The following is a 72,089-nucleotide window of genomic DNA, read 5'->3' as shown; positions in this document are numbered from 1 at the left end:
CGTAATTAGTGCTGCAGATTGGAAATGTTGTCTTGTTTATTTACTTTTGGAATATGCAGGTCTTGTAAAATACATTGAAAAGACAGAATTAAGTACAGAAATACACCTTTTTTCAATGATGCAGAAATCGACGTCAACATAACTCACTGCACGTAATTACACTATTTAAAAACTTCTGGTCGCATCTGCACACCAACCGCAGGGCAGACGCGCCAGTCGAGACACTGCATCTTCGCGAGCCCACATCACATCCTATTCGCCATGACCACACCACGCATCACTTCCAATAGCCGAGGCAGAACTGGAGATCCACACATGCGTCAATGTCTCTCAAGTGTCTACTTCCTATCGAACAAAGCATCAGGTGCTAATGTCCCTTTGATAACAGACTCACTTCTTGTTTTGCTCCCAAACACACACCTTCCATACCAAGTCAGTGGAAGCACCTGCTCTGTGTATTCGTCCTACTGTGCAGATACTGACTGAGGTAGTTCACAATACCGGCGACAGAGGAGGCTGGGAGAAGCAACCTCCTTATCTCTTCTCCCTCCAATCCCCCCCCTCCCCTCCCACTCCCCCTCTGGTTACTTCTTGTAGAGCAAAGCGTCGGGTGACAGCAGCTCTTTGATATTGATACCTGAGAAATTCTGGTTGAAACACGTTCTCTCTCTCCCTCCGTCCCTCTCTCTCTCTCTCTCTCGGATGGCTACTTTCTGCCCAGGGAGAATCTTTCATGTACCGCACTAACCCCTCTTCCCTTTTTTGTCCTGAACAAAGCAGTGAATACCTGGTAAGAAGCCAGCTGTGGATGTCGTGGCCCCCCAGTCTATCAGATTGATTGGCTAATTAATTAAGTCGATACACTGGGGGTGAGACACTTTTTCCTTACATACTATTGGTGGATACTAGGAATGGAATATTTGATGGGAAATTCTGGGATTCAGTCCTGCAACTGCCCAGTTTCCAGACCCTACTTTCCCCCTTTCTGGATGTTTTCCTTGTATCCTGTTGGTGGATACTGGCACACGCACGTCATTTGGCAGGAGGTCCATTACGTTGGATGTAGCTGAAAATTTCAAATTTCACCTCAGCTGCATGCAGTGTCCTTAAACAATTTGAGGGAGGCAGGGTTGGGGTTGAACTGGTGTGTGTACTCGCAGAGTAATGGAGAGGGTGGTTTAGCAATGGTACAGAAACTGGGAATCATGCTGCAATGTACTGGCTGATAGGATCAGGAGAAATTATGTAAATTGATTGAAAATACGTAAACGTGATGAAAATACGACAAAAAATGTGGAGGAATGAGAGTACTTACATGTTCGCTTGGGTAGATGAAAATCGTTCCAATCCTACACTGGCGGGATTGACAACTGCATACTATCTATGCTCTGTAGGTTTTAAGTCGTGCAAAATACCCATTTCTTGCACATGCTGCTGTGAATTGTGAGTCATGAAAATGAAAGACGCAGTGTCTAGAAATTTGGAGGTCAAAATGACTACCACCTAGGATATAGGAGCAGCAATCAGATACCTGGGGGCAATATGGACGCCGGCCGGTGTGGCCGTCCGGTTCTAGGCGCTTCAGTCTGGAACTGGGTGACCGCTACGGTCGCAGGTTCGAATCCTGTCTCGGGTATGGATGTGTGTGATGTCCTTAGGTTAGTTAGGTTTAAATAGTTCTAAGTTCTAGGGGACTGATGACCACAGATGTTAAGTCCCATAGTGCTCAGAGCCATTTGAACCATTTGCAATATGGACCACCAATATGAGGAATCAATGCTCTGGGTCTCTTCAAAGCAGAGCACAGAGACATCTGCTAGCCCATCACTCAGGAAGATGAGGTTAAATGTAGGCAGAAGTCATCACCTTCAGATAGCTGTTTGGAAATGCTCGAAAATGCTGCAAACTCACTTTCCATATGTTTGAGTTCTCCCACATTTTTATCAATATGAAACACCGCCTCTGTCTTTTATTTCAACCTTTCGGTGTGTTGTGGGATCAGGCTAGTTTACACCATGTGATGTTCAGCTTTCTGTGAGAGTCAAGGGATCAAATCTTGTTAAATTCGGTTTAGTGCGTGACACAGATCTCAAAGTCGTGGTAGCAAAACAAAACGTATGGATGTGCACACAGATGTAGTCGCACACAGATTCGCATAACACAAGGTATTAAAGTGCTCATGAAACACCACAAGACAATCAATTGTAACTAATAGTCTGTGGAATGTGGTCTCCGTTCAGTACTGGTGACAACACATTACAAAGGTCAGTGAAAGTGACTTTGATCACTGTCCGCCTGCTCCAATGGACCAATACATGTATATTTAATGGGATAATCAGATACGGTCGATGTCCACACGCAGATGGTATTCCTTTCCGATATATCGCAAGAGAGACGTGGTAAAATCTTATTGAGTTCTCTAACACGTGACGTTAGCGAAGTTTTTATAGTTCGTACTTTTACTCCATTGGATGTTACAAAAATATCTAGGAGAGATACGGAGATAAAGGTGGTGGGGGGCGGGGGATAGAGATAGAGATAGAGATAGAGAGAGAGAGAGAGAGAGAGAGAGAGAGAGATAGCCTGTGCTGTCAACGAAGACTCCGACACCATTACGCTGTCGTATTTCTAGCGTGGTAATCATAGGAATACGATGAGGGGAATATTTATAGACTGTCATTTGGCACCACTGAATTTCAGATCTTATGCTTCTCAATTTCTTTGTACAATCTGCGTATACTGCTTATACTCTGCATGGTTGTGAATTTACTTCTGTATGTTAGTGTGCTGTTGTTCTCTAGCTAGTCAGTGACAGATGGAGGAATAGACAGCCTTTTAACTAGAGAACAGTGCTGTCAGAACATGGTGAGATTTCGAGAGAATTAGCAGTGGTCCGTGATTTGGCCGATGACATGAGTTCTTCCTGCTCTGCAAAACGCTGGCTATCGTGCAAGACCGTACGTAACGTAAATAAAATACACGAGGGCTTTTTAATTGTAATTACGCCCATATTCCTCGACAAAAATGCGATAATGACGATGTTGCGGGAGGGTTTTGCTGTTGGAAAAGCTGTGGTAGGCTGCGTGAAATGACACCCAGCTGGTGTGAGTGTGGACATGCCATAATTTTTAGGACACTTTACAACTATAAAAAATAATCACGTCACTTCTCAGGAACGTTATGTTGTTGGAATGTAACATTACTGTGGACAGTGTTCTGACGTGCGCTAAGAAAATGACTATGTCCTCACTCATAAGGGAGGAATAGATTTGACGTGGAAAATTGTGATTTCAACACATCGAGATCCATAAGGGGTATGAAAGATTTATCGTGGAAGATTATGTCCAGTCATAAGGAGGACATAAATTTACGTGGGAAATTGGTGTTTCCAGAGCCACATAGGTCAGGAAGAGGTATATCCAATTCTTCACTCATTGTCAAATATCACCACATTGACGATACAATCGTAATATTTAATTGTAATTACATTGACAAATATGTGTCTGGTTTCCTAGGACCACTCTCCCTGGCGTCCAGGTGTGCGGTGGAGGTCGCCAGAATGAATGGATATTTCTGGCTTATGATGCGAGCCACCTCTGAGCCTCCCAAACTGGTCACGAAGTGTATAGGGATGCAGTTGACCTCACTGTGTTGCCCTTTGGGTGGGTGAATAATGAACTAATATTTAGTATGTGTTGGACAGCCTTCGTGATCGTGTGTGTTGTGAGTGTTCTCCGATTTTTACGGTGGATATTTGAAAAGATTCAATATCGATCACTGGAAAGTGTTGGCTCTGGGCGTATTGATAACATCTGAATTTGTACCATGTCAGTCATCGTGAACATCTTCGACAATCACCTCTCTGGTGGGCCGAATCCAGATCCACACCTGGCACGATTGCTGAGAGACGTGTCCATGGCAGCAACCAGTGGTGCACTTCTTTTGGCCTGGAGCGCTGCGTGTGGACATCGAAGCATGGGCGTGCAGGATATATTAGTGTTGCGATCTTTGATGTATAGCCTTGACAACTACTACTACTACAGAAAGGACCGTAGTGTAAATGTGTGGCGTATACTGCTTCTCAATACAATCCAGTCTACTCTGTCTTGCTTTGGTATTCGTTGTTATTACTATCCTATCACATGGTAGACCCTTCTTCCTCCTACTCCTACTCCGCCACCTCCTCCTCCTCCTCCTCCTCCTTCTCCTCCTCCGCCTCCGCCTCCACATTCTTTGTCCCGGTGAAGCTCAGAAAACCAGCTTAGTGATTATATAGTGCTTTAAAAACCTAATCACATTATCAAATTCCTAACTGGTCAATTTATTGTTCCTGCTAGTGGTATTGTGACTACACTGGTCCAGCATCAAGACGTACCTCCTGCAAATTGTTTAAGGGCACGGCATGCAACTGAGCTGAAATTTGAAATTTTCAGCTAATCCAACGTAATGGACCTCCTGCCAAATGACCTAACTGTGCCAGTATACACCAACAGGAAGTAAGGAAAAAATATGGAAAGGGAGAGAGTAGGGTTTGGAAACTGGGAAGCTGCAGGAGAGAATCCCAGAATTTCCCACCAAATATTCCAGTCCTAGTTTACACCAATAGGATGAAAGGAAAACTGTCACACACACACAGGGCATCGACTTAATTAATAAGCCACTCAATTTGATAGAGTGGGGGCCCTCTTTCCAAGACGTCCAAAGCTGGGGATTCACAAGTTATTCACCACTTCGTTCAGGACAAAAAAGGGAAGAGGGGTTCGTGCGGTACATGACAGATGCTCACTGGGCAGGAGGTAGCCACTTAGAGAGGGGAGAGAGAGAGAGAGAGAGAGAGACAAAGAGAGAGAGAGAGAAAGAGAGAGAGAGAGAGAGAGAGACAGGGAGGGAGAGAGCATGTGTTTCGACAGGAATTTCTCATGTACTCGTATTAAAGAATTGCCACCACCTGATGATTTGTAACCAGAGCGTGCGTGGGAGGAGAGATGTCGAGGAGGGAGGGACAGAGGCAAAGAACTGGCTTTACCCTACTTCTAGCGTCTAATTCACATGCGACCATCATTTTATGAAAGTTTGAAGCGAAGATCGTCTGGAAACATGTTAGTATTAACCACGTCTGCGACAATGTTCACACGCATTTTACATTCTGAAGTAGTAAGTGTGTCCCGTAAAAAACGTAATTTTTTAATGCAGCCTATGCTTTCTGTGATTATCTATGAAATGTGATTTTACTCATATGCCCTCCATGAACGACCCTGTGGGGACACTGGTTATTTCGGTTAAATTTATCATAATTTTTCGGCATACACGCATCTCAACTTCTGAAATCACACGCTGAATCTCGATATTGTGCGCTGGAAGAAGTGACTGTGGTTAGTTGGCGCAAACAGGGTATGTTAAATACGCCCCCCCCCCCCCCGCCGCAAGAAAGAAATCACGTAGTGTCAAATCACAAGATCTGGGTGGCCAGTTCACGTCACTGTGCGGGAAATCACTCAGCCAAAGAATCTCTCTCGTAACAAGTACATTGTCACAATCGATGCGTGACAGGATGCGCCTTCTTGCTGAGACTATACCTTTTCAGCGGTCACATGATTCAGTTCAGACCACAAAAACTCTTTAACATTTTGCGCTAGTGTCCGCCGTCCACTGTTAATATGTTTTGAGCGACAGCTTAGAAGAAGTACTGCCCAATTATGCCCTGAAACCAAATGCCACGCCGGCCGCGGTGGTCTCGCGGTTCTAGGCGCGCAGTCCGGAACCGTGCGACTGCTACGGTCGCAGGTTCGAATCCTGCCTCGGGCATGGATGTGTGTGATGTCCTTAGGTTAGTTAGGTTTAAGTAGTTCTAAGTTCTAGGGGACTGATGACCACAGCAGTTGAGTCCCATAGTGCTCAGAGCCATTTGAACTATTTGAACCAAATGCCACGCCACACCACATGGTCATTCGTTGTGGATATAATGGCTTCACCATACTCTAAGGTTTTCTGTGCCAAAAATCCTGCGATTTTGCTTGTTCACGAAGCCATTCAATAGAAAACGTGAGTCATCAGTAATCATTATTTTCTTGATGAAATTTTTGTCCGCTCTTTGTTTCGCAGGCACCCTACGAGCAAATGCTCCGCGCTTTTCGCGATCGTTTGGCCTTTAGTTCTTGTGCCAAATGGATTTTATAGGCCCAAAGGTGCAGACCCTCTTTCAGAATTCGTTGTATGAGTGTTCTGGGAAGATCCAGTTGTTGTGAACGTCGGCAAATAGATTTCACCGGACTTAACAGCAACGTATCACTCATGTCGGGGATGTTTTCCGCAGCACGAGTAACCCGAGGACGCCCTGAGGATTTAATATCCAAACCGTGCATGTTTTCTCAAATTCAGCAATCAGCCTCGTCGCAGTAGACTTATTCGGCGCATTACGTTGACCAAACATTAAAAATAATTTCGGAACAGATTCTGCACAACAAGCTGTTTCATAGTGAAGCGCTCCCTTACTAATCACAAACAAAATAGATGAAAATTGTGCAACGTGCAGTACTGTCAACTTACTGCAACAGAAATGGCAGTGCTCTAGTTTCCAACCTTGACATTCGACGGAGCTGAACAGTCAATATTTAGGCCAGGCGGACGACATGATGATCACCCGGCGCTGTGGTCATTTAGTATGGTACACTACCAGTTCGCATCTGTGTGTGATCGTCTTTCGTCAGTTCTACATAAAATCGACTACGGCAGCTTTGTGTCATGTACGAGTCAAAATGCTTCGATAAAATAAGCTCATTTCAGATATATCGATTATTGAGAAGACTCATATTCGTAGTTAGTTGCACCTTTTGACATTTATGAGGCATTTGCTTTCATGTGTTCACTTCGTTTAATGGCTCTTCAACAACTGAGCTCGGTGTAACACTAACTTTTCCATTCGCGCGAAATAGTGCACAGCTATATCTAAGTGTATAGTAATTCTCAGTTTTAATGACTTTTCCCTCATATAACATGTGACATACGATTCTCAACAACACCGTGGGGGTGATGCTCTTGACTAATTAGAATGCGTGAGCTAGTATACTGTTTCTGGAGGAAAGACTTTTTCAGTCTGGAGACGATGGGATAGTTTTTCTATAATCAATCTAAGTGGAATCTGCTCGGAGCCTACTATGCTGGAATAGATGCGAGTCACTTGCCCATGACAGCATGTGCTTTCCAGCACAAACTGGAAATAAACGTTGTTGAAGTACTGGCAGGCAGCGGCAGTTTGCAGAGGAGTGCTATCAGAGGGAGGAGGAAATGGTCAATGAGAGCGCCTGAAGCTGATTGGCTAATTGATAAACAATTTAGTGGAGCTGCTTAGAGTTCGTAAAATCATTGAGTACATTGAAGGCCGTCTTGGGTGTACGAGGCAAGTCGCGCGCCTTCTTAGTCAGAGGTGACATTTCAGAAGTCGAGAGTTAGTGACCCTTCATGATCAGACAAGTTACTTTTCCAGTATGAAAAACGTACAATATACCGGAAATGCATTTCCGTGCTCAGACGCTGAATTCCAGATTTCTGGGCGAGTGTTGCAGTTTAGTGAGTGCGCACATGTTCAGTACGAAGATATAACAGGGAGCGGAAGCAGTCAGTAGCTGGATACGGTGTTTTATGAACGAAGCAGACTGTACCAAGTCTAACTGATGCCAATACGGTACATTTGTTTATATGGAAATTTGAGTTCTGATGTTTTGCGGTGAACTTTTGAGCTACTGACTTTGTATTTTTGTCCTGTTGTTGCTTTGTGAAGATTATCGTCGGGACGTTGCTAGCAACCATCTGAAGGCTTATTATTGACTGAATATTAACGGCTTTCATTTTCCAGTCTAGTGATCATATTTCAGCGTCTTGATGAATGTGCTACATACACTACTGGCCATTAAAATTGCTACAGCACGAAGGTGACGTGCTACAGATGCGAAATTTAACCGACAGGAAGAAGATGCTGTGATATGCAAATGATTAGCTTTTCAGAGCATTCACACAAGGTTGGCGTCGGTGGCGACACCTAGAACGTGCTGACATTAGGAAAGTTTCCAACCGATTTCTAATACACAAACAGCAGTTGACCGGCGTTGCCTGGTGAAACGTTGTTGGGATGCCTCGTGTAAGGAGGAGAAATGCGTACCATCACGTTTCCGACTTTCATAAAGGTCGGATTGTAGCTCATAGTGATTGCGGTTTATCGTATCGCGACATTGCTGCTCGCGTTGCTAGAGATCCAATGACTGTTAGCAGAATATGGAATCGGTGGGTTCAGGAGGGTAATACGGCCTCGTATCACTAGCAGTCGAGATGACAGGCATCTTATCCGCATGGCTGTAACGGGTCATGCGGCCACGTCTCGATCCCTGAGTCAACAGTTGGGGACTTTTGCAAGACAACAACCATCTGCACGAACAGTTCGACGACGTTAGCAGCAGCATGGACTATCAGCTCGGAGACCATGGCTGCGGTTACCCTTGACGCTGCATCACAGACAGGAGCGCCTGTGATGGTGTACTCAACGACGAACCTGGGTGCACGAATGGCAAAACGTCATTTTTTCGGATGAATCCAGGTTCTGTTTACAGCATCATGATGGTCGCATCCGTGTTTGGCGACATCGCGGTGAACGCACATTGGAAGCGTGTATTCGTCATCGCCATAGTGGCGTATCACCCGGCGTGATGGTATGGGGTGCCATTGGTTACACCTCTGTGTCGCCTCTTGTTGGCACTGACGGCACTTTGAACAGTGGACGTTACATTTCAGATGTGTTACGACCCGTGGCTCTACCCTTCATTCGATCCCTCCGAAACCCTATATTTCAGCAGGACAATGCACAACCGCATGTTGCAGGTCCTGTACGGGCCTTTCTGGATACAGAAAATATTGGACTGCTGCCCTGGCCAGCAAATTCTCCAGATCTCTCACCAACTGAAAACGTCTGGTCAGTGGTGGCCGAACAACTGGCTTGTCACAATACGCTAGTCACTACTCTTGATGAACTGTGGTATCGTGTTGAAGCTGTATGGGCTGCTGTACCTGTACACGCCATCCAAGCTCTGTCTGACTCAATGCCCAGGCGTATCAAGGCCGTTATTAGGGCCAGAGGTGGTTGTTCTGGGTACTGATTTCTCAGAATCTATGCACCCAAATTGCGTGAAAATGTAATCACATGTCAGTTCTAGTATATTTGTCACATGAATACTCGTTTATCATCTGCATTTCTTCTTGGTATAGCAATTTTAATGGCCAGTGGTGTAGTTACAGGCCACTGATGAATGATTTTGGAGCAGTGACGAATTTAACCATGTCTCAAGTTGTATAGACTAGTTTCAATAATGGAGCAGTGCAGAAAATTAACCCGAATCCTCTAGTAAACGGTTCTCAGTTAATCCTCGGATTAATAAGACGCGCAATTTGTCTCGAGCGTCGCACATCGTCGAGAGTGTGCGGATTCTGGCCGTGGTCGCGAATGAGACACAGCGAACGCTACAGAGCTCCGAGAATGACTCGTAAGGAACGATTCACTTGGCGACCACGCCAGGATTCGAACGTGAAAGCGGAAAGTTTCATTTTGCCATTCCTTCCTGAGTGTGCAGCTTCCACACAAATGTTAGTGAGTTCTGCCCAAGCCATGTGTGAAATGCGCACGAACCTCCTACAGAATCCATAGTCTGTTATTAAATTCCGTCTTGGGCCGGGGGGATGATGGAGCTCGGGAGTGGTGAGACTGAGAAGAAGCGCTGGGGTAGCTCGGCGCGGCCCGGCACGGAGGCGGCAGACGGGGCTGGCGCCAGCGACCAGCATCGCCCGTCGCTGCCGCCTGCCGCCCACGCGCACTTAGCGCAGCACAATGGGCGCACCACAATACGGCCGCCTGCACACAAAGGCGCTATCGCTAATGGGCATCGCGGCCATCCGTACCGCGCATGCGGGCGGCCGCCGCTCGCGTGTGGTCCCGCACGCACGTGGCCGCAGAGGCGCTCGCCGGCCACTTCACGTTGCGAGCACAGCCGCCGTGGCGTCTTCTGTCTGGCGCAGCCTTCCTCTTACAACAGCTGCTGACAGATATAAGCTACTTGCGCTTAAGGTTGGATGACATCGTGTATACCGGAAAGAGTTAAATCAATTACTTCTTCTTGCCTGCGGTTTGCATCTTCTTTTGGACTGGTAAAAAGGCTTGCCATAGGAGTCTGTTAAGGTTCGTACATGTAAGAACCAGTTTGGAATTCGGAGTTCTGTACTCCGTCGACCACGTTGTGAAGTTTCATTTTATCTCACGAGTCATAGCGCCTAATTTATATCACAGAGTTACTTCCGTAGTACTGTCCACAGACCGGTTTGAAGCAACTCTCTACAGTTGCCAATCCTATATAAGGTTCTCCATCTCGGTCGGGTCTTGCTACCTATATCTGCATCTACATGGTCACCCTGCAATTCACAGCGAAGAGCCTGGCAGAGGGTTCATCGAACCGCCTTCAAACTGTGTCTCTACCGTTCCAATTTCCAAAAGCTCGCGGTGAAAATGAACAATTAAATCTTCCCGTGTGAGCTCTGATTTCTCTTAACTTATTACAAAGATCATTTCGCCCTATGTTTGTGGGCACCAAAGAAAAAAAAATCGCACTCGGAGGAGAAAGTTGGTGATTGTAATTTCATGACAAGATACTACCGCAACGAAAAACCCCTTTGTTTTAATGATTGCCACCTCGATTCGCATATGACATCTGTGACACCCTCTCCCCTATTTCGCGATAGTACAGAAGAGCTGCCCTTCTTTGAACCTGTTCGATGCCCTCTATCAATCCTATCTGACGCAGTTCCCACACCACACAGCAATATTCCAGACGAGGGTGGACAAGCGCGGTGTAATCAGTCGCTTCAGTAGACTGTTACATTTTCTGAGTGCTCACCAACAAATCGCAGTCTTTGGTTTGCTTTCCCCATGATATTATCTATGTGATCGTGGTAGTTTAAGTTATTCATAACTGTACTCCCTGAGTATTTAGTTGAATTTAAAGCCTTTACATTGGTGTGATTTATCACGTGACCGAAACTTAGCGGATTCCTTTTATTACTCATGTGGATGACTTTCACACTTTTCGTTATTTATAGTCGATTGCCTCTTTTCCTACCATACAGATATCTTGTCTAAACCATTTTGCAATTGGCTTTGATCATTTGATGACTTTACAAGACGGTAAATGACAGCATCATCCGCAAACAATCTAAGAGGGGTGCTCAGGTTGTGACCTAAATCGTTTACATAGAGTAGGAACAGTAAAGGGCCTGTAACACTTCCTTGGGGAGCGCCAGATGATACTTCTATTTTACTCGATGATTCCGACAATTACTACGAATGTGAACTTCCTTTCTGACAGGAAATCTCGAATCCAGTCGCACAACTGAGACGACACTCTACAGGCGCGCAATTTGATTAGAAGTCGCTTGTGAGGAACGGTATCAAAAGCCTTCTGGAAGTCTAAAAGTATGGAATAAATTTGACACCCTCCGTCGATAGCATTCATTACTTCGTCAGAATAAAGAGCTAGTTGTGTTTCACAAGAACATTATCTGAATCCGTTTTGGCTGTTTGTTAATACATCGTTTTATTCAAGATAATTCATAATGTTCGAACACCGTAAATGTTCCAAAGTCCTGCTGTAAATCGATGTTAGTCATATGGATCTGTAATTTAGCAGATGACTCCTATTCTCTTTCTTGGGTGCTGGTGTGAGTTGTGCGTCTCTCCAGTCTTCAGGTACGAATCTTTAGATGAGCAAATGCTTGAAAATGATTGCCCTCTATGGAGCTACTGTATCAACAAACTCCGAAACGAACCTGACAGGTATACTATCTGGACCAGAGGCCTTGCCTTTATTAAGTGATTTACGCTGCTTCGCTACACCGAGGATATTTATTTCTAAGCCACTCATGTTGGCAGTTGTTCCTGATTCGAGCTCTGGAATATTTACTCCGTTTTCTACGGTGAAGGAATTTTCAAAAACCGTGTTTAGTAACTCTGCTTTAGGTATTGACTACGTCTTGTCGCTGTATACTTTAATATGAGCAGTACCTGTTCGGGTTTTTTGTCGATTTCGAGACAGATTTTCGTTGTGGAAACTATTAAAAGCATTTCGCATTGAAGTTCGCACTCAATTTGGAGCTTCTGTAAGACTTCGCCAGTCTTGGGGGGTTTTGCGTTCTTTTAAATTCGGCATGCTTTTTTCGTTGCTTCTGCAACACTGCTCTGATCTGTTTAGTGTACCATGGGAGATCAGTAGCATCTCTTATTACTTTACTTGGCATATGTCTATCAATTGGCGTCGATGCTATTGCTCTGTCTGCAAATGTTACCGCCCCCCCCCCCCTTTCCCCCAAACACAAACACACACAAACTTCGCGCTACTACGAAATTAACTGTTCCTCGTCGTCGTGCCTTATCAACCTATCCTTTTTTTTAGTCAAGTTGTGCAATATATCTCTTTTCTCCACCTGTTCATTCCTTATTCATTAGTTGCTCGATCTACCAATCGCATCTTCGACATTCTTCTGTAGCATTACCATCAAATTGGCGTTGAAAATTTACTGTTCATCAGACGTTTACATTCTGGGTATGTCTCTCGCCACCCTATGCAATCCTTTTACTGAAGAAATCAAACAATACATCTGATAAGCGCCACCATTTCCTTAATCTTTTTTTCCACTGTTATTCGTAAGTATTATGTTTGTTTGATCGGATAAGTATACGTTTCATTGGGTTACATTGACTGTTATTTTATAACCTTTGGTTATCTAACAATGCCTATGCTTTCTAGTGGACGCTAGTAATCTCTCCGAAAAGCACATCAAGTTGCTTTCTCGCAACTGAAGAATAACACGTGAACCCGCTAATTATATTCTCTGCGTTCTTCTAAATACTCCTTCACAACAAAAATCTGAATATGTTCTTGAACTTTCTTATAGAAATCTGCACTAGAGACACAGAAGTATATGGTCTGCTGAAAACGGCAATGTACTTTTTTCTTACTGTTATATAAAATATATATAGAGTGTCCAAAATCATACCGACAACACACAGTATGTTGTTTTGGAAGGCAAACTAGTCGCTTTTTAATGTATCCGGCTTGGGCACTGGAGAGCTTGGAAGTCTGAGATGGGGGTGCGTCTTATATTACGTCAATAATCCCAACATGAGTAGCCCATCGCACTGTCTACATTACAAACTGGCCTCGAAATGGTTCAAATGGCTCTGAGCACTATGGGACTCAACTGCTGAGGTCATTAATCCCCTAGAACTTAGAACTAGTTAAACCTAACTAACCTAAGGACATCACAAACATCCATGCCCGAGGCAGGATTCGAACCTGCGACCGTAGCGGTCTTGCGGTTCCAGACTGTAGCGCCTTTAACCGCACGGCCACTTCGGCCGGCAATGGCCTCGATCTGCATACCTCCTATGACATTGCAGAGCCTACATCGACGGCACTGAGCCTCACATATTTGAGCCATTATGTGCGGTTGTCTCCGATGTATTTCAGTCGCTGCATGGACTCAAGCAGTAAAGTCCTCCGCTGACGTTACAGGTGTGTCATACACGATACTCTTCATACTACCCCACAGAAATTAGTCGAGAGGTGTCAAATCTGGGGACCGTCCTGGATATGTGACATTGAAGTGATTCCGCATATCGTCGATACCAAATTGTGCTGAAGATTCGTCGTGTTGCTGTCATATGTCCATCCGAACATTTGGTAACACTGCATTCAGTAAAGCAGGCAGAATGTCTCTAATAAATGTCACAGATCAGTCCTGATAGTCTGGCGGTAGACATGGTCCAATGATATCGTCACGAACTATCCCGGTCCAGATGTTAATACTGACCCTGTGTTGGTGATTTTGAACCACCGGTACACGCGGATTTTCGTCCGCCCAACATGCCTGTTGAGCAAGTTTGATATGCCTTCTCTAGTAAACGTGAATCCGTGAATAGAACCAACCTCAGTAATTGTGGCTGGAATATGCATTGTTGTAAATACCACTGCGCAAACGTACCGTGGCTAGTTCAAAAATGGCCCTGAGCACTATGGGACTTAACATCTATGGTCATCAGTCCCCTATAACTTAGAACTACTTAAACCTAACTAACCTAAGGACATCACACAACACCCAGTCATCACGAGGCAGAGAAAATCCCTGACCCCGCCAGGAATCGAACCCGGGAACCCGGGCGTGGGAAGCGAGAACGCTATCGCACGACCACGAGCTGCGGACCGTACCGTGGCTAGTCCTCCTCCCATAATGCCTAGAATTTCTGCAGATGGTGCAGATGAAGCCCCTGGTCATGGAAAACACGCCACGAGGCACTTTCACCCTTGGGCAACGCCTGTGCCACCTACCGAGTGCTGGTGGCTGGGTCCTCTTCGAACATTGTCAGCACGTCCTCCTCCAGCTACAGTGTTCGAGCAGTCCGTGGACGACCCGCATCACGCTTAGGCTCCTACCAGAGGACAGCCAGTAGACTGGGGATAGTGTTTGCAAGTACCACGCACAAAGTGCTACAGTGGACACACCTCAGGCAGAAAACATCAACATGCAACTCTCCAGCTTCGCTGAGGCATCTCTCTAAGGCCGCAAACGTGGAATCATGACCGGTATATCTGTTTCGAAAACGTACCGCATACAATTTTGCAGCAACTCTCCCATTGCAATCTGCTTTGCCGTAAGCAAGCACCATGCCGATCAAATCCCCAGCTGTGTACTGGTACATGTCGCACTGCTGTCAACAAGGTTGCTGCACCGGTAGACCACACATGGACAGGCTTAGGAGGCGAACAAGGGCTGTGTGGAGGAATGCAGCGCATGCACAGTAATGTTATTACGCTCAGGCCGTCCGCAGTAGGCAGATGGATGAAGGTTTGCATACCTTTCGTAAAAACCAAAATGAATCGGAACAAAACGACACAACCGTTCGTTCTCAGACTTCGACACTCTCCAGCGCCCAACCTGTGCATTTCCGGATATGAGTTCCTTCTTGAAACCCGATCAGTTTACCTTCCCGGTAAAGGATTGCTGGTGTAATTTAGGGATGTTTCAACAACGTTCAACACGAGTAACAATTGAGCATGGTTAATACCGAGCTCGGAATTAATATTCCTGATTGATAGTAAAATAAATGACGAATTCTGTGGCTCACCGGCGATACATCTGCGCCTTAAGTCTGGGCGGCAGCCCCGCATAGTAGTATTATTTCTGTATTTCCACTTTAGGTAAATTTTGGAGATATTGCATTTTACTGCCATGCAGGAGCAAAACTATTTTTAAATTGATCTTGTATAACGTGGTCAAAGGCCTGGGGAAATTGGAAACTGTTTGGTCCCGTTGTTTAGGTGTATTTAAACATTTTATTGTTCAGTAGTATATCTGCTTTCCTTTTTTTAAATGTTAGAGAATTTTTATGAACTTTAATTATTTATACAAGGAGAGTATTCATTATTTGAGCCCCTGTGATTAAGTGGAGTCTCAGCCTGACTATGGTTTGCTGTAAATTTTCCTTGATATATGAATTTAATATTGCATCTAAGAGATGCAATGTTACAGAAATGTTGGCATAAACGGGCCGACTGAGTACCCGTGTTTACTTTCACTGAGGAGTGATATCAGGTATTGAAATTCTCACTGATTGCTTTATGAAATTTGTTATTTATTGTAATCATTACAACTAGTTAACAATTGTGCTGCTGCTCCTGTATACTTCTGGGTTCCCCGTTCCATTCCACAGCCACTTGCGCTGCACTTGCGCCGTTTTAGCTCAGAGAGACTGATCAATCCGAATTTGTTAAAATTTAAATACGAGGGCTATTCGGAAAGTAAGGAACGATAGGTCGCGAAATGGAAACCACAGTGAAAATCAAAACTGTTTTATTTGCAACAGTTAGCTACAACTTCCAGCTACTTATCTCCATAGTCGCCGATCCGTCTTAGCCGTTTGTCGTAGCGTTGTACCACCTTTCCAATACCCTCGTTATAGAAGGCAGCCGCCAGTGCTTTCCGCCAATTCTCTACACTGGCCTACGGCTCGTTGTCTGTGCCAAATGTTGTCATCATAGCCAGCGGTTCATGTGAGCAGAGATGAAACTCAGAGGGAGACAATTACGGGCTGTATTGTGGGTAAGCAAACATTTTCAACTGAAAACGATGCAGGAGCATCTTCACTGCCCTTGCAGAATGTCTTGGAGAAGAAACCAAACGAAAGTTACGTAATGTTGGCTGCATAGCTTCAGGCGAAATTTCTCACCAGGCCCCCGTACTTGGCGGTAGATACTATTGCTCTGGGTATCTTTATGTGCTCCCTGTGTGCTCAGAACTAAAAAGAACGAAGTAACGCGAATGACGGGCATACTAGAGACACTGTCCAACACACCTGTGCAAAACTTCATCGGACTTTCACTGTAATTTCCATTTCGCGACCCATCGTTCCTTACTTTCCGAATTACCCTCGTATTTATGGCAGAAGGAAAAATAGTGCGTCACTGGGATTTAGAACGGTAGAAGTATTTGTTGACGATTAGTAATACGACAGTAGTTCAAAAGCTCGACTGCATTAATGTAGTATCTCTACGAGTTATAAGAGGAACCGATATTTCGTTTACGTTACGTATACTCGTACACTAGATTATTTGGTTTTCCTTAAGAAAAGTAGCGATACCCGAAAATGCACCGATCTCGTTCACAGCATCATTCTGCTGCGGAGTTTCAGCGATAGGGAAAGGTAATTACCAATATTTACCGCCGACCAGTACAAATAAAGAAATGTTAGTGTCACAAACTATGTTTCTGGATAGGTAACGCTAAATCGTAATCACAGAGCAGACATTATGAGCATCTGAAACGTTCTGACTAAGATACAACGGAAGAGATGCCTATGAAGCTCACTGTAGGAGCCCTAACAACGCGATGAATTAATGATGAGACGATATACTAGAAGTTCTGACGGCACCAAATTCGATCACTACGAAGGTCTGCGAGAATCACCACTATTTTTTTAAAAAAATTAAGCAGATATTCTATTCAGCGTGATACAATCGTTTGAGTGCCGTCAACTTAAATTGTCTCTTGGGGGTCCAGGCTCTGTCAATCAAAAACCTGCATAAAGAAACGGTGATAAATGAATAACACCTCCTGAAAGAAATATTGGTCCAACTTACGGCGCTTGTACTATTGCCAAGATTACGGTGATGACTGAAATGTACTATTTAAACAAATGAAGCAAGGAGATCATCATACGACTCATAGGGGGAAGCAGTTGATCTCTCTGTTGGGATGGGTGCACAAATAAACTTAACCTGGAGGAATGCAGAAGTTCGTTCAATAGTCACAACTGCTAAAAAACAGAACAATTCGTATGTCAACTGTGAAGCAACCTGCAACCATGGTCGGGCAGACTTGAAAGGCTGCAGTACAGCTACGAGTAGCAAGCAATGTGAAACCACCACATTATCTTTACGCACTACATGCAGCTCTCTGCTAAAAATGACATGCTGATTTCGTCTCGGTGAAATATTCTGGAGGTAACATATTACTCCTATCCGTTTTCCAGGCGAGAACTGCTCGTGATGAGCTACTAGACAAAAAAATAATTAAGGCGGACACTTGGAATGTTCGAACACTAAGGTAGGGTGGGAAACAAAATCTAAAGTAAAAAATGCAATGGCCCGCATAGGGGGACTTTTGAGGCAAGATGGGGTTATTCACATTGACTGTAGTCAACAGTGGTAGGTCACGTGACAGAATAATACTGAGTACGGGTACTGGCAACAGAATAACAGATTATCTGCAGAAAAATGCGGTTGTGGAATTAAATGGATATCCAACCAACACATTATGTAATCAAATAAGCGTAAATGCCAACGACACATGCGAGCGACAGTGAAATGATTAAAATTAATGAACTCGTAAAATATTTGAAAGAACACTGGAGTTTGATTATAAAGGGAGAATATAATGCAATCAAATGGTTCAAATGGCTCTGAGCACTATGGGACTTAACATCTTAGGTCATCAGTCCCCTAGAACTTAGAACTACTGAAACCTAACTAATCTACGGACATCACATACATCCATGCCCGAGGCAGGATTCGAACCTGCGACCGTAGCAGTCCCGCGGTTCCGGAATGCAGCGCCTAGAACCGCACGGCCACCGCGGCCGGCATAATGCAATCGGTAGTGAAGGTAGAGAACGGAAAATAATTGGGAACGAGAGGGGAGAAATATTAACAAAATGCTGTGCTGTGGGAGAGTTTGTCGTTATGAATACACTTTTCTAGAACCGCAGTGAAGATAGTATAAATGGATGATGGCAGGGGATGGAAGAAGGTATTACATGACTACATTTTGGTAAAACGAAGATTCAGGAATCAAGCAAAGAACTGCAAGACAAAGAAATAATGACGCTTCTATCATACAATGCCGGTGAAAATGGTGGAATGATCTTAAAGGAGATCTATTGAATGCAGAAGAAACATTCTAGGGTTGGAAAATGCAGAAAAGAGGAGGACAAGGACAAGAGACGAGATACTAGGACTAAAAACAGACGACGAAAATGTAAGTTTGTTCACAGTAAATAAGTCTCAGAAATAAAATAAACGGAAATGTAGAAAAGTTAAAGAAGAGTGGATTTAGGTATGTCATGAAACAGTTTATATTTCAAGCAGGGCAATGTACACTGATGGAAAACAGTTAAAAATCCTTGAAAGCCGATGCTGATTTTCGCTCGTTAATAGAATATGTCAGAATATGCCACCTGGGAGATAGCAGATGTAGTGGTAATACACTGCGCAACAAAATTAAAGGATAATTTTTCGAAATCCCGGAATACCCACCCATCCCGATGCTTAAGTTTGAAATTTGGCACAAGGGTGCGTGAAACCTTCCTCTCTAATGGTACAAAAAACGTGGCGCCCCTGCGACGTCACCCTCGGACTAGACAACGCGTCAAACAGCAAGGTTCGACACCTGCCACAAAAAGCCACAGCTCAGAAGTTCATGTGAGGTGTAAGGTGGTTTAATGACGTTACACTGACACCAATCGTGAACACGACTCTGCCCAACGTACCATGGACGTTTCACACGATGGAAAGGTCGTCTCACAGCCCCTCTTATCCATATTTCACCCCTTCTTTTGACACATCTGCGATGGAGGTTAGTTAGGACCACGACGCACGGCGATGAAATCACGCACTTTTCTTACGTGTGGCAGACACAAGAATCGACACGAAAACGCCTCAGGGGACTGACGTAAAGGACCTCAAAGAAACCACCACTTTCCCTGAGGCGTAGATTCCCACACATTTCGTGATCGAAAATGACAGTTCGCAATGCGATGAGGAACAGGAAGTCGTTTTGACAACCTTTGACACTGCTGATCCCCTCGACCGTTACAATCCTTCTCTAAGGACCCTGTGAAGCTACATATCCATTGAAAGTGATTGCTCCCCCTGTAGTGCAGCGCGACCGGACTTTTTGCTCTCGTGTACAGGCTGCAACCGCTAGGAACCATTCAAAACCATTCGACAAAATTTGAACGTGATCCGAAGTAGCATAGGGTACTCATGCTTTTTCCATCCTTCTGTGGCGTGATCACGCAGAAATGCAACATTAATATGTGTGTGAATAAAACGGTAAAGGGTCCCTCTAAGACCCCCCTCCCCCGCGTTCGGCAACACCCCAACACCTACGGTGCCACCCACGCTACTTTGTTCAGCAAGTTAGAAATGTACGTTCAGAAATTTCGACACCTAATCTCTTCGACACTCCTTGCGGTAGGTTTGTCTACTTTCAGGCGCTAGAGCAGTCGCCAAGCTGAAATGGCGTCGAAGTTTCTGACAGTTGTATTTGTGACGCCTTCAACAAAGTTGCGTAAGTGGCACCGTGGGTGTTGCCAAACTGAGGGGTCTTTTTACTCACGCAGAAGTTAATGCTGCAGTCCCACATGAGCACACCGCAGGAGGGCAGAAAACAGGAGGGCTAAAAAAGCATAAGTACCCTTTGCTGCTTCGGATCACCTTCAAATTTCGTCGAATGGTTTTGAACTCCAAAGAGGTGGAGTCACGTCCAGTAGGGATGCAGCACCACACTGTGTCTGAAATGTTTTCCTCGGCAACCCATAAGAAAACCGTATGATTTCAACGGTGGGTGTCGCCGTTCTGACCTCCATGCCAGAGACGTCAAAACAAGGTGTAAAATGTGGGTAAGAGGGGCTATGGCGACCTTCTCATCGGGTGACACGTCCACGGAAGGGATGGGCAGAATTGTGACAAAATTTGGTGCTAATTTAACGTAATTAACCAATCTTACAGCATACATGAACTACTGAGCTGTGGTCCTTTTCTCGAAGAATGTGTCGACACCTTGCCGTTTGAAGAGTCGTCGAGCTTGAGGGTGACGTCGGAGGACGCCATACTTTTGCACCATTACAGAGGAACGTTGTACTCACAATTGAGAAAAATTTCAAACTTTAGCGTCGTAATGGGTGGGAATCATGAGGTTTCGAAAAAGTGATCTTTAATTCTGTTGCGCAGTGTAGTTTCAACGTCATCCTCAGGCAGAAGGCAGAGTCACCTAGACACCAGAGCCCCATGTGTGTCTACACTTTCAAAAGAAATGCCCATAAGGCAAGCACTATGCCATGGAGACTCACTTGTGCGTCATACTGCCAACGTAGTTCGAGACGTGTCAAGAACAAATTGTGGCCTGTCGAAAGGCGTTATGGTCCTTTCGGAGAATTGCCGTGCAAACTGGACATGCCACGCCGACTGTGCAGCGATGATGGTGACAGTGGACACGCGAGCATTTTCACGCGCGTAGACGAAGTTCTGGATGTCCACACAGCACAGACCAGCTGTCAAGACACGCGTGTTGAAAGAACAGCAGTGGTAGATCCTACAGCTACGACAGAACAGATAAGAGCAAATGTAACGCTATCAGTGTTAACATGAACTGTTGCGAACCAGTTATTAGGAGTGGGACTACAGGCACATACATCTCTAGTCCGTCTTCCACGATACCACAGTATCAAAGTGCACAGGGATCGACGACTGCCATCAGGGGATCACCTGAAAGATCGAATGGCGCTCCCTGATCTTCGGCGAAGAAAACATATTCTGCCTGCATATAAGTGATGGTCGTTGGTGTGTGCGACGTTAACTTGGCGAACGTTGTCTCGAACAGTGTAGCCGTCCGAGACCCACTGGTTCCATTCCTGACACTACGGTCTGGGTTGCGATAAGCTAACAGCTCCCGTTCATCTTTGGCGTTTGTGGTGGGAACGCTGACCAGCATTCGATACTTGCAGAATGTGATTCGGCCTGTTCTTCTGTCGTTCTTGCAACAGGAAGGTGATCTGCTGTTCCAACAGGTTAAAGCTCACCTACACACTACCTGTGAAACTCAACGTGCTCTGCAAGATATACCGCAGCTTCCCTGGCCACCATGATCGCCAGACTTGTCTCCAATGGTGCACGTTGGGGAAATGCTCACAGAACTACGCGAAAAGATCGAGCAGGTATGGAATAACTATTCCATGACACAATTCCTGACCTTTATGACCGATTGTATTATGTTAGGGCCAGTACCTGCAAGGCTGCCCGCGTGTACTAATAGATGTTGCAACATGGGTCCATACTTGCTGTCTCAGAACCGCTTGAGCTAATGATCTCTAAATGAAGTCGTTCCTTGTACTCCATATGTATTATTTCCACAATAAATTTTGAATGAAACGGAAACTTCTCAATTGTTGTTCTATTTTTTCCGACAGTGTAGATCCTACACACAGAGTAATAAAAAAAGCGTTTTAGGGAGCTTAGAAGAAGGAGCATTGTGATTAGAGATGAAAAACTGGATAAGGCGAGAGTGTGAAAACAATACTTCTAGAAACTTTATGGTTTCCAAAAGAAATTTGGCGAATTGAAAAGAAAGACACAGTGCAAGATAATACTGGGGGAGAGTCACCTTTCATTTCTCAGTTACAAAATCTTCGCACGAACTGGGAAGCAACACATGCTCAAGTACTTATAAAATACCGTTGAAACTTTAATGGGCATCAGGACAAAAGGCGAATCACGAACTACACAATATCATGAAAGAAATTTATGAAACGGGGAAACTCCATTAGATTTTGAAAATGATGTAATTACTACGAATCTGAAGAACGTGAGACGCAGACATGTATAATATACCGCACAACTAGGCATAAAACGTACTCATAAGATTATCTTATCGAAGAACGGAAGAGAAAATTGAAAGTAGACTAGCAAAAGGCCAGTTTGTTTTTAGTAGAAGTTGGCGCAATTTTAGCACAATGGTTAAAAACAGATGGCAGACGTAGGAATGATAAACAAATATACGTGGCATTCGTAGATTTGGAGAAGGTGTTTGATGATAATAATAATAATGCTTTATACGAAGCAGTCAGCCAACACTGACAAAATGACACAAGAGGCCAAATTAAGGAAAAGCGTAAGGCTGGGTTATTCATTGTCATCACTAATATTTAAATTATATACTGTAGAGACAATAAGGAAAGTAATGGTATAATTCAATGTGGGAGTTATTTGTCATGGACAGAAAATAAGCATAGCAGGGCATAATAGGGTTAGCCGGTGACATAGCAATGGTTGCCCAGATTGGACGATAATTAAGTAGGGTGCTTAATCAAATCATATGTGGGGACACTAAGGGCTGTAACATTTTTTTAACTCTGCTACTACATTTTATGAAATGACACTTAGAGACCAGAAAAAGATCACGAAAACTTATGTTTGGAGAACAGTCCTGTACGCGTACGGAACATGGACAGTGAGGAAGATAAAAGTGAAACCTTTGACATGTGGTGTTCCACGAGACTTGAAAAGCACATGGGTTGATCAAGTAAGCGATGAAGAAGTCCAGCGACGAGCGATCGAGTAAAAGTGACTGATAAAAAACATAAATGAAAAGATACAGTGAGTGGCTAGCAATTACAATATGGGTCATTGCTGGAAACCAGTTGAAAGAATGTTCGAAGAAAAGAATCACAGACGTAGGCTTTGATATTGATACTTACTTGCCGTCGTCAGGGACGCTGTTGTGACAGATGGAGAGAATTTGTCATATGACTGCCAAAGACTGGCGTTGGCAGGTGTGAACATTACAGAACCACCAGTATAATAAGTCATTGTTACAAAATACTGACACGAATTATTTACAAAATAATGGAAAGACTGATGGAAGCCGATCTTGGGAAAGATCCGTTTGGTTCCGCAGAGCTGTAGGCATACGCGAGCAGTAATGACTCAAGAACTTTTCCTAGAACACAGGCTGATAAAGGCAAACCTGCATGCAAAGCATTTGAAGATTTAGGAAAAGCTTCTGACAGTGCTGACTGTAGCAATATAGGGTTTTGATATTTGGACAGCTAATTAAGTTACAATGGTCGAAGTAGAGATGATATAAAATACAGACTGGTAACAAATAGAAAAGCTTTCCAGAAAAAGGAAAATTTGCTAACACCTAACATGACTTTAAGTATTAGGAAGTCTTCTATGACGGTACTGCTCGGGGGGTACTGTGAACGGAAATGAAACGTGGACGACAAACATTTGAGACAAGGACAGAACAGAAGCTTCTGAAATAGATTTATTCAAGGAGATTAGCTGAAGATTAGAAGGGTAGATCGGAAAAGTGATAAACAGGTACTAAGGTGAATCGAGGAGCAAAGAAAATTATGGTATAACTTGACTAAAAGGAGGACACATCCCGAGGTATAGAGCAATAGTCAAGTTCGGTAATGGAAATAAGTGGGTGTGTGTGGCGGGGGGTGGGAGGTGGGTTAATGTAATCGCCGAAGGAGACCAAGGGTTAACTTCAGTAAGCAGGTTCAGATGGATGTATCCTGTAGTAGTTATGCAGAGATAAAGAAGCTCGCACAGTATAAACTGGCGTGAGAATCGCATCAAACTAGCCTTCGGGTTGAAGGCCACAACAAAAACACGATTGTTATGTATTTCCGAGTGCCCGATCCCGTCCTCAGTGGATCATCTAGTCGAAAATACAAACTATACTTGCGACAGTATCGTTTAATACCAAAAGGGAAAGCTGATTTTGGTAATGAATTAAGATTTGCTACGAGAAATTTGTTGCGAGTTTACACTCAAGACAACCTAAAGGTTTCAATTTCGGCCAGACATTTTACATTTGGGTTTTAACATTACCACCGAAACAATGTTAAGTCTAAGTACTCCAGTTATCAGATGGCAGAGCGTTGTTCGCGAAATGCTGAGTCGGGTCGAAGCCTGGTCCGTCAAATAGTTTTGCCAGGAAGTACCACTGTAATACTAATGCAACAAATACAAATATTTTTTTCAGGGTAGGCAAAACAAAACTCATCTGGGAAATATTTGTACGACTGACGTGGAATTTAACCCTGTTAATGAACAGGAGAACTTCTTATTACAGAAAATGCTGAAAACTGTCAATCAGTTGCTATCACATGTCTACCCATTTACGTCTTTCGTATGCTTGTCCCGAATACTTCGCTGTGTCATTATGCTTGAATAAATGAGAGGAGCGGACGTGTTTAGTGACCAGCTGATGTAACATAAAATGGCCTCACGGTAGAGAACACGTGTTCACTGCCGAGTGTTACGCGAGCACAATTCGTGGAAAACTGTTTTCGCAAGAGCTTTAGACTGGAAATGTTTTGCAAAACCTCCAGCAACGACTGAAATGTAAAACTCAGTGGTAAACAGGCGCTCAACGGGCTGCCTAAAAAAAAGGACCTGCATCTGTATCCTAACAAATTTGCTGTTGTGCACGAGTTAAATCGTCCAGTTGAACTTCCGCGTGTTGAGGTCTGCTGGTAATTTGTGAATGGAGTGGAAACAGGAATAAGGACTTTTGGAACCTTAGTTTTTCATTTCTTCGGTTAAGGTCTGGTTGAACCTGTCAGGGTATGTTAACTCACAGAATATGCGCTATTATGCATCAGAAAATCCCCAACAGTACTTTGAAGAGCAGTTACATTATCTCAAGATTGGTGTTTAGTGCGCGGTTTCTGTTGTCCTCACGATAGCACGCTTCTTTCACCAATCTGTTAATGTTAACCGGTATGTTCGGAAACTGTTTCAGTCATATGTTGATCAACCCACGCAACATGAAAGCCTGTACGGATATTTTCAGTAAGATAGATCAACGGCACGCACCGCCTTGACAACTTTGAGCATGAGGTGTTCAATGAGAAGGGGACAATCAGCAGAAGTATTGCGATCTCTTGGCCACCTCGATCGCCTCATCTCTCTCCCTGTGATTATTAGCTGTCGTGCAGATTGATGGGTCAGGTGTACTCAGACAATCATCACACTCTGTAAAAGCTACAATAGAACACTGAAAACATACTGCTGCTATCCTTCAGCCACAGCTGCTAAGTGTTTCTCTCAGTTTGATAAATCGAACACAGCGCTGCATGGAAATAACGATGGCCATTCCAGCATTTGTGATTTTGTAAAGATTTTCTGGGACAGTTTTATTTTGCCTATGCTGTAAATCCGATTCCTGACAAGTCTGTGGTGCCATCTGTTGGCAGCTATGTAACTATGCAAAATAGTTTTATTATTATGTTTTAAATCACCGCATTTCAATTGTATTTTATGTATACATAAATACAATTTGTTTGAAACTTCATGGCAGATAAAAACTGTGGGCCGAACCGAGACTCGAACTCGGGATCTTTGCCTTTCGCGGGCAAGTGCTCTACCAATTTGCTTATCATGAGACTTTGAAAACGAACTGTGAGCCGTTGTATAAAAAAAATCTTTGTGAAACACACATACACTGCCGGAAAAAATTAGTACACCTTTTAGAAGTTTCTAATTCACGCAAGGGTTGCAACAGTGCATGTGGAGTACATGAAATAATTACATTTACATATGAACAGCAAAAGGGGTTCTGAGGTACAAGATATCGACCCATCTGCAACCCTTTTAGAAGTTTTCGATTCACTTAAAAGTTGCAACAATGCATGTGGAGTAAATGAAATGATTACAAAAAAAAAAAACGGCCGGAGTGGCCGAGTGGTTCTAGGCGCTACATTCTGGAACCGCGCGACAGCCACGGTCGCAGGTTCCTCGGGCATGGATATGTGTGATGTCCTTAGGTTAGTTAGGTTTAAGTGGTTCTAAGTTCTAGAGGACTCATGACCTCAGAAGTTAAGTCCCATAGTGCTCAGAGCCATTTGAACCATTACCAAAAAATGTTCAAATGTGTGTGAAATCTTATGGGACTTAAATGCTAAGGTCATCAGTCCCTAAGCTTACACACTACTTAAGCTAAATTATTCTAAGGACAAACACACACACCCATGCTCGAAGCAGGACTCGAACCTCCGCCGGGACCAGTCGCACAGTCCATGACTGCAGCGCCTCAGACCGCTCGGCTAATCCCGCGCGCCAAATGATTACATTTACAGACGAATTACACAAGTGCTTCTGAGGTAACACGTATCGACACATCTGCAACACCCATATTAGTACGTGTCGTAGCCTCAACTGGCGACAATGCAGGCGCTGGCTCTGGCATCTAGTCAATCGAACAGATGGCGAATACTGTCCTAGGGTACTTTTTCCGCGCCTGCTCGATCTGTTCACGTACTTCTGTAAGAGCCGTTGATTGACGAGTCGCACGAGTCATTTCTCATCCCATCGTAGCCCACATGTGTTCGACTGGAGACAAGTCCGGAAGTCTTGCTGGCCAGGCACTTGCTGTTCGTGTTGCAAAGCTTGTTGAATTTCTCGGGCAGTGTATGGGCAAGCATTATCTTGTTGGAACAACACATCACCTTTCTGTTGCGAGAACGGCAAAATAACGGGTCTAACAACATTTTGCAAGTACCGAGCGCCGGTTAGCGTCCCCTCCAGAAAACTAAATGTGAACGAGAGTTGTAGCTCACCGCACTCCAGACAATAAGGCTTGGGATGGGGTCAGTGTAGCTAGAAGAAATGCACTCTAGGAGGCAGCGCTCACCAGCTCTACGTTGCACGCACAAACGACCATCACTTGCGCACAGACAAAATCGCTGAAGACCACGGCGCGTCATTACGTCTTCCAAGGAATCCTCTGTCGGCACCAGTCGAGCCGTACACTTTGATGCTGTCGCGTGAGTGGAAGATAGGCCAGAGGTGTGCGTGCCCTTAGTCTCACTGGTAACACACGGTTCGCGTTGACACGTCTGGGCTCACAAGCCCTCTTATCTGGGCTGTGGTAGCTGTACGATCTGCTATCGCTTCCCTTACAATACGACGATCCTGGCGGGCATCAGTGCTGCATGGACGTCCGGAACCTCGTCTACGGGTGTGAGAATGTTCATGTGACCAATGATGCCAGCAACGTTGCACAACTGACGCAGCACGTCCCACTTGGGTGGCAATTCTCCGAAAGGCCACTATTTGACCACTTTCAAACTCGCTTCGTAGGCTGTAGGAAACACGAGTGCATCTCCGTCGCGTGATTGCCTACTTGCTTCACACGTTTGCACTACACTGAGCCTTCTGACTGAGCATTCCCTATTAAAGAGTAGACATAGATGTCGCTCTCATAGCTATTTCACTACGTTATCAACTGGCGGACGATCCTGAAACATTATCAGTACATCTACTATCCCCAAGGTGTACTAATTTTTTTCCGGCTGTATATTTTGGCGAGTTGCCATCTTTCAAACTACTGGTTGTTGCTCGTGAGGAAAGGACTGCCACTTCACGTCAGGGGGAGGTTCTGTACTAGTCTTGAAAGTGGGTGGACATGTTATGGGGTGTTAAGCATTCAATTAAAGAACAGTTTCAAGAGGATAGTCTATAAGTGAAAGATGGGCATACCAGTACTGGAGAGTGTCCAAGAGAACTAAGCGAGTGAAGATTTGCTTATGAAGAATACCGAAGTATTGTCTGCTACACACCAGCTACGGTAATATGTCGGCGGACTGCTATACTTCTGATTAAATTATTTTCTTGTCTACTGTCTTTTTAAGCCTTTTATAAGCATCCAGCTACGGTTTACTATGACACATAACGTGTCTTCCGTTGTGTAGGAGTAATTGTAATGATGTTAATCGTATAGAGAATGGCGTACGTGGTTTGTCTGGGTGTGTGCCGAACATACATTGACCTTGTTATTACGATGAAGTAGTTCGACCGAAGTGTTTACCTTTGCATTGAATGACGATGGATATGAGGGGTCGACGTAAATCTAGTCTGATTATATATTTCGGCCGTTGACAATGCTGGACGACCAGCACTTCCTTTAAACGAACGTATGCGGCCATACCACAGATTTCTCAGTCGCAGAGTATAGTTGGACGGATCACCCTCTTTCACATTACCATTTTTCCTTGCACGACTGTGACATATGCTTTCACAAGGAAATAAAGTTGAAACAATGTAGCGTAGCCTTGGTCACTCGAGCTAGTTAACTGCAATTTCCAGTTAAGTTTGTGGCCTATTTTTACGCCTAAATATTTGACCGCTTCTCTCCAAGGGAATTCCCTTCGGTTAGGACGAACTGCCTGGCGAAGTGTTCTCTTCTGATAATGAGAGATATTTCACATAGTTCGTCTTCGTTTATGTACTGCCAGTTGCCTGATGTCGCCCAGTTAATTATTTATCTTATTTATCCCCATCTACACACTCACCCCTATCAATGAATTGTCACTAACACTTTCACCAATTAGCCTAGCAATATCAAGAACTATGAATTCGACAATTACATCGTTCGTTTCCGACAATTTTTAGATATGATCTCCTTCTCACCGTGACCTCTACTCCTAGCGGTGCTAGGGGGTAGCTTAACACAACTGTTTTTCTCTACAGAATAAGGCATACGTGTACTAAGTTTGGTCAGAATTTATCAACACGTCCCAACCTAGGAATGCAGGAGGTGAGCTAGTCCGAAAGTATTTTTCCAGACAGTAAATTTATATATACCAGATTTCGCTGAAACTACTCCAAATGTTCCGAAGTTTCCGTTTATATATCAACGCTCTCTGCCGCCATCCCCTCTCCTAAGTATAAAATGTCATTAATCAACCCAATAACATCAAAAACTATGAATTAGACACGAATGTGGTTCTTTTCCGGTTATTTTTACCCCATACACCACCCGACTTCACCTCACCCCTAACGGTTATATGGATCCCTAGGCCCAACAATGTATTTTTCTAGACTGTAAGCCATATACATACCAAGTTCGGCTGAAATTACTCTATGTATTCGAGAAAGTTACATGACCCGGAAAATTACATGTTTCCGACCCAATTAGGGGGCTTGAGTTACCTTATCCTCACAGTATTTTTCCTAGATTGTGCACATATAGCGTACTAAGTTTCGTCAACATTTTTTCATGTGATCCAGAGTTAAGCAATACGTTTGACTGAAATAGCTTCAAGCGTTGCAAAGTTATGCTTCGTCTACATCTACATCTACATCCATACTCCGCAAGCCACCTGACGGTGTGTCATCACTTTCCCATAACCACTTCCCTCACGAACAGAAATGCTGAGACTCTCTTAAGCCCACATGTATCATCTCCCGGTATTAAGCCATATACGTATTTTGTTTGTGAACACACACACACACACACACACACACACACACACACACACACACACACTTTTTCATCCATACAAGTATGTCCGTCATATTCAGAGAGCGAGAGAGCGGTATGGATAAGAGAAATGCTACCCGCATATGCCCCGCATTTGCGACTCCCTTTTCCGCAGCCGCAAGTTTTTTATCCACATCTGCAGATATTAAAATTTTATCAACCTCTTTAACCTGGAGTTCTGGCGGTAGGCTTAAGTCTGGTCTAAATCGCACTCTGTTGACGTTGGACCTCGGAATTTACATTCTATATACTAAGAGAGTAGAAGTAGGTCATGAAACAGCCTGTCATATTCTTGATACTTTCTGTAAGATAGAATTTTGTGAAATGCTCTTGGAACTTTTCACAACTTTGGGAAATCAAATGAAACGGCGTTACCTGTTGTCGTGATATCTCGCATACTGCTAAATTTTACGCACAACATTGATTCACGAAATGTACGATAATTAAACAAAAGTGCTGCTCTTCTCAATGCAATAAGCACTGCATTATGCACTTGTACATATACTTTAAAGAAACAATGATACATTCACTGATTTTTACACCACGCAAAATTTATTGCATGCTGTGCTAAAAGAGCAGAATCGTAAAATTTAACCACCAAGTATTTATTATTGCGGATATCTCCAGAGACGCGGATATCCGTATGAACGCAGCCTTTGTTTGCAAATCACCACTGTTGGTTAAAACCTTCGCGCAATTCTCTAAGCACAGAGTAGTTTCTTGACGACGTGCAGTCAAGTCCATTGCTACGAATTGAGATACTGGTAGCTGTAATATATAGGGGGTCCCATTTGCCTTTACCACATCGAGTAACTTTTTGTCCAGAAGTGAAATAAAAAATGTATCATACAAATATTGTTTATCTGCCAGAGGGACATCGACCAGCATGACTGTCTTTCTTTTAACTTTGGTCGTTACGAAGACATAAATAGTAGTACGTCACATATAAAAAATATCTTACACTTTTTTATTTAGTAATGCACTTCCTCTCATCAACACCTGTTGTGTGAGTATAAAGTTCACCAAGGAAGAGACGGTAGAAATGCTACTCATCCATAGAGAATGTAAGTTAAACCTTCATCTGAAGACGGGTGACTGAACGACCGGCGTGTTTCCTTGTGTTTCCATTTGTTTACTGTGAACTTCAGAAAGTAAATGAGTTACCTTACCCGACTACACGCGCTGTTTAGTAGTACAGGAGAATTAAAGGCATTTTACTGTTACGTTTTTAATAACACCAGGGGGTCCCTACAGTTTTAAATAGTGGCAGTATCTGGGATAAGTGTAGTCGTTGGGATAAGGGTTGTTGTGGGAAAGAAGAGAAAACCTCTTTAAAAGTGAACCGGACGATGTGAAATAATAATCATGAATTTATGACACATACTTGTATATATATTTCCGTGTGCCCAAAAAAGTGTATTGCATTCGGAATGTTTGTCCCGGCTTGCACGATGGGCACAGTTCAGGGACAGTCAGTAGGGCCACAGGACCCATAACTCGACAAACATTTTCAGTTACCGTAAGAACGTTAGGCCATAGTAGAATAGGTAAATTAAAATTCAAGGCGACAATGACAAATATGTTTGTCGTCACGGGAAGTATATTCGTTTAGTAAAGTCAACTTGTCCGACGGGCGGAAATAATGGACTGCCGCAGTGGTCACGGTTATTATCTATGACAATGCTGTATCCAGTTAATAAGCATTTTAAAACAAATAAAATGGTATTTGTAATAAGATAATATGAAAGGGGAGTCTTCTTCGTGATTAATACGGTAGCTTCGTAAAACACGAGTATGAAGCTGGACATCCATGATGCCCCTTTGGCTATGATAGGTAAGTCTCTTTTATGCTAAATTTTCCACAAAACATTAAGTTTTAGCGCAAATCGGTATGCAGTGTCAGAAGCCGGTTAAGAAACCTTAAGAAACCTCTTTCATCCCTGTATGATTAGGGTGCGTTGAGAAAAAAGGGAAGTTGACTTGAGAAATGATATATATGAGATGCTTACGTGATTGGAATTCTGCAATACGTTTTCGAACAGATCTCAAGAAGGGGAAGTCATCGCTGAATAAAAGATATACGGTACCATTTAAAAAATGACGTACTGCTATTCATATCTACGTAACACGCAAAGTTACTAGAAACGCAATCTTGTTGGTTAATGTGCCCCGTAGATAAACAATAGTTGCTTGATAATTTTTTTTATTTTGCTTCTCGACAAATAGTTATTTGTGTATAGCAGTGTTATCAGTACGGAGCATGAGCGAGCATTACCGGAGTTTGAAAATTGTTTCCCGATTGTTGAAAATGAGACAAAACCGGAAGACTGATGAAACAAAAAAAGAGTAGCAGAAGTCAATCACTCTTCGGCAAGTGTAAAACATGTCCGAGCCCTCTATTTTCTTTCTCTCCTCTCTCTCTCTCTCTCTCTCTCTCTCTGCCTGTCTATGCGTACCTCTCACTCGTCCCCCTCGCACCCGAAAGCGAACACACACACACACACACACACACACACACACACACACACACACACACACGCAGGCACGCACGCACACACACACACACACACACACACCACACACACACACACACACACACACACACACACACACATACACACACACTGAAGCACGCACAGACGACAGACAGACGAGTCCCGCCCACTTGTAGCTGTAACGCGAGGCCTCGCAAACACGGTGTGCAGTGCCGTGCCGGCAGAAATCACATTAAGGGTAGATAATTGAAACGCGGCTCGCATTTCATTCCATCTGGGCTTGCGGAGGCGGGGTGCAGCGGCGCGGAGGTTCCGAGGGAGCGACGACGCTGCGAACTGCTGTTCCAACGCGCCCCGGGCGACGCTGGGAACGCTACCCGCTCCACACCGCCGCGCCGCCAGCCCAACGGCTCCACCGGCGCGGGGGATCAACGCGCAGGTGCTTTGTACTCTACCTGCCGTCGCTGACGGACAGACGGTACTAGGCGTGAGGCAAACTGTACGAACAGCTTTACTAGACGGTACATGAAGTTACTTTCTAAAAATTCTCATTGCTGCCTCTTGCATTCCCTCCTCTTTCCTCACTACTTGCGCCTAATTGATTTTTGCTTTGTTCGGTGAAACCCTTATACTTTATAATTCAGTATGAGTAATATAGACGGAAAATGACCTCTGCATAGCAATTGCGTATTAAGTCTTGTTTCATGTTTTCTTTCTTCGCGTTTATACACTGACGGAAATGAGAGGTGTTACATTATGAATAACGTGGCCGAAAGTTACCAAACTGTTACTCTGGGACTTTCTTCCCTGTGGGAGATTACTGATTTAACTTTAATTTTTACTCGCGCTTATTTTCAATATTTTCAGTGCAGAAAAAATCATTACAACAAATAAAGAATTCTGTGAGTACATGATGTCTACTTGATTACAATGAGATGACAAAAGTCATGGCATACTACCTAATATCGTGTGGCAGAGATCCTTTTTCTCGGCGTACTGCACCAGCTCGACATGGCATGGGCTTAACAAGTCGCTGGAAATCCCTTGCAGAAATACTGAGCCGCGATGCCTCTATAGGCGTCCTTAATTACGAAGGTGTTGCTGGGGCAGTAAACTGTGCACCAACTCTCGATTACGTCCCTTAAGTATGCGACTCGGTTGACGTCGGGCGATTTGGTCGTACAAATCATTCGCTCGAACTGTCCAGAACGTTCTTCAAATCAACCGCGAACAATTCTGGCCCCGTGACATACGGCATTGTTATCCACAAAAGTTCCATCGTTGTTTGGGAACATGAAGTCCATGAATGGCTGCAAATGGTCTCCAAGTAGCCGAACGTTACTGTTTTCAGTCAATGGTTGGTGAACATAACCATTTCCAGTCAATGATCGGTTCAGTTGGACCAGAATACCCAGTCCATTCCATGTAAGCACAGCCCACACCATTATGGAGCCAACACTAGCTTGCACAATACCTGATACTTCGTGCGGTTTGCACCACACTCGACCTCTACGATCAGCTCTTACCTACTGAAATCGGGACTCCTCTGACCACGTCAGGGTTTTCCATTAGTCTAGGGTAAAACCGATATGGTCACAAGCACAGGAGACGTGCTGCTGATGATATCGTGCTGTTAGCAAAAACCCTCGCGTCGGACGTCTGCTGCCACAGCCCATTTAAGTCAAATTTCGCCGCATTGTCCTAACGGATACGTCGGTAGTACGTCCCACATTGATTTCTGCGGTTATTTCACGCAGTGTTGCTTGTCTGTTAGCACTGACAACTCTACGTAAATGCCGCTGCTCTAGGTCGTTAAATGAAGTCTATCGGCCACTGAATTGTCCGTGGTGAGGTATAATACCTGAAATTTGGTACTCTCGGCAACTCTTGACAATGTGGATCACGGAGTACTGAATTCCATAACGATTTCCCATGCGTCTTGCTCCAGCTAATATTCTGCGTTCAGAGTCAGTTCATTCGTGTCATGCGGCGATAATCAACCCGGGAATCTTTTCATAAGAAGCACCTGAACACAAATGACAGCTCCGCCAGTGCACTGCCCTTTTATACCGTTGTACGCGATGCTACCGCCATCTTTATATGTGGATATCATCATCGGATTATTTTTGCCACCTCAGTGTATTTACATAATTTATTAGTACACAATATGAGTCTGTGGAGTTGCGAAGTCTACCTGACCTCGCTACCCCCTTGCTGCTGCCACATGCTGCACGGAATCGGAGGTAAATCTATACCCATGCGTGAAAAGCGCATCCGGTGTTATACGAAGGCTGCCAACAGAAGCCAAAGCGTTCACCTACATGCATACTTTCAAGCGGTGAAGACTTTTGCAGCTGTACACTTCACAACTCCCGTGTTCACTGACTACGACATTTCCAGAAGAAAGAAGGCAAAATGTGGGGGAACTTTGTGCAAAGACATGTGAGTGTTTTAATTGGCAATATGAAATGAAGCTGTGCCTTTTTGATATCAGAATCAAATATTACAACAGGAACACTCGTGAGACTGTGTTAAACGATTTATGCTGTGCACGAAAAGAGTGTACACTGCAGACCTCAGTGGAGGTAATAAACAAGAAAATAAAAACTCTGCATCTACAGTACTGCCGACAAGGACATGTCACTGAGATTGCGAAGAGGAATGATGTTGGCAATGAGGCTGTTTAAGTATCAAAAGTATAGTTTTTTCACAGACATCGTTAATTTTAGAGGCACAAGATCTGTTACAAATTGGTAATTATTCTCGCTCTCCCTCAGTTTCGAAACGAATATTCGTCTTCTAAAAGACCGAGCGAGGACTCGCATTCGGGAGGACGGCGGTTCAATCCCGCGTCCGGCGATCCTGATTTAGGTTTTCCGTGATTTCCCTAAATCGGTCAAAGCAAATGCTGGGATGGTTCCTTTCAAAGGGCACGGCCGACTTCCTTCCCCAAACAATCCAATCCAGTCTAACTCGTCAGAAGACACTCTTCTAAAAGAAGTAACTTTTGGAAATACGTCATGCGTCTGATCATCCATTTTTCACCTCTAATGACCGTTTTCTTCTTTTCATATTTTTCACTGCAAGACCACACAACGCAGAGGCCGCAGATAAAGCAAGAAGTGTTGATTTCCTTTTAGTATTCAACGCCGTGATAGCTTGTTCTCTTTGTACATAGTACGGATGTGACCTCTGTGGCATGTCTTCTCACACATGACTTTCCCGTACACTTTAGCGTGCACTTTGCAATGCGCTTATAGGACTTGTAAATGGTCACCAATATTACCAGAATTTTACCGGTAAAGATCGCAATACAGCATGCCAAGAGGACTTGGACGTGCAGTTTATTATCATCGTTCGAACTTTGAGACAGGTGATATTATTGGCATGAGGGACTTGATAGCATTATATACTGACGGTAAACAAACCGTAACACTAAGGAGTTTTGCGAGACAAATGCAAGTTGGTATGCGTGTTGCTACCTTTTAAAGAGGATGTCTTTTCAGATTTCGCGCCAGCAGTATATAAACGGCACTAATATCGTCACTACGAAGATAAAAACCATGTTTGATTTAAACACACGCTGTGAGCGTTAGTTACGGTCGTGAGCGTTAGTTACCTTCAAGATTGGACGTGATGAGATGACGTCAGTCAAGAAAGCCTTTAAGACGACAAAGTTGCCACTATCACGACCTCACTGAATTTGCACAAGGTCATGTAATAGGGCTACGAGAAGCTGAATGTTCCTTCTGCGACACGCAGAAATACTTGGCAGGAATGTAGCCACTGTACATGATTGCTGGCAGCATTGGTCATGAGAATGTACGGTTGCAAGAAGACCAGGCTCCAGACGGCAACATGGCACTACCGAGAGGGAAGACCATCGTGTAGGGTATACGGCTCTTGCGCAACGTACTGCATCTGCAGCAGCAGTCTGAGCAGCTGTTGGAACCACAGTTCCAAGTCGGTTCGTCAAGGACAGCTCCGAGATAGACCCCCTGTAGTGGCATTCCACTGACTCCAAACCACCGCCATTTACGACTTCAGTGGTGTTAACCAAGAGCTCAATGAAGGATAGTGAGGTGGTCTGCTGTGTTTTCTGATGAAAGTTGGTTCCACCTCGGCGCCAGTAACGGCCGTGTGTTGGTTACGTTGGTTACAAGAAGGGCCCTGAGGGCCTTTAACGAACCTGTCAGCGTGCTAGGTACACTGGACCTACACCTGGAGTTATGGTCTGGGGTGCGATTTCGTATGACAGCAGAAACACACTCGTGGTTGTCCCACACACCCTGACTGAAAATCTGTACATCAATCTGGTGATTCGAACTCTTATGCTACCATTCATGAACAGCATTCGAGGGGGTGATTTCCAACAGGATAAAGCTCGCCCACGTGACGCTGTTGTAACCCAACATGCTCTATACTGTGTCAACATGTTGCCTTGACCTGCTCTATCACCTGATCTGTCTCCAATCGAGCGCATGGGGGACATCAGTAGTAGAACAAGGGCAGCACCAGCGCAAATTCTTGGTGCAGGTTGCCTACATCAGGGGCACACTTATTGTTCACCTTTGATTGACAGGTACTTAACCTACTGTTCTGCTAAAAGGATCCTTCATTTTGATTGACATGTCCTTATTACATAATTAAAATAATCAATTAATTAACCTCTCCCCCACTGGTAAAACCCCCTCTCCTCCCACCCCATTCCAGAAATTGGCGGGAAAAAGACTCAGTTGATCGGTCATTTGGAGGGAATTCGAATGCAGTGTATGGAATATTGTTTAAACAATTTAGACAATGTATAGAATATTGTTTAGTTATTTACCACAGTTGGAGGGAATTTGGTTGCAGTGTGTGGAATACTGTTTAGACAAAGTATAGAATACTATTTAATTATTTATGGCAGTGTATGGAGTATAGTTTATTTATTTATTTAAAGAATTTGTCCAGAAATCGATCGATGTGTATGGAATATTGTTTAAACAATTTATACTATGGGTGGAATACTGTTTGTTTAAACAATTTAGAAGATTCAAGGCAGTGTACGGAATATCTGGAAATTGGTGGCTCTTTGGGGGAGAGGAAGGATCTCACAACAGTAAATTCAAAGGTATAGTGTTTATTTATAAAAAATCAGTTTGTAGGGGGGGGGGGGGGGGATTTCTCTTGCTCATTATTGTCTGCTGTTTGGAAACATGTAGGTCTTATAAGAAGTAATTACATGGGGCAACCATGTTGCATAACCTAATGTTCAGCACTGCACTCTGGGTGTCTTAACCTAATGTTTGGCCCTTTGTTGATACTTAACCTATTGTTTTGTTAAGTGGTTTTACATGTCACCCCATTTCCTTAAACTATTCACCGCCTTTTGTACCAAATCAAGCAATTAGTTATGTCCAACCACAATTTCCTGGTACACTTTTCATATTTCACATGCATTCGAACGCCATTTCTGGTGCATTTTTCTTTTCACCCATCAAATGGTTCAAATGGCACTGAGCACTATGAGACTTAACATCTGAGGTCATCAGTCCCCTAGAACTAAGAACTATTTAAATCTAACTAACCTAAGGACATCACAGACATCCATGCCCGAGGCAGAATTCGAACCTGCGACTGTAGCGATAGTGCGGTTCCAGACTGACGTGCCTAGAACCACTCGGCCACACCACCTGGCCTGTCATCCATCCCCTTAAACTATTGTACTGTATTTTTCATAAAAATTATGCAATTAACCTAATGTTCTGCAGTTACCTGCTGTTCTGCTCCATGTCACCAACTCACGCACACCCTCCCCTTAACTGTTGTACCACTGACACCATGATGATACAAAAAAATTTATGCAAATTAATTAAATCGATGATCTTCACATGTATGGGGCAGTTTTTTTATTTGCAGCATCCTATTGGTCAGTGAACTCGATGAAATATAGTTCAAATAAAAGATTGCTAATAAAAAATACATCCCGCCACCGGCACCAGATGCCGACATTTCCACACATGCCCCCAAGAGTCAGGGTGCACCATCAGTCCCGCCGCGATGTGACAATGCAGCCATCAGCTGCCAAGCCACGCACAGGTGTCTGTTCAAGTCCCACAAGGATGAGGCGGCGGTATCCCATTCATACTTGACACTTGAGAAGTTCCTGTCGAAGTACATGTTCACCTTGGCACCCTTGCTGGCACGATACCTCTCTAACTGTGTATACTGACGTCACAGTTGTGCTATAGAAATCTGTCCCAATGCTTCCCAGAATAGCACAGGGTGCATTGTTCCAAGCGCTCCTAGTGGGACAGCCTGTTCGTCACTGAATTTACCCGTCAAACTGATGCTGCTGCCAGTGTGGGAGCACTATCCGCCATTGTTTTCTGCAGACGAGACTTTCAGCAGAAAAACAATTTTGTATGGATCGCCACATTGCACTGACAGTTAAACCGTGCAAAAGTTGTCAACAGATCATCAAATATATACAAGACTCACAAGAATATTGGGAACCAGGAACATATTTACCAGTGTAACTACAATTAAACATTATGACTGCTGCTGCAGTCTGACACCGATCAATGTACAGGTAATGTTTCTAATTGATGGCTGTGGTTCTGGAATGAATCTCAGTATCTATAACACACATCTTCCCAAGCATTACTTCCATGCGTGCGATATTCATTATCACATAGTGCCGGACACCTGTCCTTCATAACACTTGTTTGAGAGACTCTTGGTAGGATGCAGCACCTTCCAGAAGCGCCGATTCGAAGACTTTATCAGATAATTTCCTAGGACTGAAGAGAATCGAGACATATAGCCAGTGTGAGTGTAATCATACCATAATTTTTTCGGGCGTTGTACAGATATAAAAGATAACTGCGCTGTTTGTGTAAAATGTGTATATATTGCAGTATAATGTTACTGTGGCTTTTGTTGTAGCATGTCCAGATAAAATGAGTGTGTATCCTATCGTGAGGGATGTACAGATTCAGCACATCGAATACCACAGCCGTCAATCGGAGACATTACCTGTACATCAAATTGGTGTCAGATTGCACCAGCAACCATAATGTTTAATTGTAGTTACACTGGTAAATATGTTCCTGGTTCCCAATATTCTTGTGAGTCTTGTATGTATTTGATGATCTGTAGACAGCTTTTGCATGGTTTAACTGTCAGTGCAATGTGGCGATCTGTACTAAATAATTTCTCCGCTGAAAGTCTCACCTGCAGAAAACAATGGCGGATGGTGCTCCCCACACTGGCAGCAGGATCAGTTTGACGGGTAAATTCAGTGATGAACAGGCTGCCCCATTAGGAGCACATGGAACAATGTACCCTGTGTTATTCTGGGAAGCATTGGGACAGATTTCTATAGCACAACCTGTGACGTCAGTATACACAGGTAGAGAGGTATCGTGCCAGCAAGGGTGCCAAGGTGAACACGAACTCTCACAGGAATTTCTCAGGTGTCAAGTATGAAACGGATACCACCGCCTCATTCTTGTGCGACTTGAACAGACACTTGTGCGTGGCTTGACAGCTGATGGCCGCATTGTCACTTTGTTGGGGCTGATGGTGCACCCTGACTCTTGGGGGCATGTGCGGAAATGTCAGCATCCGATGCCAGTGGTGGGATGTGTTTTTTACTAGTGATCTTTTATTTAAACTATATTCCATCGAGTTCACTGACCAATAGGATGCTGCAAATTAAAAAAAAAACTACCACATACATGTGAAGATCATCGATTTAATTAATTTGCATAAATTTTTTATATCATCATGGTGTTAGTGGTACAATAGTTAAGGGAAGGGTGTGTGTGAGTTGGTGACATGGAGCAGAACAGCAGGTTAAGTGCGGAACACTAGGATAATTGCATAATTTTTATGAAAAATGTAGTACAATAGTTTAAGGGGATGGATGACAGGCCGGCTTGTGTGGCCGAGTGGTCTAGGCACTTCAGTCTGGAACCGCGCGATCGCTACAGTCGCAGGTTCGAATTCTGCCTTGGGCATGGATGTGTGTGATGTCCTTAGTTAGATTTAAATAGTTCTTAGTTCTAGGGGACTGATGACCTCAGACCTCAGATGTTAAGTCCCGCAGTGCTCAGTGCCATTTGAACCATTTGATGAGTGCCAAAGAAAAATGCGCCAGAAATGGAGTGCAAATGCATGTGAAATTCGAAAAGTGTACCAGAAAATTGTGGTAGGACATAACTAATTACTTGATTTGGTACAAAAGGCGGTACAATAGTTTAAGGAAATGGGTAACCACTTAACAGAACAATAGGTTAAGTGCCTACAAAGGGCTCAATGTTAGGTTAAGACACCCAGGGTACAGTGCCGAACATTAGATTATGCAACATGTTTGCCCCATGTAATTACTTCTTACAATACCTACAAGTTTCGAAACAGAGAATGATGAGCAAGACTACTCCAGCCTCCACAAACGGATTTTTTTATAAATAAACAATATACCCTTGAATTTACTGTTATGAGATCCTTCCTCTCCCCAAAAGAGCCACCAATTTCCATATACTGCCTTGAATCCCCTAAATTGTTTAAACAAACAATAGGCCACACATTGTCTAAATTATTTAAACAATATTCCATACACTGCAATCGAATTCCCTCCAAATGACCAATCAACTGAGTCTTTTTCCCGCAAATTTCGGGGAGGGGAGTGGGAGGGTAGTTTTAACAGAGGTGGAAAGGTTAATTAATTGATCAATTTAATTAAGTAGTCAATCAAATTGATAAGAGTGAGACGGGCCATTCCAATAACTCAGACCTTAAAGTGTACCTGTAGTAGTGGGGGGGTGGGGGTGGGTTGGAGGTTTCCTGAGGGGGGGAGGGGAGTGGGACGGGGGGGGGGGGGGGAATAACTCGTTATGGACCTGTCAGTCAAAAGGAAGGGTCTTTTTAGTAAAACAATAGCTCATGTATCTGTCAATCAAAGGAGAACAAAAGGTTTTCCCCTAAGTGCATACTTGCCCCTGATTTAGGCAACCCGCACTAACGAAATGCGCTGGTGGCGCCCTTGTTCCACTACTGACATCATCAGACGATAACTCCAGCGTCTTCCATGGACGATATTAACAGTCCCTCATTCATCTACCAAGTGCAACAGGAATGGAACTCCATCCCACAAACTGACACCCGGCATCTCTACAACACAATATATGCTTGCATTCAACATTCTGGCGGTCACACCGTTTATTAATGTGCTATGACTTTGCTCGCGCTTACATTAACCCGTGATCTTGCAGTGTTAATCACTTAAATAAGTTGTCTAGACAAATGTTGTCCTGAAATTGCATTAATCTGCATTAGTTATTTTTTAGTGTTGCGATTTTTTTCCGTTACTGTATTAACGTATCACAAGACAGATGATTACAGTGCAACGACAGCACGACGAGTGGCCACGAAATGGACTCAGCACACCAATGCATTGAGAGGCGAAATGCATCTATCCTTCCAGAAGCACTGCACTTCGAGATGTCACAGGCTTCTTCGACTAGCTCTGTCATACATAGATGATAACAGTTGAAATCTGGACAGAGTATCACTATGACCCAGCGAGAACAAATTACTGGACGCTGGGATCAGATCTCGAGTTCGTCATGCGTCGTTTACCGCTAACACCATACTACAGGCAACAAAGACTTATATAGTGTAGTACCTGAGCCAACTGTGACATTCAGTGGCATTCTGTGGTGTTCAGCGACGGGTCTCGCTTCTGTTTGTGGTGTTCATTTCGATGCTAACGTGCCCATCGACGATGTGGTGAAAGGTCGAAGAAAGTGACAGTCCTCGACATACGTATGTTTGTATGACCTGGAATCATTGCATGGGAAGTTATTGGGTCTGACACTAGGAATGATCTGGTAACTGGCAAAGGGAGGCCAGTACGTGGCAAGAACGATAAACCTTCAAATTCCAGCAGGATAATGCAAGACGCCATGTTCCAGTTCACAGCATCAACGTCTTGAGGGATGTACAGAATTTTGACTGGCATGCCTAGTCTTCTTATTTGAGATCATATAACATAGGATGCTATGAGAAGACGTATACTTTTACAGCAGTGTTTGGCCAGCAATATTCATGAACTGACACCGAATGTTTTCAGGAGTGGCAAGAAATTACTCAAGACGACAGTTAAAAGGTTGTTATTTCCGATGCCACAACGAATACGAGAGTGTATTCGTACCCGTGAGTGTCACACCTGATATTGATGTTGACATTAAACATATACATTTGGGCCAAATCATTACGGCCACCTGCTTAATGACATGTTGGTCCACTATTGGAATGCAATACACCATCTATCCTGTATTACATGGATTCGAAAAATCCTTGGTTTCCGGAGGTATGTGGCAGCAATGGTCTACACACATGTCACACAATTTCCGTACATCACAGGCCACTGGTTTGTGGGGACGTAGCAGGCGACTGATATTGTCCCAGATGTGTTCCATCGGGTTCAGAACAGGCGAATTTCGTGGCCAATATATCAACGCGAGTTCATTATCATGTTCCTCAAAACACTGAGGCGCGATTCAGGCCATGTGGCATGGGATGGGATGCAGATGATGCGAAATAACGTTCAAGCTGTCCACAGCAGTCATGGTGCCCCCGTTTCGCACTCATTTCTGCTCCGATTGCTCCGATGATATACTTTCCTTACCGTGGTCACGTGCTCACAATGCCGAGGTGACAGAATAACAGATCTGTTACCAAAATTATATTCATTATTTTCTTAACAACTTTCTCCTGGAAAGTTTCTAAGGGAACAAAAAAAAATGTTCAAATGTGTTTCAAATCTTATGGGACTTAACTGCTAAGGTCATCAGTCCCTAAGCTTATACACTACTTAACCTAAAATATCCTAGGGACAAACACACACACCCATGCCCGAGGGAGGACTCGAACCTCCGCCGGGACCAGCAGCACAGCCCATGACTGCAGAGCCGCAGACCGCTCGGCTAATCCCGCGCCGCCTTTCTATGGGAACCAAGGGATGAACTTTTTCGTTACATAGGTAAAATAATTTTATATATCTTACATAATTACCTTTTTATCTTGTAAAATATTTAAAGCCGGCCGAAGTGGCCGTGCGGTTAAAGGCGCTGCAGTCTGGAACCGCAAGACCGCTACGGTCGCAGGTTCGAATCCTGCCTCGGGCATGGATGTTTGTGATGTCCTTAGGTTAGTTAGGTTTAACTAGTTCTAAGTTCTAGGGGACTAATGACCTCAGCAGTTGAGTCCCATAGTGCTCAGAGCCATTTAAAATATTTAAGTTTTCACTATAAAATATGCGTCTGTGTACCTTGAGAGCGAACCAACCACTTTTTTCAAATCACATTTGTTAGGACGTACAGGTTTTTTCAGTGCCTGAAGAAAAAGAAAACTGTTTATGGCAAATCACTTATAATGTTCTCTCTTTTCGCGTGACTATTAACTATTAACTTCCTTTTGGAGAGCGATAAACAATATTCTAGCTGAAAAGTCGTGTTTACTGATTGATATTATTTCAGAATTATTTACTAACTTCGTAGTTTATCACATACTTCTAACTCTGTCAGTAGGTGATGTGACCTTGTCATGCCTACTCCCGTGACGAGCATTGTAAACAAAGTTATCTCCTCTAGCATCTAATGTAAAGCCTTATTATGCTAACGAGATTCGTACCGGAGTCTGCAATTACCCCACTTTCGCAGGATGCGTAAGATGTTCCAGTGTTGTAGCCTGAAGAATTACGGAAATTTGAAATTTTCCTTACCTTCGGGCGGCCGCAGGAAGATCCCTCGTTTCACCCTCACATGTTATTAGAACAATGAGTGACGCACGAAACCGAAGACAATATCGCCTTGTAAGTAGGCTGTTTAGGTTTTTTATATTGGTAACGCCACGTAGCGCTCTGTATGAAAATCACTGGCTGTGCTGTGTGCAGTCTGTGGCTGCTTTGCATTGTTGTAATACTCGCCATTGTAGCGTTGGGCAGCTGGATGTTAACAGCGCGTAGCGTTGCGCAGTTGGAGGTGAGCCGCCAGCAGTGGTGGATGTGGGGAGAGAAATGGCGGAGTTTTGAAATTTGTAAGACTTGATGTCATGAACTGCTATGTATATTATGATTTTTCAGCACTATTAGGGTAAATACATTGTTTGTTCTCTATTAAAATCTTTCATTTGCTAACTATGCCTATCAGTATTTAGTGCCTTCCGTAGTTTGAATCTTTTATTTAGCTGGCAGTAGTGGCGCTCGCTGTATTGCAGTAGTTCGAGTAACGAAGATTTTTGTGAGGTAAGTGATTTGTGAAAGGTATAGGTTAATGTTAGTCAGGGCCATTCTTTTGTAGGGATTTTTGAAAGTCAGATTGCGTTGCGCTAAAAATATTGTGTGTCAGTTTAAGCACAGTCATGTATAAATTTTTCTAAGGGGACGTTTCAGCCTTAACGTCTAACGGAAGAACACTCTCTGAACATGTTTCACTTGTAGCATGTAGCAAAAGTTGTGTTACAGTTTGTGCATCTGGTATGACGATTAGCAGAATTCCTCTGGAGCAACAAGATTCGGTGCGTACCCCTGTATTCACAATCGACGACGCGCTGGAATATCAGGACCGTACCCATCTTAAGCATGGAGAGGATGCATCAAAGTAGAAAACCATTACAAATCCAAACAAAAACTTAGATGCGACCAGCACAGTAATAAATATGTTGCGTTCAGGAAAGAAAAATCGGTCTACAGGCCAACGAGACGATGCCTTTTTAGAAGAGGGCGTTTTAGATCGCGAGATGCTGCAGACTTTACGATAAGAGACGAGGAATTGCAGTAAACTCTATCAGAAGAGCATAACCAAAGAACAAAGAATTCGGAGGCTAGCTAGATACAGGGGGTGTACAATAAGTAAAGCAACACCGTTTTTTTGCTCTGCCAATTTCGGTGAAAAAAAATGGGAAATTTGTTGTGGGACATCGTGGAATATTCCCGCTGCAGCCCTTATAGTTTCACCAAGTTCCGATACGTGGCGGCTCTATACGTAGCCTTCAAAATTGTGTCTGCAACGGAAGTACGTTCCAAGCAGAGAGCTGTCACTGAGTTTCTTTTGGCGGAAAACCAGAGCATTGCAGATATTCACAGGCGCTTACAGAATGTCTACCGAGACCTGGCAGTGAACAAAAGCACATGAGTCGTTGGACGAGGCGTCTGTCGTCGTCGCAACAGCGTCGCACAAACCTGTCCCATCTCTCGCGTGCCGGCCAGCAGCACACAGGTGTGACTCCTGCTGTGTTGGAGCGTGCGGGCACTCTCATCACAATCAAACGCCTCGTTGCTCAACTGGGGGTCTCTGCTGGTAGTGCTGACACACTCGTCCACCATTTAGGGTATTCAAAGGTGTGTGCCCGCTGGGTTCCACGCTGCCGAACAGGAGACCATAAAGAGTGGAACTGCTTGCACGCTACGAGGCTGATCGTGGCAACAAACAAAACAGTAACGAAGTGGCACCACACCGCACCTCCTCCGAAGAAAAAGTTCGAAACCGCACCCTCAGTCGGTAAAGTCAAGGCGATGGTCTTCTGCGACTCTGAAGGGGTTATTCTGTTTGACATCCTCCTTCGTGGTGTAACGATCAACTCTGAAGTGTACTGTGCTATCCTCAGGAAACTGAAGAAACGACTTCAGCGTGTTCGTCGCCACAAAAATGTAAACGAACTTCCCCTTCTCCAGGACAACGCAAGGACTCACACAAGTCTGCGCACGGGAGAGGAGCTCACAAAACTTGACTGGACTGTTCTTCCTCATCCACCCTACAGCACGGAGCTCGGGTCTTCCGGCTTCCATCTGTTTGGTCCAATTAATGATGCACTCCGTGGAAATCAGTACGTGGACGATGGGACGGTTATTAATGCAGTAGGACGTTGGCTCCGACGTCGACCAGTAGAGTGCTACCATGCGGGCATACAGGCCCTACCAGAAAAGTGGCCTAGGGCCGTCATATTGAACAAAGATTATGTTCGAAAATAGGGTTTTATAGCCAAGAATAGGGATTAATATGGTGTACTGGAATCCTGCATTCAGAAAAAAGTGTTGCATTAGTTACTGAACGTCCGTCGTATATTCAGATACTTTAAAAAAATGGTTCAAATGGCTCTGAGTACTATGGGACTTAACTTCTGCGGTCATCAGTCCCCTAGAACTTAGAACTACTTAAACCTAACCAACCTAAGGACATCACACACATCCATGCCCGAGGCAGGATTCGAACCTGCGACCGTAGCGGTCGCGCGGTTCCAGACTGAAGCGCCTAGAACCGCTCGGCCACCCCAGCCGGCCTGTTATTAATGGACCCATGTCTCATCAGTGGTTAATATATGACTAAGAAGTTCTAATTCGCCCTCTTCAACACGTCTTAAATGTGATTTTGACGATCCTATTTGTGTTTGTCAGTTGATGTGGTACCCAAGCAGCATAAAATTTGCAACAGTTAAGTGAATAGTTGATTACTGCAAATGCTAAACCATGTATCATGTTCAACTCACTTCTTCCACGACTGTAATTACCAATGATTCGCCCAGCCGGCTTAATACTGCTGACCGTTTGCAAAGTGGATGGCCTACCGGATAGCTGTCGTCACAGGCAAACACAAGTTCACTTTCAAAGTGATTTCTACGCTCGTAAATTTTTCATTCACAAAGACAGCGGCACTATAATGCAGCTGCATTATGCGAATAATCTCCACTGCTTTATTCACTTTAGGGTATAGCAAATGAATGTCCCTCGGTGCATAACAACAGGACACCATAATAAAATGCTATGAATCACTAGGAATAGAGCTTTTCACTTCGACAAGACAACTAATCCACAAGCACAACAGTAAGTTTAAGGTACGCCATTGCTGAGTCAGTGCTTTTGACCTATGGAGCAAAGACGCAAAGCATGAACGTTACATCAAATAGGCACGAAAGTATAGCACTATCACAAAGACTATAACATATGACCCAGATCTGCAACTGATGAAAACATTGATTACTGACGACTCGAAGGAGGATGAGATGGTAAGTTCGTGAGACAACATGAACAAAGTTATGAGACGATAATAGATGGAACAAAATTATACATTTACATGCACAAGGAGAAGTTAGGCAATCGATACCACGGATAAAACCACAAAAAAAGCTCCGGAACCGGCTGGAATACTGGCAAAACCACTGTTAAGAAGAATCCCTCGAACAAAGTTGAAGTAAAATTTATCAGTAAGCGTAAGTCACGGACCTGTTGATTAATCCATCTTAAAGACAGGTTTATATGATACTTGGGGAGTGAGAATTTTTAGAAACTTTTATGTAAAGCTTTTCAAGATCTTAAATTGGTACACGGCACAAATTCAAAAAAAATGTATTTTTATATATAATAAATTCTTCTCGGTTCGGGAATTTCAGACATACTAAGATTATTGTCTTTCTCCTGGCGCCCGAGGAAGTTAGACTGTTCAGGAGCGCTTACAATTACTACACTGACAACTGGTGCGGTGCGCAACCAGTGGTACTGTACCTCGGCCAAGTCTTAACGATGCTCATCTAGAAGACTCTTGTGATCCAGGGTTTTAGCGTGTAGCACACGAGCATGTACTATAGAAATTACACGATAACGCAAGGCTAACCGGATTTTGGGCATATGCTTTTGGAGTGTTATTCGTGACAAGTGAGGGATTAAATAGAAAAAAGGCAAGAAAGAGGGCTCGCGACAGCTGCAGTGGCAGCTACAACGTCGCAGACACGCCGTGACAGGGCTGCGGGATCGTTTGCAACGGCGAGCCTGACCGCAGACGGAGGCCACGTCGGCTGCAGACATGCAAATGAGGACTGGTCGCGCGCCTCTCACAGCTGAGCCTTCGGGCTGCGTCTTACTTTACTCGGGAAAGCTAATAAGGCTCGCCGCCCACTTCATTACGGACCCTCCCTTTTTTGTTCTCGAGATACTCTGGAATCTTCCAGTAGGCACTTACTGCAGATCGAGAAAGCTTGTTCGCAGAGAAATTCGAGCCATAATTATTTAATAATCTCGTTATTGTATCCTTTAGGTTCGATACAGCTCACCATCATATTCTATCCTGTGCAAGTCTTTTCATAGCTTCTGCAAAGTACGTCATTTACATCCTGCTTATTGTATTCTAGCACTGGGAGTCCTCTGCAATTTTTTTTTTTTTTTTTTTTGTTTCTCAGCGCTGGTGCGTAAGTTCGTAGCGTTTTTGTTTCGCATGTTGGTATTTCGGTTGCTATTGGTTCATTTATCGTTTTTCATTTTTTATCTGTAGTCCACTGTTGCTTTTTGAGTATACAAATTGTCATTTTGTCATTTGGAGATTGTGGGTGGAGCTGTGGACGCTAAAAAATAAAAAAAAAGTGCCAAGAGGAGACATTGGAACATTTCCGAAGTGTTCTTCTGTTTGAGTTTACTAAAGGGGTGACAGCAGCAGAGGCAAGCAGAAACATTTGCGCCGTGTATGGGGATAATTCCATTGGACAGAGCACAGCAATTTCCCGTTTTAAGGAGAATCGTTTTGGTTTAGTGGCTCTCCACGTTCAGGAAGACCTTCAGGGTTTGATGAAGATCGTTTAAACGCATTAATCCACAATGATCCACGTCAGCGTGCTCGAGAACTGGGAAAATGTGATGAACTGTCATCATTCCACCATTGTGCGACATGTGATTGCAGTGGGGAAGGTCCAAAAATCGGCTGTATGGGTACGGCATGCTCTAAGCCGAAATCACAAAAATCAGCGGGTGACTGTATGTGCATCTCCCCTTGCTGGTCGTGAACTGGCTCGTGAACGGCACCGACCGTTACTGGCGACCAGGAAAGGTGTCTTTATGCCAATACAAGGAAAAGAAGGAACGGTTGAGATCAAACAAAGCACCAAGTCCCCGTACAAAGACCTGCGCGCATTCACAGAACATAACGTTATGCATCTGGTGGGATTGCGACGGTGTGGTGTACTGCGAGATGCTTTCCCTGAGGTGTAACCATCACTGCTGACATTTATTGTCAACGACTGAGACGTCTAGCAGACACAATCTAAGAACAACGACCAGGAAGACAGCGAGAAGTGATGCTACTCTACGATAATGTCCGCAAGCATTCTGCTAGGCAGACAAAAAATATTATACAAGAGTTGGGTTGGGAACTTATTCCGCACCCACCTTATACACCTTACCTCAGATTGTCACAATTTCCGCTCTCTCCCGAACAACCTTCATGGAACTTCCTTTCCGGACGAAAATGCGCTCCGAACACGGCTCGACGAGTTCTTCGCCACAAAAGCACAGGATTTCTACAGTCGCAGACGAAAAGTTACCCCAGCGTTGACAGACTGTTGTAAACAGTGAAGGGGAATATTTTATTGTTGAATGAAGTCTCTGTTACGTGTATGTGTTGTGTTTCTTAAACTTACGGAAAAACGCTACGAACCTACCAACCTAATACTCCAATTACTAAACTACAAATTAACCATTCAATGATATCTCAGAGTGCGCATCATCAAACAGTCCCATCTTTTAGTCAAGCTGCGCTATAGAGACTTTTTTTTGCGTCGTTCGTGCCAGTACCTGTTCATTTGATACTCGATCTCATCTTCAACATTCTTCTGTAATAACATATCTACACCTACAAATAAATACTCTCCAAACCACTGTGCAGTTCATGGGAGAGGATATTTTGTACCAATACTACCGATTTTCTTTCCTACGACATTCTCGTACTGCCAAAGCAGAAATGGAAGATCCAAAGAAGAGCAGCACGTTTCGTTACAGGTTCATTTATAAGCGCGAAAGTGTCACGGAGATGCTCTGCCAACTCCTGTGGCAGACGATCCAAGAGACGCGTTCTGCATCACGTTATGGCCTACAGTTAAAGTTCCGAGAGCGCGCATTCCCAGAAGAGTAAACCAATATAATGCTTCCTCTTGCGTATATCTCGCGGAGAGACCATGAAGATGAAATCAGAGAGATTCCAGACCACACGGAGCCTTACAAGCAATCGTTCTTCCGCGAAGCATACGCGACTGGAAGAGGGAAACGGGGAAGTCACACTCGTACACAAAGTACTCCCAGGCACACACCACAAGGTGGCTTGCGGAGTAGACGTAGATGTATTAGATGTAGATGGTGTTTGTGCCTGTGTACTTGGCCTTATGTCTCTTGTCTTATTCCTATGATCCTTACGCGAGAGACACTACGGCTCAGCTTAGTGGTCACACTGTCGTCCTCGAATTCAGGCTCTCTAAATTTACCCAAGACGGTTTCGCGAGAACGAATTCATATTTCTTTCAAGGATTTGCATTTACGCTTCCCACGCAATACTATTACATTTTCATATCGGATATACCCACCTATTATGATCCTAGAACAGTGTCTCTGGATTCTTTTGATCTCTGCTGTCATGCATACTGGACGGGACAACGTTCTAGAAATGGTCGCATTAGAGTCTCGTATGCGATTTCCTTAACAAATGCACTGCATTTTCCCAGAATTCAGCCACAAATCTAAGACTTCAATTCGCTTTCCCTAACACTAAGTTTCCGTAATCGATCCACAAACTTCTCAGTTTGTCTTCGTTATCATTGATATGCAGGATGGAAAAAAAAACTAGGTACATAAAATTTTAGAGTGTTTAGAGGAGACAAAAAAAGCATTCTTTTATATGAGAAAAACGTAAGAGAAGCTAGGGGTCCTAAAAGATTTGACGCTAGTGATGTTCCGAAACGGTATTCAAACTGCTGTGTTTGATTATTTTAGAAATGTTGCTGAAATTGCCGAACGTTTTCATTAATGCAAATTGGAAACTGAGTGCTGATGGTTGTTGAACATACTCAAAATTACAAGCTGCTTCTGCCATGTGAGCAACCAGGTCTTCTAAAGTGTGTATCGGTGTCTTACTTAGCAAAGGATTCACCTCCGACAACATAAAGAAATGCATAGATGGTCAGCAAAATCTCTAAAATATTATTCATAACACGGCAGTTTAAATATCGTCTTTGAACATCACGAGCGTCAGTACCTTCTTGAACCCCTATCACGGAAACGGTGCACCTGTGACGTTTTTCTCACACACACAAAAAAAAAATGTTGCTTCCTATCTCATCTAAATAGTCTAAAGTTTTCTATACGTAATTTTTTACACTCAATATTAATGTTGTCATATTATTGTGGCATGGTGAATAAGTAAACTATACTGACATATGTACCTTTAGCAGTTATTGACTGTAACAATAATAGATAATCCTTTTTTTTGTAAATAGAAGTTTCACAGCTGCACTTTATTGTTTTTAAATTATTACTTTGTATTTCATTTTTTGCGACTACATTCGAGATGGCAGTCCAGTTCTCAAGAGCTCCCGTATAAAAATAAATCTAATTTTACAAAAAATGGTTCAAATGGCTCAGAGCACTATGGGACTTAACTGCTGTGGTCATCAGTCCCCTAGAACTTAGAACTACTTAAACCTAACTAACCTAAGGACATCACACACATCCATGCCCGAGGCAGGATTCGAACCTGTGTAGCGGTCGCGGGGTTTCGGACTGTAGCGCCTAGAACCGCAAATGATGTGACGTGCACAAGTTCACCATTCAGCATATAATAAGACACTATCGGATTCCTTCTCTTTGCTCTAGGAATTGAGTTACATTTCTCCGTTTTTAAAGAGAGTTGCCATTCATTACAACGCGTGGAAATTTTGACCAAACATTTCTGTGCTTACTTCACTTTCTTAAATTGTCCAATGACGCTACTTTCCTCTACACAAAAGTAGTCAGCGAACAATACTGTAATGCTAGGCCTACTGATTCGGACAGACAAATCGTTTATGTATACGGAATACAGTAGAGGGCCTACTGCGCTTCCTTGAGGCACAGCCGATGTTATTTTCGTTTCTGTAAGTATTCGCCGTCCAGTATAACGTAATGGGTACTATTAGTTAAATATACATAGAGCCATTCACGTATCGGCGAAGGTACTCCGTGTGACCGTATCTTGGTTAGTAGTCGACGCTGTGACACAGTACCGAACGTCTTTCGTAAATCTAGGAAGACGGAATCTACCTGCTCACCTCTATTTATTGACTGCAAGTCGTCCAACATGAATAAAGCGAGCTGTGTTTCAGACGAGTGTTTTTTTTATGAAACCTTGCTGATTCTTTATGAGAAACTTATTTCCCTCCAGGAACGTCATAATGTTTGGGCTTAGAATAAGTTCTAAGATTCCGCAAAAGACGGACGTCTGTGATTCTGTGCATCCGATCTTTTACCCTTTTCGTAAATAGGATTAATCTGTGCCCTTTTCCAGTCACGAGTGACTATTCGCTACACAAGAGTTCATTTCGTGGCGTATTCAATATAAAGTCTTACTGGAATTTCGTCAGAGCCCGGTGCAATGTTTCCTCTGTTCTAGCTTAATTGTTTTCATAGCTTGGTTGCTAACACTGATATCTATCATTCGTGTGGCTGTGCAGTAGTCAAACATTTGGTTCGGTACTAACCTCTTGCGTGAATACATTTTTAAATGCGGAATTTAAAATTTTTGCGTTCTGTCTGCTGTCTTCAGTTTCATCAGCATACAGGTACACGACAAACTGAACACAATGTTTGGACGCATACACTAACTTTACACATGTACACAAATTCTTAGGTTTTTCTGATCTTTCGCTAGGATCTGAATGTGGAATTTTTCCTATGTTTCCCTGCAGTCTCTTTTTGTAGGGAAGGAATTTCTGATATATCTTTTCTCTCCTTGTCTGTACTGTTTATCGCCCACTTTTCACTTTCTTAAATCCATACACGCCACACAAATACTTTCAGGAGACAAATATGGTTTCGATGTTAAGCCATTCCTCTTTTTCAAAAAGCTGTTCTTGTAACTGCTAGCCTACTTTTTATATTCGTTTTACTTCCGTTCTATTTTGCTGTCCAAATAGCAAACTTAGTCTACTAATTTCACTATCTTGTTCCTTAATCTAATGCCCTCAGCATCACCTGACTCAGTCCGATTATACTACATTAACTTTGCAATACTTTTGTTGATTTTTTTCCTTATAATCCTTTTTCAAGACACTATCCATTGCGTTCAGTTGATCTTTCAATATCTTTGCAACTCCTGACGGAATTACAATGTCCCCGGCACACCTTAAAATTCTCATTACTTATTACTGAAATTTAATTCCTTTTCCACATTTCATCTTAATCTCCTTTACTGCTTGCTCCACGTACAAATTGCACAACATACGATTAGATGAGCTGGCATTGAGTTCCTTTTGGAGGAAAACGACAGCATCGCAGATATTCATAGGCGCTTGCGGAATGTCTACGGAGACCTGGTAGTGAACAAAAGTACGTGAGCCGTTGAACGAGGCGTCTCTCATCATCGCATGGTCACGCAAACCTGTTCGATCTCGCGCGTGTCGACCGTCCGCACGCAGCTGTGACTCCTGCAACGTTGGAACAAGCGGATACTCTCATTCGAGGTGATCGACCGATTACAATCAGACACATCTACATATACATGGATACTCTGCAAATCACATTTAAGTGCCTTGCAGAGGGTTCATCGAAGCACCTTCACAATTCTCTATTATTCCAATCCCGTACGAGCTCTGATTTCCCTTATTTTATCTTGGTGATCGTTCCTCCCTATGTAAGTCGGTGTCAGCAAAATATTTTCGCATTCGGAGGAGAAGCTGGTGATTGGAATTTCGTGAGAAGATTCCGTCGCAACGAAAAGCGTCTTTCTTTTAACGATTTCCAGCCCAATTCCTGTATCATTTATGTGACACTCTCTGCCATATTTCGCGATAATACAAAACGTGCTGCCTTTCTTTGAACTTTTTCGATGTACTCCGTCAGTCCTATCTGGTAAGGATCCCACCCAGTGCAGCAGTATTCTATGAGAGGACGGACAAGCATAGTGTAGGCAGTCTCCTTAGTAGATCTGTTACATTTTCTAAGTGTCCTGCCAGTAAAACGTAGTCTTTGGTTAGCCTTCCCACAACATTTCCTATGTGTTCCTTCCAACTTAAGTTGTTCGTAATTGTAATACCTAGGTATTTAGTTGAATTAACGGCTTTTAGATTAGACTGATTTATCGTGTAAGCGAAGTTTAACGCGTTCCTTTTAGCACTCATGTGAATGACCTCACACTTTTCGTTATTTAAGGTCAACTGACACTTTTCGCACCATTCCGATATTTCTTCTAAATCGTTTTGCAGTTTGTTTTGATCTTCTGATGACTTTATTAGTCGATAAAATACAGCGTCATCTGCAAACAACCGAGGACGGCTGCTCAGATTGTCTCCCAATTCGTTTACATATATAAGGAACAGCAAAGGGCCTATAACACTACGTTGGGGAACGCCAGAAATCACTTCTGTTTTACTCGATGACTTTCCGTCAATTACTACGAACTGTGACCTCTCTGAAAGGAAATGACAGATCCAGCCACATAACTGAGAAGATATTCCATAAGCACGCAATTTCACTAAGAGCCGTTTGTGTGGTACAGTGTCAAAAGCCTTCCGGAAATCCAGGAATACGGAATCGATCTGAAATCCCTTGTCAATAGCACTCAGCACTTCATGTCAATAAAGAGCTAGTTGTGTTTCACAAAAACGATGTTTTCTAAACCCATGTTGACTGTGTGTCAATAGACCGTTTTCTTCGAGGTAATTAATTATGTTCGAACACAATATATGTCCTAAAATCCTGCTGCATATCGACGTTAACGATGTGGGCCTGTAATTTAGTGGATTACTCCTACTACCTTTCTTGAATATTGGTGTGACCTGTGCAACTTTCCAGTCTTTGGGTAGAAATCTTTATTCGAGCGCCGGCCGAAGTGGCCGAGCGGTTCTAGGCGCTACAGTCTGGAACCGTGCGTCGGCTACGGTCGCAGGTTCGAATCCTGCCTCGGGCTTGGATGTGTGTGATGTCCTTAGGTTAGTTAGGTTTAAGTAGTTCTAAGTTCTAGGGGACTGATGACCTCAGAAGTTAAGTCGCATAGTGCTCAGAGCCATTTTTTGAACAACAGGGGGTTCTAACTCATTATGGACGTGGAATGGAGAAGCGCTTACGCGCTGCATGAACTTCCCATTCCTGCACAACGCCTGAGGACGACTTTAACAGCCCCTTTGAGACGGCAAGGTTGGTACAACAGAAGAAGAAGACACCTTCGCATCACGTTTGGGCGACAATAACAGAACAGCTACCTCCTGGACACAGAGAACGCTGGGCGTTATAGAAATTACTGGAGAATTTTCCAGCAGGAATGGAAAGATAAAAGGACAATATGAAAAGCTAGGCTTCGATACAGGGGGCACGGATGTAGACGATACAAACGGCACAGATTACGAGTATGGACAAAAAAACCTCAAGACTAATGCTTCAGAATCTCCTATGCCCAACATCTTTAATAGAGAATGATGTGTAAGCCACCCCTACTTCACTGAATATTGTAAAATTCTGGATAGACATGTTACATGATGACATAAGTTACATGTTATGTGTACTTTTCAAATGCGTAAATATGTATTTTCTGCTTAGTGTACCAGTCGTAAATAAGTACTTCTCCGACCTGAGGATAACAACAATTTTGTCTCTTCTATTTACCTTTGATGTAGGAATTTGTAGTCGAGTTAATCACGAAGCAGAATCACGCATAGATACAATTACTTGTGATTACTAATAAGTGAAATAAAATTAAGGAAAGAAAGAGGAGAAGAAATGGACAAAGTTGAAATGGATGAAGGGGTGAAACCAAAAGAGTTTTAGAGAGCATGTAAAACCTTAATCAAAACAAATATCTCGCAGGAAAAGATAGCAACAGTTCTTTCAAGCCATAAAAACAACTTTTTATGGTCCAATCACTTAAAAAAATGGTTCAAATGGGTTTAAGCACTATGGGACTTAACATCTGAGGTCATCAGTCCCCGAGACTTAGAACTACTTAAACCTAGCTAACCTAAGGGCATCACACACAACCATGCCCGAGGCAGGATTCAAACCTGCGACCATAGCAGCAGCGCGGTTCCGGACTGAAGTGCCTAGAACCGCTCGGCCACAGCGGCCGACCCAATCACTTCGCTGTAGTGCTAAGTCCACTTCGAATACAAGTTCTGTAAGTTTACGTAACAGAATTTCGCGTGAACTACGTCGCCTGTGTTCAAAAGGATACGCATATAAGTTACCCAAGTATGTCTGTTACACTTGCGTGTAGGTCATACCGCCTTGTTACGATCCCAGCTGTGCATATCTCAATTCTTTCGATGTCTGCTGCCATGCCTTCTTGATAAGGACTCCAAACTTGGTATTCTTTGACTTCATTGCACTTTGTCCAACGTTTTCTACGTGAGTAGTTTGTATACCTATAATGCGGTGCTGGAAGCGGTACAAAACATCCATCAAAGGCGCCTGTAATCTCTAAGATATCGCAAGAGATCCTCTTATCACTTCTCAAGATGATAGGCGAACATTTTCGCGAAACAGTTCCTCCCCACATTCCTTGACGGTTTCCAGTTACAATTTCAAAAAACAGTAAATATCTCGGCATAATCTTGGAAGGGGATCTAAAGTGAGAAGATACACTTTCGTTTATTCATTGTGTTCCGTAGTTCCCATCAAGAAGGAGACCATCCCGGGATTTAAAGTATAGACAAGCGTATCACAGATATTACGTGCTGTACTAACAATATGGTTTGAAGTCTTCAACGAAGGAATTAATGTAATACATCAAAACATATCGTTGCACTGTAAATCGATCAGCGTAAGTTACTGACTGTCCGGCACACACAGAAGGACCCAAAAGTATAGAGCCAGTTTAATTCGCTACCACTACAAGGGCATTGAGAAACAGCTGAAATTGCTGCAACATCAGTCAGGTTCTATAAACAGGCGGCAGCTCAATTAGCTTACATTTTAACCACGATATCCCTAGAACGAAAAGCTGTGACCGGTGGATGGAAGAAAGCCCACGTTATACACGTTTGCAAGAAACGTAGCAGAAATAGTCTATGAAACTACTGACACAGCAAGACAGCAATAAAAAAAATTAGAATATTATTTCCGCCTAAAATAAAGCAAAATTTAGCCCAGTTATTGGTCCTGCCGAATCTATACCACTGCGATAAATTTCAGCGCTGTACAAATAGAGAAAAAGCCTGGTCGACTGCAGATAGCCAATAGGCGAGGACTGTCCGCTTCAAGTCGTCCGCGTCGCACCCGGACACGAAATTCAGAATATGCACACGAGCTAAGAGCAGGTGGCTGGCATCCTCCTTTGTCGTTGGCGTCACCGTCCTTTTTGTTTTGTTATTTTTTTAGCGCGGACGGAAGAGGCGCACTACGAGCCGAAAACAAAGCGGGGCCGCGAGGCGGCACGGACGGGAGCTCGCGACAATGCCAGCGCCGGGGCGCAACCCGACGCCGGGCACAGCCGGTCTCGCAAGTCACACGGCAAACTTGCGCTGCACCACGCTTGCTACTTTTTCAAACCCTCCGGCCAAAATACCAGAGTTGCTCCAAAATAAATCGCCAACTCACTTCTAAAAACGAACTAGTGCCTCTAGCGATGCGGTGGGTGACCTGCCTCTAGCAGAGACATGTTAACATCCGCCGTCGTCGTCCTCGTCGTCGTCGTCATCGTCATCTTTATCTTTTTATCACTTATTGCTAAGTTCCTTCATACATTACGATCTTCCGATTTTTTGCCTCTTCTTGTCCTCGTTATTGCGTTATATTGTCGTTCTGTCCTCTGTTAGCTCATCCTGTACATTATATCTTCTCGCTAATGCCTGGAGATAAACCTCCAAAGTAGGGGGGAGTCGTGGGGTAGATTTTTTGCTCCAGCCGCTTGTTGCAGAGGAACCTTCGAACCGCGTACTTCCTACCGCTGCTCTAACTTCAACTGTATTAACTGAGCCTTGTCTCCATCTCCTTTAATCGACAAACTCATTTCACAGTTCTCGGTGGGTCCTTTTTTTTTTAACAGCGTCACAAGCGTCAAAGCGTTACACGTAGGGATCCTGTAGTCGATGCACACTACAAAAACCACTCAAAATTACAACGAAAGGTTATTAAAAAATCAAAGAACATGAACAAAATGCCTGAAATCAGTACTTTCGACAACAGTCTTAATGCTGTATAGAATGTAGTGAAACGAGAGCCAGTACAGCCAGCCACAGCACAAGACATCATAACTAAAGAAATGAATGGAAGGGCTGTAAATCATGAGTCATAGGTATCAAATGCTTTTAATAATCACTTCTTAAATATAGTTGGAAGCATAGGGGCAAATAGTTCAAGAGCAAAATCACAGCAGTACGTTGAAAATGAAACGTTCATAAAATTCAATCATATGAATGTATCACAAACTTCTCCTTCTGAAATTAAGAAAATTATAAATTCTCTCAAAAATAGAAGCACATCTGGTTTTTATGGTGTTTGCAATAGAGTACTAAAAATTTGTTCCCACGTAATATACTCAGTCTTATCTGAAGTACGTAATGCATCAATAACACAAGTAATTTTTCTAGAGACACCGAAATATGCCGTTGGTAAACCACACTTTAAGAATGGTGAAAAGAAGGACGTAAATAACTACTGACCTGTTTCACTGCTGACACCATTCTCCAAAAATTCTGAGAAGATGATGTATTCTAGAATAGTATCTCACCTTAGCAACAACAGTATCCTTAGCAAATCACAGTTTGCATTTCAGAAGGGTTGCTCAAATGAGAATGCCATTTACACATTCACGCACCAGATTTTACAAGCATTAAATAAACAAATAGCGCCGGTTGGTGTTTCCTGTGATTACTCTAAGGCATTTGAATGTGTCAATCATATTATTCTCCTATACAAATTTTTATGGGATTTATGGTATAGCCAACTAATGGATAATGTCATATCCAATCAAAAGAATTCAGAAAGTTGTACTTAATAATTCAAGCAATATAGTCCACGGACATAGTTCCGAATCACAGATGGGGTTCCCCAAGGTTCAGTCTTAGGTCCACGGCCGTACCTCAGATATGTAAACGATCTTCCGCCTAATATACTCCATACAGAATTAGTTTTTTTGTTTTTTTGCTCTTTTTGCAGATGACACTAGCATTAAAATCAATCCAAGCAAACGTACAGAAACAGGAGTGATAAACAAACTTCTTGAAAGTATCATTGACTTGTTATCTGCGACTGGTCTCACTTCACTTGTAAATAAAAGACACGACATATTCTGTTCGGCACAACTACACCAATGATAAGCATAACACATAATGGGGAAATAATAAATAGGGTGGAAACTTCAATATTTTTAGAAGTTCATACTGATGAGAATTTAAATTGGAAAAATACAATTTCGAACTCCTAACGCAACTTAGTTGAGCCACATTTCCGCTTAGAATCATTGCAAATCTTGGGGAGAGATACATCAGCAAGTTGACATATTTTGCATATTCTCATTCAATAATATCATATGGAATACTGTTCTGGAGTAAATCATCTTTAACAAAGAAAATCTTCCTTGCGCAAAAACGTGCTGTAAGAATACTACGTGGTGATCACCCGCGATCATCTTGTAGACATTTGTTCCGGGAGTTGGGCATTCTGATTACTGCTTCACAATATATTTATTCCTTCATGAAGTTTGTATAAATAATCCACTACAGTTCAAAAGGAAACATTTGTTCCGGGAGTTGGGCATTCTGATTACTGCTTCACAATATATTTATTCCTTCATGAAGTTTGTATAAATAATCCACTACAGTTCAAAAGGAATAATGAGGTACGTAACTACAATATCAGAACGAAAAATGACATTCATTACTCCACATTAAGGTTTTCTTTAGCACAAAAAGGGGTGCACAATGTTGCTACAAAATTTTTGATATGAAATGTCTGATAGACAGCAAAGTAAAGTTTGATAACAAACTTACAAAGTTTCTCCTTGACGATTCCTTCTATTTTCTATTTGTAAAAAATAAAGATAAAAAACCTTAGAAATGTTCAGAATGTAACCGTCTGAGTATGTAGAAATTAATTTGTGATGTGAATACAAAACGACTAGTTCCACATCATTACGAGCTATCGTGGAAAATGATCCGTGGAGCATGCAACTAACTAACTAGCTCTTGAACCCACACTATTTATATTACTGGAAAAACTCTTCTATTAGCTTCTTGATTATGAGAACTAACGGACTAATAATCACGCTCTTGAGTCCATTAGTAACCCTGTTCATATTCACCATCTTCTTCTCGCAAGGAATCCAACACAGACTCTCCTTATTTAATCTCCCATAAACTCATCACGCTAGTTGCTCAACCCATCTTCCTTTAAATTTTGTAAATGGCTTTTATCATGTCCTCAGTTCTGCTTTTATCCTCTGATCTATTTCTGTCTCTTCTCGTTACGCCCAACATACCTCTTTCCGTCGCTCGTTGGACAACCCCAGTTTAAGGAGTGTTTGCGCATTTAACGTCCGTGTTTCAGTTCCACATGTTAGTACTTACAGTACACACTGACTGTAGACTTTTAGAGTTTAAATTGGTAATTTACTTCTAAATACATCATTCAGTTTCCCAAATGAACTCCAAGCTATTTTTACCCTCCCGTTTATTTATTTAAGTGTCCATCCGTTTGTTTTTTCAGTTGTCCTAAGTATACAAATCCGTCAGCTGTTCCTATAACCTAGTTATCCTTACTATTTTCGTATAGGCAAACTGACTGTATAGTATTTTCGTCTTTTATAGTGGACTTACGCCTACAGCGATCCTTCATTTGTTCAGTGCCTCCGTCTTTTGCCGAAGTTCTTCCGATTCGAAGTATTGCCATCTGCACATCTTAGGTGATTCAGATAAGATCTCAGCATAATGATCTGAACACCTTTTCCAAGGTTGCGAAAAACTTGTATGGTGAAATCAGCAATTGTAAACTTTTCACTCTATTTACGTAGTTGAATGAAAGTTGTGGTCTTATTGTACGTGTTATTCAACAAACTGATTTACGTAGTTTCTATTCCTTGGTTCGCAGGTGGTGCCAGCACAGATTTTATTATGGCAACCAAACGCTTTCTCATATTCCAATATATTACAAACACGGTAAATGATATAGTCCATATACCCAATAAAATTGGTACACAATATTCGTTGCTTCTTTCTGTAACTTTGTTGACAGCCTGTAGCTAGTCCTCTTCGGCTTGGGATACAAACACAATTCAGAGATCATGCACTATTGTTCGATAGTGAGGCAGTATAAAGAAACGAAAAAGGTGTTGGAATAGTTAAAGAACAGGGTAAAGCTAATTTGGCATGCAATGTTTCTCAGAACATCTCATTAGCCATTTCTGAAACAGAAGATACACAGATTTCTTTAAAAAAAGGAATAAGCTGTAAGAGCTATTCCACAACAACAGAACACTTAATAGTGGATATTGTTAACCCTAAATGCTAATCTGCTACACACTCTTGACAGGGACATACCAACCACTCCACGAGGTGGTTCAAGAATCCTTTTAGCAGTCGATACCATCCTTGAGAAAAAGCTGTACAGATCTCTGGAATACTTCCTGTGGAGGTCGCCGGGCAGCCAGTTGACTTCGTGATACAGCCGACACATTGCACAGAACGACCCGAAACTTTTGGGTCAAAGTTGTACTGATTGTAAATTATCACACTATTTTGAAATATAACAAAACTAATGGTTTGAAATGAATTCTTAGCTTTTCAATAGCGAAGGCTCAAAGTAGTTATTCAGAATGACGGTCGCCAATCTCTACGCATGAATTACAATATAATGAGTTTAGATCCGAACTCTGGGTTCAAAATTATTGTCACCATTGATTTAACAATTGTGATAGCGGTACATACTTTACTCTTCGAAGTGTACATTTCACAGGTAAGTTGGTGTATTATTATTGGTGAATCTTCTCTCATATGATGCAACACCATCTCCTCAAATTCTAGTGTGCGAAAAATTCTTTGCTGAGAATTTTGCTCAGCTCTCTGTGGCATGAGCAGGTCAATGTCTTATTAGTTTCCATCCACGGCCATAAATTTCCTTTAAGTAGGATGACACGAGTTTAAAAACTTTTCTCTGTACATACCTTCGGCTCTCTGGGCACAATATATACATTAAACGCACATCTTCAAATTCCTGTAACGATTATTGCTCTATCTTCGGCAAATGACAGGAACTGTAAACAGTGGACACACGTCACAAACGACTGTCTATCACTTCTCATGGCATCGCTGCCAACTTCGATGCAGTAAGCAGTTCTTTGTTACGAAACAAGAGCAGTTTACAAAGAATTGTCTCATACGCACTGGTCATTCAACACTTTATATCACTTAAAATATTCGTTTCTGGCCACTGGATACTTATCTCAAAACACTCAGTTTAGGGTTCGCAACCTACTATATAATTTTAACCTTTAGGCTTTAGGACAGCCTGTATAGAATTCAGATCCGGAGATGTTGGTGTTCAACCAACGTGACGGACATCTTTACGTACGAGGATTCTTCTATGGGAGGAGATCGATGTGGATGGACGTTATCATCGATGGCTAGAATCCCCCGAGCTACTACATTCGCGATAGACTATTTAGTACACAAGAGCTTAAACAGTGTTCCTCTGACCACCAGCGAAGACGTGAATCTCTGTCCAACAAGATCTATCCTCAAACCAGTATGCCACCCCCATTACCAAAGAAGTCTCTTTTTATGGTATTTCTGAGATTTAGAGGTTTCCCCTTTCTCTCCAGAGAATCATTCCACAAAAAGGAACGAGGTTTACCTGTGCAGACCACATTTTTCCATTCGTTTATGGTGCCATCCCAGTGTTGCTGAATCAACAAAAACGCGCCCATTTCGCCATGGCTATGAGCGAAACACACAGTAATGGAAAACTGGCATATAGACCAACTGCTCCGAATTTACAGAACATAGTTCGACGGAAGACCAACATCCCTCCAAAGTCTCTAATGCTTGTCTGTGGCTTAGTAGTAGCCGATTCGGATCTTGGTTGGTTGGTTGATTGCCTGGCTGATTGGGGGTTAAGGGATTAATCAGCCAGGTCATCAGTCCTTCGATTCAGGGGTAGTTGATTGGCAATTTGTAACACCTGTGAAGTAACTGCTCTGATGAGAAAAGTGCGTATGAGCAGTAAGACCGAGGTATTGAAGGCAGTACTGATGCCAGAGCTGAGAAAGAATTTATGGAGAAGTGTATGGATCGGGTAGGTACGTGGATAAGATCAGAGTAGGGGTCTCCCTGGGCCCAACCAAGGGCGAGAAAAGTCCTACCCCACATCCAGGCACCACCAGTCTGATGAAGGGCGAAGACAGTTACAGAGCTAAGAAGATCTTCAAGTCGCCAGATTCAGAAAGGCTTAAAATGTAATGAACATCGGATGAACCATCAATAAGAAGAGAGAAATAGGCAAGACAACAGGTGGGCGTCCCCAGGCCATGCATGTCCCCCACCAACAGCCATCCCACCCCCGCTCCATCATTGTCAAGACGTTAAAGAGCATCCATATTCAACAGAGTGCTATCTCTAAAACAGAAAATATGGTGCAGCAGAAAAGGAGACAAACTGCATCTGAAAGCACTTAAAACAGAGTAAAACATGAATGAAAGAGTGAGCTGACAAGGCGGTAGGGTCAGGTGTCCACAGACGAAGCATGCAAACGTGAGACGCTTCTGCCCCGAAGGTAGCTTAAAACCTTATACCTGAAAACAAAACCCACTTTCACGGAGAAAACGAATAACCATTCACGGTCCATGAATTGTTGCCAATATTTGAGACAAAGCATTCGGGAGTCTATGCTTAGCGTGTTGGGACAGGGGAAGGAGGCATTTCACCAGGATATGAGCTACTGCCTGTGAGGATCCACAAATACAATGTGAGGATAGCTCGTTATGTATGATAAAAATATGGGTTAGCCTGGTATGGCCAATGACGGGGCGACATAGGACAATGGATTCCTTCCAGGAGGAAAGGAGGAAGAGCACCATACAGCAATCGTCCCCTTGATAGAGCGGAGTTTATTAGAGGGGGCAGTAGGCAAATGTTATTCCAACTCCTAGTGAGAAGAGTCTTACTCGCACCCGCAAATCTGCAAATGGTGTCAGCAAAGCGAATGGAGGTGAGTAATTACTCGTGAATCCAAATGTGCAGCCAGTTCATTTCGTGGAATACCCATACGACTTGCGACCCAGAGAGAGACAACCAAGCAGTCATTATGGTAGAGTTCAGTGACAAGGTCATAAACAGCAGAGACCACAAGGTGACAGGACTAACATCAGACAATGGCCTGAACACTGCTCATTCAGTCGCTACACATTAAAATACAGTCAAGGGAGGTCCGTTTAATAAAGTGGAAGGCTCTGTTAACGATTATCAGCTCCACTGTAAAAATACTACACGTTCCTGACAACGAATGGTGTCCCTGATAACGAATGCTGTCCTTGACTGGTAGGAGATGTAAAATCATGTCCTGTCTTATCAGTGGTTTTAGAGCCATCAGTGTAAAAGATGGTAGCGCCCTGAAAAGCCCGAAGAACTGACCTTAAAGATCCCGAAAAGTTATGGGGGAAGGGGCGACTCAGACTTAAGGACCTTGAAACAGATCGGTCCTAAAAGACACTGGAAGCAGACTGCAGGGAGAAGAGGTGTCGATCCTGGCAGGAGGTTGTGAGGTGCATTCCCACTGGAAATGACACCGGAAGGTGCGTATCAGGAGGTCGGCGCTCCTCATACTTTGTATGCAAAAAGACTGGCACACATTGGATGATCAGCGAAATGTTAAATGGTGACTGCTTACGAGACCAAGAGTTGGTACCACAGAAACTGAAGAGGTAAAATCCCACTTACGCAAGGAGACTGTCTACAAGACCAGTCCAGAAGGCGTCAGTGGCCAGACGAACTCCGTAATGATGGCTTGGGTCTAACAATTTCAAAGTTGAGGACATCACTGAACTCTAATCCTAACAATCATAGTCAAGTCAGGATGAGACAAGCGCCCAGTAAATACATTACCTACATTATCGGGGGCTATGTAACTGATCATCTTGTAACAATGTTCACAATTATATACCACTGTTTGTTTTAATTTAATACGTTAGATACAACCACTTTCGAAAAATTTCGTTTATTTAAAAATAGACAAGATGTTTCTGAATTTACACCCTGTCTGATGCGTATTATTGCATAAAGGGTGTTGCTGCAAGTGAAGCAGCACTGAAATTCGATTGCTCACTTTATATTAACATTATTGATTATATTTTGTAATTTGTTTTGCACTATGAACTAGTTGTACACATTTGTTGTTGTAAACATATCTGGTTTCACTGATGTGTGGTTAAACTTTTATCTTGCGATTTTTTTACTGTAACTATCAGTATTAATGTTTCTTGGGTTTTGTTTACATTTAGTCAAAGATGTCGGTAAAGATGTTATGTCCCGTGACATTACGACCGCGCGGGATTAGCCGAGCGGTCTGAGGCGCTGCAGTCATGGACTGTGCGGCTGGTCCCGACGGAGGTTCGAGTCCTCCCTCAGGCATGGGTGTGTGTTTGTTTGTCCTTAGGATAATTTAGGTTAAGTAGTGTGTAAGCTTAGGGACTGATGACATTAGGAGTTAAGTCCCATAAGATTTCACACACATTTGAACATTTTGACATTACCACTGATGCTAAAGTTTGCTATGTTGCTTGTGTTGTACAAACGCACTATCTTTGATATAACTTGACTGATGAGGGATTTTCCAGTAATTGCTCGTCTTCTTTCTTCAGTGATGTCTGTATGTTTGACATAAAAAGTAACTGTCAGTATGCTAAGACAAATTCGTTATACAACTGTGGATGATTTCGGTATGGTTCAGCTTCAAAAGAATATGGGATATTTTTAATTAATATGTTGTACCCTGTACTAATACAAATGGTATTGTGCACCCACATATTGGTTGAGTTTGCGATTTTTGTATGCATTGTACTTTTATAATTTTTTAATGTTTATGTTCATAGACATCCTGGATGATGGTTAACAACCAAAACCGGTAGATGACTAATCGTTAAAATGCATTTTAGAAAAAAGAAAGGTGTCAGAAAAGGCTGTTGGATTCCTGTTCCCAACCAGATTAGATAGATGGCTGTGGATCATCTGTCCCGGAATTCACATAGACAAGGGGATAAAATGCTCCGTGACTGAAGAACCCTGCATAATCCGCAAGCAACTACCCTTTCGGACAGTTTGCAGAGCACATTGGTGAGGCTAAGCAGTCGGTAGCTGTCGAGAGATGTTGGGTTTTTACCACGCTTAAGAATTGGAACGAAGGTTCTATTGCGAAGGAAGACACCTCCAAGCCAAATACGGTTGAAGATCCTGAATAAATAAAGCCTCTGAGTATCATTCAAGTGTTAGATCATATTATGAATTGAAAAGAGCCTAGATCCATATTGTAAGACGAGACAAGATCCTGAAGCAGTCCCCAGGTTTCAATTTGTCTTTTCTGCAGTAGGATGGTGGTCTGATAAGAAGGTGTGGATGTTGCAACAAAGTGAGTCGCAAGGTATTCAGCAATAACGAGCGCATCGGCATAAGACCACCCTGAAGTACAAGACCTGGAAATGTTGTTGAACACTGGAGGATCAGAAGACTATGGAGCTTGGCCCGCAACTGGGACAAAGAAGCATATTTTTCCAGCGGGAGGCGTGGCGCTCTCGTCATTCCTTCTTACAGTATTTAATTAGATAGAAAATCTTAGCACAATGTCACTTAAAAGTGATACGGTAGACCTGTGAAAGATGTCAGTTGACACGTTGCAGGGCGCTTCGGCGATCTTGAATATCTACTGCAATGTCTTCAGTCCACCATGTCACCAGCCAGTGAAGGAGAGGACCTTAGACAGGTGAACAGCAGTTCCAGTGACATGAGTAATCGTGTTGGAGATGTCTTGCACAGCCTCGTCGATGCAATCTGACGGAGTGGGGGCAAAGAAGCATAGATACTTTGAAGCACACAACGTCGCAGTCGGTCCATATGGCGATGGCAAAGAAGCTATAACATCACCAGAACGTGGTCACTGTCTCAAAGATAGTAGCTTAGCGACCAATGCAGGGAAGCCACATGACGGGGTAAGAGATAGTTAGATCAATAGCTGGAAAGATTCAATGGCAGGCACTAAAGGGTGCATGAGCAGCTTAAGGTTTAGAAGACAAAATGTATCTTCCCTTATTCTCTGCGTGGTGACAAGGGGCCAAATACAATCATGGCTTGGGAACTCATAAATAACGGTTGGCTAAACTTGCATTGAAAAACTCAGTTTTGAATGTATATTGCGAATGATTTATAGCATAGTCACAACATGTTCGCACCAGTCGTGTCTCACGGAAGTTACACAATTTCCGACACGCCTTACGTTTCCACTATGACATGCGGCCACCACTCACAAGTGAGAAGAGCGATCGAGTGCCCCACCAAATAAACGATATCAGTTCAGCCGGTACTGAGCTGTTCCGCCAAACCACCAGGACTGGTACACAGCTTGGGCAGGTGACTCCAGAGACCAGCAGAACGGGCACACTGCCCAAGTTCGCTGACACCTTGTAACCTCCGTCTCGGCTGTCTCTCCACGCTCCACCCGCAACTGCGCCCTCCAGCGCACCTGGCGCCACGCGACCTCGTCGCGCCGCCGGGCGGCACAAACCACGAACTCCATCTTTACAAAAGGAGGAATATAGAAAATAAGCGGCATCAATGCCGCCGCGATACAGTATTTGTCGAAAAATTCTTTTGAAGTACAGGAACAAAAAGATTCGTTGGCTTGGGCACTCATAAATTACAGTTGGCTAAACTTACATTGAAAAACTCAGTTTTGAAATTACGTCGCGAATCTATTTATAGCCAAGGTTACAGTTTTCACCTCCTGTGAGAAACAGTGAAATATCAGATGTGCACCGTTAAAAATAAGATGATAATAGCTGTTAAAGCTAACTACGAGACCGCGTCGTGCACTCAGTTTCACGGTTTTTATGTAGATTTAATTCGTAAATTCTTTCTATCGAGGTGGAACACAAGCAGAGAAAATTTTGTCTGCAGGCAATCTACTACTCGCATTTTGCTGTTTTTTCACCAGTACAGTACAATGATTAAATATCACTTTCTTTTCTTTAACGAGACACAATGTAGACGAGGCGAAAGAAAATCTTTGAAGTTTTCTTAATATTGTACAGTATTAGCTTACTTGGTATTGAAAAGTGCTAATGCGTTGATTTTTTTTATTGGCTTTCGGGAGGTGCCCATTTAGCCATCTCATTAGTGGAATGTCACTGATGGCGGTACGAACGTAAGGACAACACAATACCCTGTCTGCGAGCGGAGAAAATCTGTGGCCCAGCCGGGAATCGGACCCGGTCCCTTTCGCGAGGCAATCAGCTGCGCTGACAGCGCAGCTACCGAGACAGACGAGGGCTTAACTTTCGCAAGCAACCCAATTTTATCCACCCCACTTCTAAGTCAGCACTCCCGCAGTCACCACGTGTGCGCGGTTGTGTGTGTGTGTGTGTGTGTGTGTGTGTGTGTGTGTGTGTGTGTGTGTGTGTGTGAAATTACAAGATCTTACCAAAATTTTGATCATCCTTGAGTATTGTTCCAGTAACAAGGCTAACGCGTGAAAAAAAAAGGACAAGTTCAGACAGACAAATCTGAAACTCTTACACTGAATTTTCTGAATAGAAACCATTTGGTCTTTGCTAGTTTCATTTTTATTTTGTTCTGCTGGATCGTACAAGTGTGAATAATGGCTACATTTCAAACATGCTGACTACAGATATCACTGTAAGCAGAAATTGGGTACTCTCTGCAGAGCGTCCTACCTCTGGATGACTCTCGCGGTTTTCTCGGTGTGGCGACTCTTTCTTCTTCCAGTCCTTCATGTCATCAGGGGTTAAATCCCATCGACTTCGGCGACGTGGTTCTTTCTTCATGGTTACTGATTTGTCAAAATGCGGTGCCATTTTTCCTATTTCGCTCACTACTCTTCTAAAATATTAGCTGTCGCTCGCATCGCATTTAAGCCTAAAAGAATAAACAAAAATAATTACATATACAAATGAACCAGAAGACATCAGCAAGTATTGAAACAGGATGTAAATATTGTTTAACTACAGATACTATAAATACTTCTGTGTTAGGCCTGAGTTTCATCTCTACAACCACAACAATAGCCACAAATCAGTCCTACAATGCTTAACGTTTCAATTTCACTAACATGTCAAAAACTGATTAAGTGTAAACAGATATTTTGGCTTTCGAATTTCTTTAGCAGAGGGACCACAGCGTCATTAAGTAAGTAGACTAGGAATTTTAGATGCTGTAGTACCGGTACTTATTGTTCTATCTGAAAAACAAAATTTAAAAGAAATAAATGCATGGCGTGACATAAAATATACCATGAAGTAGTTACTCGTTTCTGTTGCCCAATAAGTTACAAAACACTTGATTTTTTTGTCTTTTAGAGGTACTTATGGATAATATATCGTGTCAACGTGGGTCAAATGTATTTTGGAACGTACAAAAAGGATTCCAGCACAGGGGAATTTAGGCATTAAACGTTTCATGAGAGGAACTACTGCCTTTGTCATTGAACAGGGAAGGTTGACATAAAACTAAATACACAACATAGCACTGTGTTTTAAGAAAGCAAAATCGAAAACAACTGCCTGTTTCTACAGCGTAAGAACAACATCCGGAAGTGGCAAAAACTGAAAAGTCTTAACAGTGGAATAAATGATGAGTTGAAAATATAATAACTTGTCACTTAGCAGCAAGCAGTTATTCATTTAATCTACCAATTTTGACGCCTCTAGTACTGATATATTGCTAATTCTTCTTGACGTTCCATCTCATGATCAGTGTTATTTGGAAAATAATTGCTTCTAATGCGGGATTCTAAGTTTCTTCCATTAATTTTCAGTCGCAAGCAAATCAGGAGAAAGGATAGCACGCACTGCTTGCGCCGACTGTACGAATGCGATCTTACAAGCACTGTACACACCCAAACCACACTGCTGGACGAGAAAACGGTCAACTGTGTCTGATAACTTTTACGCCGTAGTGGAAAGACTTCTAAACCTACACACATACTCCGCAAGCTGCTATATAGTGCAAGATAGGGGGTACATTGTACCACTGCTAGTCATTCCCCTTCCTGTTCCACTCGCAAATGGAGCGAGGAATAAATGACTGTCTATACGTTTAAGTACAAGCACTGGTTTCTCTCATTTTCGCAGTCCTTACGCAAGATGTGTGTTGGTAACAGTGGAATTATTCTGCAGTCAGCTGCAAATGCGGGTTCTCAAAATTCTCAACAGCATTTCGCGAATAGAACATCGTCTTCCCTCCAAGAATTCCGATTTCATTTCATGGAGCATTTCCGTAATACTCGCGTGTTGACCTAGCCTACTGGTAACAAATCTAGGAGCAGGCCTCTCAATTTATTTGACATCTCCGTTTAATCCGACCTGGTGAAGCCTTCAAACAATCAAGCAGTTATCAAGAATGGGTCACGGAAGTGTTCCGTACGTGGTATTTTTTACAGATGAGTTACACTTTCCAATAATTCTCCGAACAAACGGAAGTCGAAAATTCGCCTACCCTACAACTAAGCTTAGTGCTCGTTTCATTTCTTGACGCTTTCCAAAGTTACGCCTAAATATTTAGTCGACATGACTGTGCCAAGCAGCACACCGCTAATACTGTATTCTAACATAACAGATTGTTTTTCCTACTCACTTGCATGAACATAAAGTTTTTACACATTTATAGCAAGCTATCAGTCAACATACCAATTAGAAATTAAGTGTAAGTCATCTTGTATCCTACATTCACTCAACGACGACACTTTCCCGTACACTGCAACTTTATCAGTCGCAGATTACTGATCACCCTGTCCGACGGACCGTTTGTGTATACAGACAGAAAGTGCGCTCTTATCACATTTCCCTGGAATGCTCCTGACCACCATACCTTTGTCTCTGATGAACTCTCGCCGTCCAGGACGGCGCAGTGGTTTTTACTACTAAAAAATCTTCGAGACACTCTTATCTGAGAACCTATTCCGTATATGCCGTTGCCGACGGGGCAGAAAAAACTAGTCGGCGTCTCTGAAGGGTGAAGTTGGGTAATACTACAGTTCTGGCTAGGCTCATTCAGGAGCTAACTAAAAAGAACTGCAGAACGAATGAAGTCCCTTATCAACCAATGGCGTTATTCAGGTGCTACGCTATGTTGTCTCTTTCAGGGTGGGGATGCTGCTGTTGGAGAAGTAATGGCCAGTAGACTGGCGTAAAACTCCCCTTCCCATATCAGACCCCCGTTCTCTGATGTACTCAGTTGTTCTCATAAGCTCGCCGACCTTCTTTGTGCGCGTCCATATCAAGCTGTGTACGTGATGCCAACCACCGCGGTCTCCATCAGCTGCTGACTTCGAGGTAAAGATTACTCGAGAAACAGATAAAGTATTCAGTAATCCACCAAGAACTTCGTCACCAGTAGCGACAGACAAGCGCCTGTGTCGGTGACCGTATGCAGACGATTTAGAAGAGGACGTCGCCTGTTTGTCATCACCGATTTCGTCCAGATTTGTAGTATATACAGGACTTGGAGAAATGAAAGTGACAGAAGTGTGATTTATAGATGGGCGAGTAACTAGAAAAAAATAGTATTTTGATGCGGCTCAAGAGAGGCGTGAGCCATGTTCGTTAGCGTAGGTTTTCAAGCGCAATTGGAGCAGTGCAAAGAGTACAGAACGGTAATCAGAGGGCCGTGGCGCCAGATCCTATGAGCAAACATTTTTTA

Source organism: Schistocerca piceifrons, chromosome 6 (genome assembly GCF_021461385.2).
Source record: "Schistocerca piceifrons isolate TAMUIC-IGC-003096 chromosome 6, iqSchPice1.1, whole genome shotgun sequence".
Taxonomy (NCBI): domain Eukaryota; kingdom Metazoa; phylum Arthropoda; class Insecta; order Orthoptera; family Acrididae; genus Schistocerca; species Schistocerca piceifrons.
The sequence above is the reverse complement of the archived record's forward strand: the minus strand, read 5'-3'. Positions refer to the sequence as shown.